Source organism: Sceloporus occidentalis, unplaced genomic scaffold (genome assembly GCF_023333645.1).
Source record: "Sceloporus occidentalis isolate IW3139 unplaced genomic scaffold, rSceOcc1.0.p SCAF_2, whole genome shotgun sequence".
NCBI lineage: Eukaryota > Metazoa > Chordata > Lepidosauria > Squamata > Phrynosomatidae > Sceloporus > Sceloporus occidentalis.
In genome coordinates, this window is record NW_028316982.1 from 32,887,328 (window position 1) to 32,959,416 (window position 72,089).

The 72,089-nt window shown below is 39.9% G+C and overlaps 1 protein-coding gene across 2 annotated transcripts; it reads right to left on the reverse strand.

Moving 5' to 3' along the window:
- Positions 1 to 4,255: 4,255 nt before the first annotated feature.
- TSC22D2 (TSC22 domain family member 2) lies at positions 4,256 to 44,946 on the reverse strand. 2 transcript variants are annotated; one of them, XM_089509056.1, is made up of 4 exons: positions 42,155 to 44,946; positions 20,282 to 20,353; positions 8,684 to 8,735; positions 4,256 to 5,813 (listed from the first exon to the last, which is right to left on the reverse strand). In XM_089509056.1, the coding sequence occupies exons 1-4, from the start codon at positions 44,119 to 44,121 to the stop codon at positions 5,550 to 5,552; spliced, it is 2,355 nt and encodes a 784-aa protein (XP_089365182.1). In that variant the 5' UTR covers positions 44,122 to 44,946; the 3' UTR covers positions 4,256 to 5,549. The 2 variants fall into 2 exon arrangements, with proteins under 2 accessions (XP_089365182.1, XP_089365183.1); XM_089509057.1 differs by lacking the exon at positions 20,282 to 20,353.
- Positions 44,947 to 72,089: the final 27,143 nt, after the last annotated feature.

Here is a 72,089-nt window from a genome sequence, read left to right on the forward strand (position 1 = left end):
CTGTGGATGTTATCCCATGGGAGGAATGTCTCTCAATTTCAAAAGAAAAGAAAGTAGGGCCAATTCGAAAATGAATGCTATTACGCGGATGGTTAGCAAACGCACAGAACACAGTGCCCATCCCAAAGCCAAACTAGGGCAAATGCAAAAGAAATTATCATATGAGTACATACCCTTCGTAGTTTAGAATTCAAATTAGCATTCCTGCACATGTGCAGTGAGGGCAGAATTGGATTGTGACCTTTTTACACTTCCGGGGGGTGGGGGGGGTGGGGTGGGGGTTGCTTCCGGTTCCTGTGGTTTTGCCTTGTTTCACATTATTTGTTCATTCATTACCCTTTATTTCACGTTATTTAGGCAATTCACCAATTCAAAATCAGTCCAAAGCAATCTTGTACTTGGTTTAAGCATTGGACTATGACTCTAGAAGGCAGGGATCGAATCCCATTGGTGACCTAGTGCAAGCCGCTCTCTCATTGTCCTCAAAAAATGACAATGGCAAACCCCAGCTGAATAAACCTGCCCAGAAAACTCTGTGACAGGGTTGCGAGAGAGAAACAGAGAGCCAATCCCTTCCCTCCAGTTGGAGAGGATGAGTTCTGCAAAGGGAAAGAGACAGAAAGGGCTGAGGAGGAGGGAGGGAGGCTGTGTGTGTGTGTGTGTGTGTGTGTTTGGGGAAGGAGGGCTGCTTCATCCCCAAAACAGCTCCAGAACTCCAAGAGAAAAGTCCCCCCACCCAGAGGGAGGGAGGGAGGGAAAAATTGCAGCCATCAGAGCTTGGGAATTGTAGTCTGATTTGATGGCAATCCAAGGGCAACCGAGACATACCTGCCAAATTCAAATTGAATGCAACTTTGGATTGGAACAGGATTTGTAAATTCTGTATTTCCCAAATTTACACATCTCGCGGTTCACCCTGGACTGGATTTAAATTGACCTAGCATTGACTTTGATTATGTGTGATAACCTCTCGCGCAAAAACATGAAACTCCAAGATTGCATCCAGGATCACACTGCATTGACCTTCCAATTTCCCCGTTTCCTCCCTGTGATAACGACCTGTATCAGTCTCTGCATGAACATACACTAGAGGCAGGGAAAGGAGAGACAGTTCAGAGTTGTGCCATCCTGCCCACCTTTGGATTTGGTTCTACTCCCCCACAACAAAAGTTTTCAGATGAGTCAACAGTACAGGGAAAAAGTTACCAGCTTCTGTTATAACGTTTGGGTCTACAGTATGTTCTGGGTTCATTCTAGACTTCAACTTTTCCAACTTCTGTTCTGTCTACTCTAAGCATCGCCACAAAATATAGCAGACCATCAATGCCACAGTTTATGACAAAACAATTATCCTGCCAAAAGTGTATTATGGGTCATTACATGGAATTTTCTGCACACCCAGTATAAGTCATGACAAAATGTTCTGCAACTTGCTACTACTCACAGGGAAATTGGCAAACAAAATTTTGGCTTTAATGCTTGTTGCACACTGCTCTCCAACTTTATAAACATGCAGTTACTTGGTGTTCTCTGGAATCCAGAAAAAGCTGTCCCTAGATCTTGAACTATTTGTTGTTGTTAACTGCCTTCAAGTCGACCCTGACTCATGGAGACCCTGTAGATAAGACATCTCCTAACCTCCCTATCCACCACTGCTCTGCTTAGGTCTTCTAGATTTAGACCCATGACTTCCCTCTGGTCTATCCATTTGGTGTGCGGTCTTCCTCTCTTTTGTCTACTTTCTACCTTTCCTAGTATTGTCTTTTCTAGTGAGTCCTGCCTTCTCATGATGTGGCCAAAGTACATCAGCCTCAGTTTCATCATCTTGGCCCCCACGGAGAGTACAGGCTTGATCTATTCAAGGATCCATTTGCTGACCTTTTTGACTGTCCACAATAACCTCAGCATTCTACTCCAGCACATCTCAAATGAGTTGATTTTCCTCTTACCCACCCTCTTCACTGCCCAGCTCTTGCATCCATACATAATGTTGAATACAATGGCTTGGACAACTTTAGCACTCAGTTGTATATCTTTACACTTTAGGATCTTGACTAGTTCTTTTATAGCTGCCCCACCCATTCCTGGTTCTTACTTCTTGGCTTCAGTCTCAGATCTGATCAATGTTTGAGCCAAGGTACGCAAAATCTTTACCTCTATTTCCTCATTGCCTAGTATGAATTTATATAGGTCTTCCATGGTCGTTTTTTTTGTTTTAGGTTCAACAGCAAGCCTGCCTTTGCACTTTCTTTTTTGACCATCTTTAGTACTTGTTCTAAGTCTGTGATGTTTTCTGCTAGTAATATGGTGTCAATCACATATCTTAGGTTGATGTTCCGTCCTGAATTGTACTAGTTTAATAGTATCATCTCATCTATCTACATACATAATTTTATTTCTGGGCCAAACCACACAAAAATGAAACTTTAATATTTTGCTGGTCATACATTAAATTAGCTTGTTAAATCGTTGAATCTCCAGTGTTTACTTGGGCTGCATTAACACTGCAGAAATAAGCCAGTTGGACACTGCTTTAACTGCCATGGCTCAATTGCTATGGAATTCTGGGAACTGCAGTTTTGAGACATTTAGCCTTCTCTTTCAGACTTTTAGTGCCACAAGAAACTACAACCTCAAGAATTCCATAGCATTGAGCAATAGGAGTTAAAGTGGTGTCAGACTGGATTATTTCTGTAGTGTGGATGAAGTCCAGGTCATTCAAGAATCCTTTCTTGTTGACTAAAGCCTACATTTTGGATGTAACTTGTTTTCTGAAATATGACCTGAAATAAAACTCAAGAAAAAGAAATCACGGTGTCCAGGTTTTGGTCACATTGATCAGGGTGGCACAGAAAGTAGATCAGCATCTATTGCTAGATCACTGGATGATTTGTAGGAAATTGACAAAGATTTCCATGTTTCAATTCCTTAACAATTGCAGCAACCTAATATCGCCATTCACCACAAATTATACTACATAGGGTAATCTGGAGTGTATTTTTGTGTTTAAGGAAAGTAAGCTTTGCCCAATCCAACTCACAAAGCAAATCCCTTGGCTCAGAAGTCACTGATTGTAAGTATACAGTCACCCCTCCTAATGCACAGATCTGGGACCTTGAATACTTATGGAGGGGCGACCTCTGTTATTTCCAATGGGGTGTGCCCCCACGGCATGTCCCTCAGGCACAGACCTCATTCAGGCCTATGGGGCTTGGATATGCACAAGCTTCTGTTTTCGCATGCCCGGGGTGGAGTGGGCTGGGGGTGGAACAGATCCCCCACGAAAACGGAGGGCAAACTGTATGTCATTTGCACAGGCTTTGGTTGGAAGAGCTTGTTGGTGCACTAAACAAGTAGGTGAAAATTTGCCAATCTCTGAAATAGACTACTGGATATCAAACAAACTTGCAGCATTACTTTCCACTTAGCCAAATAAAATTTTATTTTGTTCATCAGAACTTTTAGAAAAGCATTTGAAAATGATTGATCTTCTGAGGAATCATATTCTGGTCTTCGAGTTTCAACAAGCCTGTGAAACATTTGCTCCCACCCCCCCCCCCCCTTATTTTGGAAATCAACTCCCAGAAGCCCCAACCAGCATGGCAAATAGAAAAAGGTTATATGGGTTGTACTTCAAGTCATTTGGAGAATCACATAATCGACTTTCTCCTCCACTTCATAGGGTTTATTGTGTGTTTCTTCATGAGAACTTTAAGATCAGCTTAACCAATGTGGTTTAGGCAGTAGTCTTTGGTTTTACCGCTTAAGTAAATTCAGGATCTTTGCTTCACTCTTTCAAATGGTATCACCTACAGTGACACAAACCTATAAAAGAAAAAGCATATTCTATTTTATACCCTTCAGGTAGTAAACTGGAGTAGAGTGTCAACTGCAAAGAATCACTACTACTGACCATTCCTTGATTACTTTATCCAGGGATAACTGAAAATGTTAGAACTATTTATTAAACTTTTCTTGAATTAAAAAAATGTTCAGCACAATCTTGTGTTTATTCAGAAGTCCCATTGTGTTTAATGGAATGTAACTTTGTATAGGGCTGTAGCCCATGTATGTTTCATCTATCATTTTCAGACTAATTCTGAACAGTGACTTAACCAGTCTTCACATTCTGAACACATGTTGAGCCAGATCTTTCAACAAAACTGCAGTTTAATTTCAGAAAGTGTTAAAATATATTGTACATCAACTTCTGACATACTACGTTAATATACACAAATGGTCTCTTGAAACTGTATTTATGAAATGTACATTTTAATTTAAATACTCAGTATACACTGCACTTAATCTGCATGTTGCATTTATTAAATACATTAAAATCTGCAATGTAACAAAACGTTTTCTGCATACGAAATTCAAAACACCATTTTTAAATGAACAAAAGATGGCTCACTTCATTTTTAAACTAGTGTGTGATACACCAGCTCATCTCCACCAACACTAGCTGTTCTTTCTTTTTTTATTTGACATTGTTCACAGACTATTACATATCACAATAAGAGTGCTGGATAAAACATGAGGTACGAAAGTGGTTCAAAGATTATAGGTCATGCAGATCATGCTAGACAGCAAAGAAAAATGTGAATGAGAACACTAAATAAAAATACATAAAGAATGTGCATTATAAAATAAAAACTCAATTACACAGCTTTGCTTCTTTGGTTACAAAGTAGGTTGAACAATTTCACAGCTTTTTATTCCCACCCCAAAAAAAATCATACGAAATGTCAAAAAGCAGAGGAATCATGGCAATTTCTCTATTAGAAAGTAGAAACAGAAATGAGCAAAGTTTTCTTCATCAAAATAGCCCATCAATTATTATATCACAATGACTGGAGACTACCTGTACAGATGCACTATGTCTTCATACTTACACTATACAAAAATTTACATTCAAGCTGGGTCTTAACTACTGAAAATAAATACCAAAAGGTAAATTGCCATTAGTGTTAGAAATATGCCAGGATCCTTTTGTTCAATTATTGCCTAAACATTTTATCTATTAAACTCAATCCTATCAATTTTTACTGATACTTACATTTATTTTTTTTAAAAAATTAAAAGTTCTGTGACATTGTTCATGTACATTATGAATAGCAGCCCTGTAATAAATAAAACACAAACAAATGAAACTAATGTAGGCAAAAGTTACTTGTAATTGAAAGAACAGTGGCTCTAAAGATGAATTGTTACTATGTGAAAAGCAAGGCTCAAAGTAATCCATGAGTAATGGAAACTTTGCAGAGCCCTACCAAAGCTCTTAAAGACCCCACTCATGTGCACCAAATAAATGCAGACTTTTGCATTGTAACTCCTATCAGCTCCCCTTGTGCACAGATGGCATTACTGGATATCAACTATAAAGTATGACATCTCAGTTAGGGAAAGTTCTTTGTAGAATGATTGTCTAATACTGAAAAGGCCGAAATACACAACTGAAGCATGGCTACTTGCTTTCATATAAAGTGGAAAAAACACCAGTGGCACACAAGGACAGATTGCTTTCAGTTTCTTAATGAGGCAAGAAAGCTTTATGCTGAGGAGACATTCGGCTGCTGCGGAGGTTGCGTTGGCTGCTGAGGCTGTGCTATCGCTGTTTGCTGTTGTTGAGAAGTGCTACTAGGGTTGGCCTGTTGGGTTGAGAGCTGGGATAACTGATCATTGTTTGAGAGAGATTTTAACAGTGCATTTTCCCGTTCAAGTAAAGAGTTTCTTTCAACTAATTCTTTTATTTGTTCCTTCAGTACTTCCACTTCTTCTCTGACTGCATACATCAAATGGCTTTTCACCAGATCCTGTAAAATGGCAAATCATTAATTGAAGCCTTCCATACACAAGGAAATTGTAAATTTCAAGAAATCAGTCATAAGGGATTAACTATGTACCCACACTAACATAGGATAAAGTTGATAAGGAAGCCAACTCACAAATCACCTTTAAACACCCAGTGATACAGTACATACTGTATCTTGCTTCTAGGAAGTCAGAACTGTTTCAAATACAGTTGGCCCTCTGTATCCATGGAATCAACCATCCATGGTTTAAAAATATTAAAAAATATATTAAATTCCAGAAAGCAAACCTTCATTTTGTCATATTTAAAAGGGTGACAGCATTTTACTACACCACTGTATGTAATGGAACTTGAGCATTCATGGATTTTGGTGTTCGCAGGGGATCCTGGAACCAAACCCCAGCAGATACCAAGGGCCCACTGCACAAAGATTATTAGGGTCAAACCTCGGTCATATTAAAAACATACTATGTAGCTGTTTGCCTTTTTATGCAAAAGTAACCACTGTAACCTCTGAGCTGGACCATCTGTGCATCAGCAATAATATGGACACTGAAATTCTTGTTCCCATCGGATATTGAAAATTAAGAAGTCCCATAGGGGTGCTTTTAAAAAAAGAAGTATTAGTAAACACTGTTCCAGGTTGAGTATTGGGATGGAGTATTGAACTTCTCTTCCCATGCATTGTGGTGCCAAACTGGGCCGAGGTTCTCTGCTTACTTCTGATTAAAATAAAAAAGCCTGAGTGCTATGTACTCAAAACAGTGTCATATCCCTTGCTCTCAAAAAACTTGATAGAAATAGTGATACTAAACAATGTTCTGGTTTAGAGAGGTCTAAAATAGCAGCTGAAGACACTTGCTTAAAAAAATAGTACTATATTTAAAATGGCACCCTTCTTTCATGAGACTCAGGCAGTTATTTTAGCTTCAACACCACTGGAAAATTGATTACACAGAAAAACGGGAAATAGTTAAAGACATCAAAGCGGTTTCTTGGCAGAACAGGGAAAACAACTTCCCATTTGGTGACAAGCAAGCCGCACTGAGGGAGTCTTTTGTAAAGGAGATCAGGACTGATTATTTTTTCATGTTTTCCATGGGGCTCAACCTACTACCACAGGTACATGTAGGCAAATGGAATGAAGCAACTGCTGTAAACTGAACTTCTGGTTAACAAAGTGAAAATCAATTTGTTAAAGACTAATAATCCCCAAAGACAATTTTTTTAGAGAAACTCTCTCATATTTAAGAATTAATCCTTTTATTCTTCAGTACCACTATGTATAGCTATTCTAATGTGCCTGTAAAATCACTCCCAAATTTGCCACTGTTTGGCTTTGAATTCTGCACATTCTTTATGATTATGCATGAATGCAGCCTTTGTGTACTCTTATTTACAGCAGTGACACAGAGGCCAACAGAACTGGAAACTAATCCACTTGCACTGCAGGGAACCCCAACAGCTCTCTGTAAAACAGCACATGGCTATAGATACCACTGGGGATCACCAGACTTGTACAATTTGAATTGAGTATTTAAGTAGTAATATCTGTCATATATATATATATATATATATATATATGTCTAAAGGGCAATTTCCTCTTTTATGGGCATGCCTCTTCACTGGTACCTTCAAAGGTCCTACCAAGGAAGGATTTGCCCTTCAGAAATTTAGTGAGTGACAACTAGCCATAGGACCTAAAAAACAAAACAAAAAAATCAGCAGTGGCAGTCTACCTTTAGAATATGCTGTGTCATTCTGCCAACAGATACAGAGCAAGGAGATAAAAAGATATATGCCAAGCATTTTGTATGCATTTAAGCTGACATTTGGGTACTCATCTTTCACTTCTTCCCCTCTGAATTTGAATGGAGAGCATGAGAATTTAAGAGTTTATCTTCTAAGCTTTCTGTAAACCAGAAACCTTAAATATGATGTGCTTTTCAAATCAGTGTTTCTGGTTTGTTCGTATGGACAGCCAAACTGTAAGGACTAAAGCTGGAAGATTTTAGATAGCAATATCTGCTGCAGAATCTCAATTTCCTTTACACAAGCTAAAATACTTAGTAGGATGAAAGTTAGCTGCTCTGTCATACGTGTATCATTTTAACATTGCTACAAGTTCATAAATATACTGGGGACTGGAGTACATTTGTTCTTGTGGGCTTCAGTGTTAGTGCTCCTTTATTTATAAAAAGTGCTTACATGGCACTACACAAGGACAAAAAGCAGACACGTCTACCATGTTCAGGCTACACATTGCACTATGCTTTTTGTACAAAAACTGGCTGTTGTGCAACAACTACGTGGAGCTGTTGGTTGATGAATAATTGTGTTTTAGGATTTTCTTTCTGAAAACGTCTCAGTAAATGCCCTACAACCCATCGAAGTAGATGAAGGCATCCAGCTCCACATTAAGAGAAGGTGTAAGAATACCGTATAGACTCGACTATAAGTCGACCCCATGTATAAGTCGAGGGCAGGTTTTGGGGCCAAAATTATAGATTTTGATATGACTCGTGGATAAATCGAGGGTAACATTTAGGGGCATGTAACAAAAGATAAAAGGATGAATAAAAGGAAAGCAATGCCAAAGAACTTACAAAATTTCAGCAGACATAACTGTTTGTGCTCACACAAAAGGTTGGATGGATGAGAGAACAGAAGGGAATCAGTGCTTCCAGGACAGATTAGGCTCTTGCCTTTCACCAGGGGGTTGTCCCCTTTTTATAAGCGTTAAAGTACAGGACTTAAACTGAACCATGGATAAGGCAACCCAGGTTTTGGGGGTTAAGTTTTTGACTAAAATTTCTAGACTTACAGTGTACATGTGTATATACAGTAAGTACTAATTCAGTTTTTACTTACCATTGCCTGTTCTATTTTGTTGTCAATGGCTACAACACTCGCACCAGATGCACTGTTTAAAAGGGGAGAAAAATACAGGTACATGAATTCCAATGACCACTGGAATGTTGCACAATAAAACTGGCTGAAAGGTAAACATTCTTGATCTGTTTTATTCCAGTTTCCATCATATTAACAAGACAACTTAGCATTTATATAGTGCTTTTTCTTATACCTTGGTGATATACACAGCTCTAAGGCAGACAAGTCCTGGTCTCCATATACTTAGGAACAAGCAAACCATTAAGATTATATTTCAGAGAAAGAAAGACATATTTAAATCCCATGAAACCCAATGGGAATACAGCACTTCAATGCTTTCAATGGAACTCAGACATAGTTTGTTCTTGTCAGATTTGGCACAAGGTAAACCTATGCAGTCTATGGCCTTGTGGACAGATTTCTTGGGAGTACAAGGAGAAAGGTGTTGCCAGCTCTCTTGGTTGCCATGGTTTGCTACTTTTGAGCACCTCTAATGTGCAACTGCAATAGTTCACAATCATAACCAAGCCAACCGCTAAGGTCCTATTGTGTGAGTGCAAGTGACACTTCAATATGTTTGTTCTGTTCAATATGACACGTTAGACAGACAACTTAGGTATTACTCTATGGTTAAAAAAAGAAAGAAAGAAAGAAAGAAAGAAAGATGATCTTTGATAAAACCACACTGTGAGAAAAGCCTACTGTAATTTGGACTCTCCCAACTCACTGTGGACCAACATAAGAAATGAGATTTGCTGGAATTTTTTAAAAAAAACCAACTAGTAAAGAGTGTGTTTAGTACATGTTTTTCCGTACAATACTAGCACTTAACTCCCACTGCATCAACAACACTTACATTTATTTTTCTTCTCTATTGAAAAAAATAGGAGTTGCGAGTTCAATGTAGTCTGGACCATGGTTCTAGAACTTTACTCCTTTAGTTCAAGACATACTAGATAATCAAGTAGAGAAGATCCATTCATTTCAGAATGTTTAGCCCTTGTTAGCAATTCTTTCCAAAAGCCCAATAAAATAAAGTATGGAAACAGCATGTTTTGTTTGTTCTTCACCACAACAGGCATGTAATCCTTCTAGACACTCTATGTTCATGTTCTGTAACCACTGGTTAGTGGCCATCACTCTAGTCAGAACAACTTACTGCATTAAATTAATGTTGTTGTTTTTGTGGTGGTAGTGATGATGTACCTTCAAGTAATTCCCAACTTATGGCAAATCTATTATTCAGAGAGGGTTTCCCATGGCCTTTCTCTGAGGGTGAGAGAATATGACCTACCCAAGCAGTTTCTAAATCTCATTTTTCTGAAGTAAGCTTATCTAAAGGCTTCAGAAAAGCGCTTTGGAATTCTAAAATTATCACAACTTAATTTATTATAGATAATTTTTTTGCCAACTGTAAAATCAAACATTCTGTATTAACTGCTAAAACAAATTGCATCTAATAATAAAGATTACAAAAGAATTTAATTTCAAGTGATGCCTCTGCAGAAGAGACATAGCGATGTCAATGTATCAGAGACCATCTAATACATACCAGGGGATATTGGGACCAGCAGTTTTCCTGCCTTTATGTGGTACCCACTATCATGTTGTATCATAGGGGAACTTTAAACTGTTCATGGTTTATAGCTGAAATCCATCTAAATGTCCACTAGTGAGGTGGGATATAAATGTATTAAATGAACTAGTGAGAAATGCCAAGACAGCTTATCAAGATGGGAACACTGCTCAAGAGCAAACAACTTAAAATAACCATGTTGAAATGTAGACTTACTTTTAGCATGCCTTTCAAAAGAGGTCGATACTACTCTGGAAATAAAACCATCCATTTTAAGTCCTTTAAAAGTAGCCAATAAAGGAAATGGGCTTTTATGTCTGAGGAGTTTCTGTGCACAGACTCCTATAAAGAGCAACCTCTTAAGATTTCACATGGTCAAGTATTTGCACTTGCAAACAGTGTTGCTAGACATCTTACTTTCACACACCTTGGCCCCCAATAAAACATTCTTCAGATCATCTAGCTCCTGTAGTTTTGTTATTTAAAAAAAACAGCTGGCACATTTAATTACAGTACATTTTAATCTCAAGGTTTTTGAAGAAAAGAGAAATAGTGTTGATTTTTCTCCCATACCTAAGTTTGGTTTGAATTTTTTATGTAAGGATATATAGAACTGGAAAAGATTTGGAATATAAGTGTTATATATTTTGTAAAGCAAAATAAATTCCCATTGGTCTTCCTTAGTCCTTTCTTTTTCAAAGGGAACATAGGCAAAAAGCACCTAATGCTTCAAAAAATTTTTAGTAGTCTGACATTCTTTATAGGCTTCTACCTGCTGAAAGTATTCCCTAAGTAAATGACTTACCTATTTAATTGTTTTACCCTCCAAATGAACTGGGCAGGAAAAGACATGCTACAAATACAGATCTCAGTTATGCTTTCCCACAATCCCTCTAGCCTTTACTAAAGCTATCAGATCATTTTACTCACTTCTCACTTCCCTACTCTCCCTCATTTTGCCAGATGACACAGGAATATTCCCTGTCTTAATTGATCACAACCAGACTGAATTGAAAGATTCACACACTTTACTTAACATTACTTTTCAGACCCTTCCCTTGTATCATAAATATACTTCTGCATGTTTAGGGAATTTCCTTAATATGAAGTAAACCCCCCCCCCCCCCATGTTTATTTTATACTGGAAAGTTCTTTGGTACCTATTACTTTGTTTGGTACCTATTGGAAGTGTAGAATTGGATCTCCAGAGAAAAAAGCCTTTCCTACTTGTCCAGAAATACTGAACTACAAACAAAGCACAAAGTCTTGTAATATGGGATGGTGGAGGTGCAGAACAACCAGCTTGAGGTCAAGAGGCTGTAGAAGGCTTATTTAAAGAGTCAAATCAGAAAGATCTGCATTAGGTATGAACAACCTCCTGAAATCCAGGGCCTTCATCCATCCCACTGAAACCTCAAAGAGTTGCCTTCTCAGCACCATTTCTTGCTCCCAAACTGAACTGGACCCTATTGTTGTGGAGCTGTTTTTAAGTCAATTCTAGTTTGGAAGGAGAAGAGCACTCCCAATAGACCTAAACAGTCTAGGGGAAGTAGAAAGGGGGGAAATGGTCCCTTCAGAGGATATGATTGGCTGGTTTTGGTCAAAACAAGATGATCAATCAGAAACCTGTGGAGTTACAAACAGCACTTCCTCTTGTATAATCTATACAGCACCATAAACCTGTCTTCTCTAGTAGCTTAGCTTCACTCAGAATTTTATACTATTCTGCAGGTTTGGGGCTCTTGGGTAAGACAAGAAGGGAGAGATCAAGCTATTACTGGTCTATTAAGTTGAGTCATCACATTAATCTGTATTTTTAAGTTTGAAACAAGAAGTGGGGCAGGCATTTATAAAGCATTTAAGGACACTGTAAGATCTGCCAAGGTGCAGAATCAGAAGGACAAGTATGTTCTGATCTGTATATTAGTTCAAGAAGTATGAATCAGGTCAGTTCACTTCTTAAGTGCAGGGCCATAATGAACATAATAATTAAAACTTTTAAAAAATCCCAGAGCATGCCACATATGAGTGTAGCACCCATGCAAATGTAAACAATGAGTTAATGAGGCTAGGGCAGTGTACCTTTCCTCTTTTCTGCAACAATTATGTTTTTCAGACAATCAAACTGAAGAATTAACCATAAGGAAACCAGACAATTGTAGGGGCTATCCACAAGCAGGGAGGCATCCTGGAGATAATCCTAACATATGTTTATCTAAATCCTATTGAGAAAGATTATTATTGTTGAATGAACTGGAAACAGTGCCAATGTATTAAACCTTTCTCTTTTTTTACAGAAACAGAAAATTGTAAAAGAACTAAATTTGACTTTGAAAGATTACATTTTTTAAAAATAAGAGAACTTCTACAAAACAAATTGACAGGGAGAGTAGAATATTTGTGGGTTACTCAAAACCACAGTAACAGCTGAGCTATAATATACCTTGCAAGTCAGGAAAGTTAACACAAAATCAAACACGAGCACAGCTAGCAAACAATGTCAAGGAAGGTAGGAATTACAGAAAAGGCTACCTTAAGAAGTCTTGCCTACAAAATGAACAAAAAGGAATACAAACTTGCACAAAGAAATGCAAGTAGGTAAGAGATACCAAGAAGGATTTTAAGGAGCATATCATTAATAAAATTTAGACAAATAGGAATTTTTTTTAAATGCACTAGAAGCAGGGAACTAGTTCAGAAGATAGACCCCCAGAATGACAGTAGAATTAAAAGAGTATTAGAGGATAAGAAAACTACAGAGAAACTAAATAAATTATTTACATCGGTGTTCACTGCAGGAGATGTAGGGCAGATACCTGACTTGGTGTTTTCAGAGGAACTGAGGTGAACAGTAGTGACTGAAAAGACTAGGTAGTTGGCAATTATCCAGAAATTCATAAAAAATTCAAACGTGGAAGTCTTATCTTCTAACTAAAGTATCTAACATGTCCTTAAGATCTGCCTCTGAATCAAAGGATAGGAGACACCCCAATTTTTCAAAAAGGATTCAGGGTGTTTCTTTCTCAGAAATTACAGTACAACTGTAATTCAGCTAAACTGAAGAAAAAAACCATTAAAGACGCAATAACTGAACATACAGAAAGATATGCCTTGCTGAAAAAGACCAAATATGGGTTTTGAAAAAGTAGGTCATATTTTACTAACAGCAGAACCACATCCAATCTACACAGCCAATCCTGTAAAATATGTTCAATGATACCAACAGCCACCAAAATGCTGAGGAATATCAACAGGACTGAACTCTTAGTGCCTCTCTGTGCATCTATCCCAGGGGTAGGCAACCTTTTTGAGCCGGGGGCCGGGTTGCTGTCCCTCAGACAACTGGGGGGGGGGGGGGGGGAGGGGAAGCCAAAAAATAAATAATAATTTTTTTAAAAAAATTACATAAATAAATAAACCAGGACAAATGTAGGACAAAAATTTCAAAGGGAGGACACTTTTTTAAAAAAATGGAGGACACGCTAAAAAATTTGCTGATTTTTTAAAAAATGTTAATATAAATGCATGTTTCGGAGGCTTCTATAGACAATTGCCCCCCTTGCCTGCTGCTTGCCCGCCCCCTCCTGATAGGCCAAAGGTCTCATGCCCTCACGCGAGAGGCCAAAGGCTCTGGCGGCAATCGGCGGCAGGACCGGGCTGGGGCTGATCCCAAGGCCTTGCCGGGCCGCAGGTTGCCTACCCCTGATCTATCCCAAGCAAATCAAAATGTTTTTAGTATCAAATCCATTCCATAAGTAGAGTGAAATACATCTAGGTAATCTGCTTTTTCCAAAAATATCTGAAGTTGAGTTGCCATAGTCCTTCCCAAGATCTTGTTGAAAAGACACATTTATTAAAACCTTCCAGGTCCAGAGGGTTCCCTAAGAAATGGACACACAACTGTGTCTTGTGAGGAGGCACGAAGCCACCCACTCTCCAGCTTCAGCAACCAAGGAGTCAAAATGGGCAAGGACCTAGAATACAAATAGCTGGCTTTACCCCTCCAACCACTTTGTCAAAGCTGAAATCACCAGATCATCATGCCCTGACATATGTTTTGGGTGAAGAAAGATCTTGGGTTTGTGTTGGACAGCTCATATGTTTTGGGCAAAGGCATACTGAAACAGCTTCAAGATTGACATGGTGGTCATAAAGTCTCTACCTGCCTCCCCACATCCAGTATCTCCAACATGATGGTTGAAATCCCACAAGATGTCGGCTTTCTATCATCATATCAGAAGCCAGAATGGTGGGAACCCTGATGTCCAGTGAAGCAGGAAGTATGCCAACAGAATCCCTAATCTGGCCAATGATAAGGAGCAACATTCAAATTCAGTAACTGAACATGAGACACATGGTGAGGTGTCCACAACCTCACACATACAAATGGGGACTGAGCTGATGGACCAAGAAAGCTCTTGGGTTTTTGTTGGCCAGCTCAATGAAAATACTAACTCAGTGTGCAGGAGCTATGAAAAGCCAGGTGACGGGAATATTTAGAAAAGAAATTACTGGTAAAAAAACTGTTAACTTCCACATTAGTTTCTACAAATTTATCATGTTGCCACACTTGCAATTCTGTGTGTAATGTTGGGCATTACGTCTAAAAGGGGGTACTGCAGACCTGGAAAGGTAGCAAAACAGAGAGATGATGATGATTCAAAGCCTGAGCAACTCCTGTCTGCGGACAAAATAGGACATTTGGGGTTCTTTAGCTAAGGAAAGGGAGTACTGTAGTTCTAACATGGCATATGATGTGGAGAAAGCAGACAGGTTTAAAGAAATTCATAGATGGTGAGGCTATAATTGGCTACTAACTATGAGGGCTATGTATAAACTTTAGCATTACTTTTCAATATGTTTCACAATATCAAATGCTTGGGAACACAAGCAAGAGGTGGGGTTGCACCCATGTCCTGCTATGGAGTTCCCATAGCTATCTGGTCAGTCACTGTGTAAACATAATGCTATACGAAATAAGCCTTTCTGATCCAGGCATGACTCTCACATTTTTATCATGACAGTACTGGTTTAACATTTGTCTAAATAATTCTGCTCTGATGAGATCAGTGCTATAAACTAATTTACAAAAGTAAAACTTATTATCAAATATAAAACAGCATGGAGACTTGTTTTAAATGGCAAATAAAATGTGGTAAATGAATGAATGACCACAAATGTAATTTTGGGAAAGTACTAATCTTCTAGTCCAAGTTTTCTAAATCTGCACTTAATGCTATACTCATTGCACCAAATTAACACTCCATAGTCTAGAGTAAGCAAGTTAAACTTTCTAGACTGAGTTTCTGCATGAATTTGTGCAGTACACTGACTTAATTGTCAATTGCTTTCTCAACTCGAAGTGTGGTCAATTTATAAATGTGCTATCGAATAAGGTTTGCATTCAAGAAATATGAGATACAAAATAAAGGAACAGTAATTGGTAACTGAATGCACAGCAAAGTAGTGCAAAGCAATGGTGATAAGTTTAATACATTTAGAATTGTATCCAATTTTTCATCAATGAAATGTAAATACAGTGGACCCTTGTTATATGCTGGGCTTTGGTTCCAAGATCCCCCATGTATAACAAAATCCATGTATGCTCAAGTCCCATTAAATATAATGACATAGCAAAATAGTGTCCCTTATAAAAAATGGAAAATCAAGGTTTGATATTTGAAATGTATATTTTTTTTTGAATATTTTCAAACTGTGGATGCTTGAATCTGTGTATAAGAAGGGCCACTGTATGGAGAAACAGCATATTTAAAGTGTTTCAGTTATTACAGGCAATTCAGATTTGGGTTTTGCAATGAATGTGTGTTTTTCAGTTACAAATACATTTCAGTTTAATTATCACCATGAATATGGAAACTCATGCTGGGGATACTTCCCATGGGAGATCCATAAGAAATCTATCATCTGTATGCATAATATCAAAAACAGATCTGTAAGATACCCATCTGGACAGGATCATGTTGTGAGCCATTCTAAAGACTTCACCAGCATTTTTTTCTTGAATATTTTTTTCTCCACTTTCAAGTTCTTGTTGGACTTTAGAACAGAAAGAAGGTTCACAAATGAAGCTTTTGCTTCACAATGAGATGAACATTTAAAAAAAATTATAAAGATTCTTCCAAGAACTGCTTTAAATGGCAAGGATTTGGTCTTCAAAACAGCAGTAAACTATATGCTGAAAAGGTTTGATTAGTCAATGAAGCAATTAATGCATTACGATTTCAGTCCTTTAAAACATACTGTTGTCCAATACCATATGTACAGAAGCTCCCCAAACATTCAGTGGGCCCCATGATTTGAATAGTTTCTAATATGCGAGTAAAAATGTTCTAATGTTCTTATTAACTTGTTCAAAATAATGTTTGAGATGTCTAATTTCAAGTCATCTATCTAATGCCCCTCCTAAATCTCCTATTTTGAGGTATCTAAGAAAGGGAAGTCTCCTGAGATGAATGCACCTAGCAACCAATGTTCAAGTGGTGAGCAGTAAGGAAAAAAAAAAAAAAAAAACATGGTGACTTCCCAAAGGAAGCCTTGTCAGTGATTAATTTAACAGATTTTTTTAAAATATAAAATTCATAATGGAATTAAAATGTTGCTTTCTTTCAGTACTAAGCTTTAACTAGCTATGTATATGCAGCAGAATTTAACTAATTCTGTTGTATGTATATAGCTGTTCCATTTCTTATTTACTAACACAAAATTTGTTGGAGTCAAAATACTCCCAAGAAAATTGCCAGTCACAAGAGAGCATGCCACATCCATTAAGAAAGGGTAGTTACAAAACGCTGTTTTCTGGTTTCAGCCCAGCTAAAAATGTTTTTTTTTAACGTTTATACATCTAGATGTTCAAAACAAAGGCAGATTATTACATATACTATCATATATATACTACCATATTTTTAAAATGCGCTTCACATGTTAGACATTCAAATTGGTTTTTAAAAAAATAAAATAAAAATACAGCACTGTTTACATAATGCCCGTAAGACTCAATCCTGGCAGCAGCTTCAAATAATAACCTCATGGAAACCATCACATTTACAGCTTCTGTAAACATTCCCCCCCCCCAAAGATATGTATGAATATTCATTCAAGAAAAGGTTGCATTATAAACCTGCCATTAAGCTAAGACCAGGCAGTGAAAGTTACCAACTGGTTTCATAACAAACCAATGGCCCCGTAGAGACCTCCCAAAAAGGGAGGCCAGCCAGCACCTCCCCCCCTGCAGGGAAGCCGCAGTTGCCAAACCATGCGGTTTCCTTAGAGAGAAAAAAAAAACCCGCATAAAGCAGGTTCTTTTTGTGCCGTGCCAGTTATGCCCAATTGCACCAATGGCGCACTCACAACGTAACTGGTGTGGTGTTACGTGCGGACGCTATGCATCCGTCATGTCACAATGGCGGTGCCCGTATACATGGGGTGCCGCCATTGTTACAGCACCATGCCATACTAGGGCTAGGGACTGTGCGGTTGCCACACAGTCCCTTAATCCTAGTACACCACCAGCACGGTGCATTTGGCCCATCTGGACCGGGCCAATGATAACCTATTTGCAGTCTTCACTGTCAAAACTGCCTAGTTTTTGCCCGATTGTGATTTATGGGCAACAGAAAGAACGGAAATTAGGAGGTGCTGGGATATCTGCAAGTCTATCAAACAAGTACCCTCCTAAAACAGGTTGGGGACTTTTAAACCTCCAGATGTTGGGCCTTCAATTCCCATCATTCCTCTCTACTAACTATGCTGTTCTGGCGTTGATGGAAGCTGCAGTCCAACATCTGGAGGGCCATGGGTTTTCCACCCCTCCTCTGGGGGAAAAAGCATTGATACATGAGCAGTCAATCACTTACATATCACCATTTGTCTTCCAAACAACAACAACAACAACAACAACAACAACAACAACAACAACCTCATGAAACCACCTTTAATGCTACAATTATCCAAGAAGGTAATTTCTTGGATAACACATTCACACACTGGTGGGAAAACTTTAGCATGTGAAGGTATCACATTGTTCTGTGACTGACTGAACAGGGAAAAAACCATTGTAGTCAATCAGCCTGATCCCAAGGCAAGCAGGCGGCTTTGAAACCAGCTGTAATTTAGCCCAGTGCAGCTAAAATAGAATTAGCTTGCCTCAAGTTCATATTAACTGTTTTGTAGAATAGTGTGCTGCATACGCTGCCACTACTAGCAACATGTCTTAATAATTTGGCAGGGTGTTATAACTTCTTTTCAGCTGAACTTACTATGAAGATGTTTTATATTATATGAATGGACCCCTACTGTTATTGTAAATAGAAGCTTGTTTGAATATATCAAAATGTATAGCTCATGGTTAACACCCAAACATATATACAGAAGTTCTTCATTTGTTTAGGAAAATGCAACTAAATCATATGACTACAACAAAATAAGATCAGAAGATCATCTTGGCAGACTGCAAACATGTAACTCTAGTATTACAGGGTTTATTCATTGCTCAGTTTTCCCACACACTCAGTCTCTTCTCAGTTATGGCTTTCCAAGTCATGCATTTGCACAAACAACACAAATCATGTTATATTCCCTTTGTTTTTAATGTGCCAATAGAGCTCTGTTCAATGCTGCTTTAAGAACAAATTTGGCCAATGGGGCAGCTTTCATGCATGACAACATCTCTGTGGGCAGAATAGAGGCTGGAATACAGCCATCCTGAATAAAATACAGAATGGCTGGAAATGAACACATGATGCAACCTGTTGGGCTTACAGTTTAGTCTATATTCAGACTGCCAATAATATAAGCAAATCCAAAATCAGCACAGGGAACCTACAGCATTCCAGATGTTGAAGGACAAGTTTTCCAACAGCTACACATTCCTCACTTTTGTTTAAGATCAATACTTGGCTAAAGTACACAAATAAAACAGAGAGAAACCTGTAAAGGTATAGATAAAAATACCTATTTCTTGTCAAAAATGCTTCTAAAATAGCCTTTTCCATAATTTATTTTTAAAAATTGGCCAAGAGGCAGCCAAGTGTTAACATTAACAAAGTAATCTTTCACAGGTTTCATCACCAGATAATGGAGTTCTTAAATGTTAAGATTTCTTCTATATTTAATTTAGAATACAACAGCACTTCAGAGCACTATTGTGATTTAAATCCTGTAATTTTTTAAACTAGAACATTTCCCTTCTCAAGTTGGTAAGCACAAGATCCAAGCAAGCTTTGGGGAAGCTGTTAAGTGTTCTTTGTTTCAATAAGGTGAATGCAAACAAATGATTGAGCTTAATGTTCAACTAGTAATAGAAAACCTAAGTCAATCGAGAACACTGTATGATAGGAAAAAACATCAGGAATTCAATCTATAATATTAATAGTGAGAAAGCCAAACTTCAGCAGTTGAATTAGTAATACAACTTTGACAAGTGATATCCTCAAAGTTGGATTTGCTGCAGTTTCTCGCCAAGTGCCTGGGTAAGCCTAAATCCTCTTTCAAGGCTTTTTCTCATCCTTGCCCCAATTTACAGGTGCAGTTATTTTGCCGAGATGTCCATTGAAATATATCCCATATATGTTCTGCTTTTATTCTGCAAGTCAAATGACATGGACTTTTGGATTTTTCAAAAAATACTACATTCATATAATATCGTACTACTAGCTTTCAAAAGCTAGATTGGAGCTGCTGATCAACAGCATTTCTGTTCCAGTACCACTGAACATATAATTCTGTTCTCCAAATTACAGATGGAAAAGATGGTGGTACACTGAATGGAACTAGACCTCATGAGGTTCAGAAGGCAACCACAATTTCAATCAACTATTTTTGAATACTGTGGCTGCACACTAATCAAGTCGCAATGTATAAACAGAGGACATAGGCAGAAGATGTTGAAGTGATCACACTATTTGATGATGAGAAACTTGCACAATGCAAAGCTGTTCATGCATACCTCAACATGTATGCTTTCCATACTTAAGTATTCATACCTATCCCAGAGGTTCTTTGATTCCTGTAACTTGTTCGAATGGAACACTTGATAGAAAGTAGTTGAAGGATTCCTATGAGAGCCAGGAAATGAGACAAATTGAGAATAGATAACATTTGTGTTGGAGGAAAATAATGAACTTTTAGGTTTAAACATTCATATTGAGCCCAAGTCCAAAAAGTAACAATAGCTTGTAGACTATGAAACAGTATAAAGAGTTCTAAGTATGTAAGTATATGAATTCCATAGAGACAGGAATTTTTTTTTTTTAAAGTAGCATCTTGCTGGAATACCCAAAGGTCAATCTGGTACAGCATTCCATTTGCAACTGTAATCACTTAGTCCTAGATGCTTCTAGGCATTCACAAGCCAGACACAATCATGGGATTTTTGTTTTCACCTAGCACCTAAATCCAAGCACATGGTGGTTCTTGACTATTTAACTACCCTGTATCACATCCTACTACTTAGGAAAGATAAATACTGCCACCAAATATATCTAATGTGGGTAGATTTTCGCTACAACATAGGGAAAGAAGAGGAATGGAAATTTAAGCTGTGATATTTGAAACCATGAACTGAAGGATTAACTTGCTAATAAGGAAACAAGCCAGTCACACAGCGATTACTTGACCAAAAATATCTGCAGCCTTAAAAGGCAAAGCACACGTACCCTCGCAACAATAGACATTTTCACAAAATTTCAAAGCTCAGTAAAAGAGGCTCTAGAAAACATGCACAAAGCTGACTCCATTCTGACATACATTACATTTCCAAATACAGAAGGATGAATGCTGGAAATGATCTGACTAAAGGAGGAAGACAATACACAGAACTTTGCTTGCACACACACACACATCCACTATATTACAAAGTTGCTAAATATGAGTTACCAGTGTATTTGCTGTGCAGAACTCAAAATGATTAAATGGCATACTGTAAACCCCAGAAATTTTTAAGTGGCCTGTCAAAAAGATTGCAATTAGTGGTCACTACAGTCTCTTTTCCTACAGGATCTAGCTCAAAGAAATTCCACAGTTTTCAGATGAAGTCTATAAAAATGCAGAGAATATTTCAGGCATCTGGGGGAAAAAACCAAAACAAATTAAATAACCCAAGGAAACTGGAAGAACACTCACAAGAGACTTTTTCTGATATCCCAGTTCTCCTATGTGTTGGGTCAACACATTTAACAAGAACTGCAACAAGCCTTGATATCCTGACTCTTGCACATATACAGTGGAGCCTTGCCTTACACAGGGATCCGTTCCGGACCCCCCGCTTAAGGCAAATATCACGTAAGCTTAAGCCCTATTCAACAGAATGGGGGGGCGTGGTGGCATGCCATTCAATTGATTGTAGCACAACTTCTGCATAAACTGGAAGCCATGTATGGCATGCCTGTGTATGGAGCGGGCACGCTGTACGAGGAGTTTAGCTGCTTTCCCCCGTTTCGGATTAACCTAAACCTTCCAACAAATTAGCTGTGGACAAAGTGTGGTTAACTGCTAATAATGGTCAGGCCAAACAAGTCAATGCTAAATCACAGTTTATGAAGTTGATGTACTTCCACTACCCACAGTTAAGGATGACCGAAGTTCAACATTCAACTGACATACTAAACTGCATTTAATCTAAAAACAGTAGCAACAATTTCTGATCCACTCCTCTGTCAAAGGGGGAAGTTGAACATACATGCTCAAGGATCATTGAGCTTTTTCTCAAAATGCTAAACAATTGTTGTTGTATCTGAACACAGGCATTATCTCAAAACTGAATAAAAGGGCATTACTCTTACATATCAAGTTATAGAATCAAGGAAACTGGAGAAAAAGAGTGCTTATGAACAAGTGCATACTCAAAAGCAGTTTTGGGGAGGATGACAAGAGTTTAATCTAGAAAGGACTGAGGTATTTTGAGTGAAAAAAATCTGCTGATCTGCAGAGAGAGAGAGAGAGAGAGATTTAACTGCTTGAGAATCTTTCTGAACTCACTGAGTTGACTACAAGATCAACTGTGATAGCAGCTAAGAATCGTTCTGTTAAGGTGGTACGCTGTGACTCTACCTAGGGAAAGTAGAGCCTAGGCACAGTTAAACAAGACTATGCCTGCAGCCACTCCATTCAGGCACGGATTGGGGCCAGGGCAGCCACAGTCATTTGGATGTGGCGACGTCATAATGGCAGCACCCATGTACACAGGGCACCGCCAATATGCCATCAGCAGTACATATTAGGTTTAGGGAGCGTGTAGATGGTGCGTGCTCCCCAACCCTAATACCGGCGCGGGTACATCACTTTTTGGTGGTCTGTACCACGCCTTAAATACACCCAGAGTAGACTGTTACAATACGCTCCACACAGGGACATCTTTGAATGCAATTCAGCTGATACAGAATGTGGCCACTCACATCCTTTTTGAGTCTAGAAGATCAGATCACATTACGCTAATCCTGTATAAGATGACTGACTGCTAGATCCAATACAAAGCATGCACCTTTAAAGCTCTACATTGTTTAGGGCCAAGTGATTTGAAGGACTGCCCATACCCACCTGAACCTACCTTGCTTTCTGATCATCCTTGGAGACCCTAAGATCAGGTGGTTGCAGATGACAGAATGGTTTCCCAGCAGTGACCTATGCGCTCTATCTGTGAGAAATGTGTGGCTAATTTTCTGGCTTTTAGATATTTTGTTTTAGCTATTTAAATATTGCTTAATGATGAAGTGTTTTAATAACTTGGTACTGATCTCTATTATATCATATGCAATCTGGCTTTAAAATATTGTGGTCTTGAACGACAGCTGATAGATTTTATAAATAATTCAAAATGATGGAAGATCCTTGGAATACTCAGCTAACTACAACTTCAGTTTGGATTCAACTAATATTGCAATATTAGTTTTAAAATCTTTGAAAACTTGTCCATTCATAAATCAACATGACTGAAGATCCTTGGAATATTCATCTAAGAAAAGCTAACTGCAGCTTCAATTTGGATTCAACTAGTATTGCCATCTAACTTGTCCATTTATTATGTTACTATTTAATTTTATGAAACAATGCCATTTACATTTATGTAGAAAGTACAGGGTTGGAAAACCATTGGCTTCTAATTAAACTTGGACAGACCTCAAAGAACTCTGTGGATCAAAGATGAGTTTTTCAACACTAATTTAAACCATTACAGCATGCTTTCTCAAGCATTTGTAGAATAATATTTTTAAACAATATATAACCACTTTTGTACACTTTTATAAAGGAGATCCTATTCCAGTGATGGTGAACCTTTTAGAGACTGAGTGTCCAAACTCAAAGGCATTCTCACACTGGGTGTTACCCGGTGTCAGCGGGGAGGACTTCCAGGGGGACAGGATTTCCGCCTTCTGGGGGTGGGACTTCCCTGGAGACAGCTGAAGGCCTGAGAGGGCGGGGAAAGAAGAGGAAAAGATTCGTGCCTGTTCCTACTCTTCCCCTCCCCCCCCCCCCCCATTTCTCCACAGGCCCTCAGAAATGGCTTTACATGCCAGAGGGCACACATGTCATAGATTTGCTACCATGGTCCTATTCCATTTGCTAAAATAGTTAACAATTCTGAAAGATGGAAATGCTTCACTAATATACAAGATGATTGAAAACAACATCCTTGTTTCAGTAGCACACTGACAAGATACAACATCTGGTGTAGAGTGTAAAACCTGTTTTGAAAAGACTATAGCTTGAATCCTTAAGCAGCATGAACAAAGATTGCACAAGTTAACTTCTCCATCGCTTTCTAAGGACAGGACATGGAATGGAGTACAGAATCACAATCCAAATCAAGTACATACTCCTTAGACAAATTCACTCTGTTCACAGAAGCTGCCTGTGTACAATGTGGGAAAATTCCCTGAACTTTTAAATAGGTGGGAGAGATGCCAGATGTGGAAGAAAGGAAAGTCTATTTACACAAGTTTCTTTTTTGCTCAAGGTTATTTCCTATTCAAACCATGTTAAGCATATACAGTCATTGCATTTTGCATATTTCCCTCTATCAGCTTAGAACTTATTGGGTACAACTCACTTAAGTATTTCAGAAATAAGTTACTCAGTACTTTAAACTCCCATATGTCAGTATGCAGTAAGAGGTCTGTTACATTGCACTGCTGGATGCAATGTGCTGGACTAACAAGTTTTGGGCTGGTTTTGGACTGGTGAAAAGCTTCCCCTTGGCATAGAGGAACTGGATTACCTGCTAATGTCCTATATTTTTGTTCCTGGCAACTCAGGAGCCACAAGTTGACTGAGTGCTGATGGAACAGGAGGGTCCAAGGCTACCATTTTGCATCACCACAGCTGCAGCCTGCCTCAAGGAACAGTGTCGGAAAACCAAGCTCTCACCCACCTATCTCTTTTATGTGCCGTGTAAAATTAAGTACTATTTAGCCCTGACTGATCGTCACCGGAACAATGGCAACTGAGTGATGGGAGGAAAAGGTACCTGATATTTTCCAGATGGCGCGACACTGGAATTGGTGATGGTCTGAGATGCTAGGGCTTTGTTGAGTATTGCTCTGGGATGAGTGGGGGATGGATGTGGTGAAGACAGCTGGAGTCCACTATGGGACAAAGGACAGGGTAGACAACTGTTTTGTTAGGAGCCACTGTGGCAGCAGAAGAGACACTTGGCTGCAAAGTGGGAACTGCCTCTACCTTCAGGGTGGAGGAAGTTAAAAGCAACAAGTTCATCTTCTACATTGACCACAACACCTGGTAAATGTCATGGATCAGCCCCAGGGAAAGAGGAGCTGTGATTGTTGCCAGGCCAATGGCCCTAGGATGATGGTAGCACAGGGAGAAGCATCAGCACCACCAAGCCCTGCATGCTGCCCTGTCCCAAAGACAACACAGTTTCTTTTCTTCTGTTTGTGGATGCACTCAGTACCAAGGTTTTTGTTGGGGAGACAGACTATATGTGCTGAGCAGCTACTGGGCAGCAGCAGTAGTGAAGAAGTACACTGGCAGAGGAGGTCTTAGATTGTAAGCCTGAGGGCAGGGAACCGTCTAACTAAAAGATTGTATGTACAGCGCTGTGTAAATTTACAGCGCTTTATAAATAAAAGTTAATAATAATAATAATAATAATAATAATAATATGTGGCTAAAGATACAACTGGACTCAACCCAAAAGGAAGTTCAGCTATAGACTTATTCATAGATTAAAGGAAATTTCAAATCTGCCCAACATATATTATAAGAACATGGAATGTGAAAAGTATGAACCTGAGGAAACTAGATACAGAAGGGAAAAAATGGAATGTATAAACTTTGCAATACTTGCAATAAGCCAGCTAAAGTGGACAGGAATTGGAAATTTTGAGTCAGGTAATTACACACTGTTTATACTCAAGAAATCAAAAGTTAAAAAGAAATTAAATATGATACAATATATCCAAGAAGCAAACCTTGATTTTGCTATTTTTCATAAGAGACACAATTTTACTATGCCATTGTATTTAAGGGGACTTGAGCATCCCTGGATTTTGGTCTCCATGGATGCGGAGGGTCTTCGAACCAAAGCCCAGTGGATACCAATGGCCCATGGTATAGAAAGCAAAACAATGGCCCACAGACTGGAGATGCTTAAAAAACATTCCAATCCCCAAGAAAAGGGACACCAGGAATTGTAGTAATAACAGGACTACTGTATAGGAATAATTTTGCATGCTAGCAAAGTGATGCTCAAAATTCTACAACAAAGACTTTTACCAGATATGGATGTAGAAATGCCAAGTGTCCAAGCTGGGTTCAGGAAAGGAAGAGGCACTAAGGTTTATCTTGCAAACATACATTCGACAATAGAGCGTACCAAAGAATTTCAAAAGGAAATCAGCCTGTGCTTTATAGACTATAAACAAAACCTTTAATTGTATAGATCGCAAAAAGCTATGGGTCACTCTTAAAGAAACAGATGTGCCACAACACTGGATTATTCTGTTGGGTAACTTGTATTCAGGACAAGGCTATTGTGAGAACAAAATATGGAGAAACAGAATACTTTCTAATTGGCAAGGGGGTTAGGCAAAGTTGTATTTTTCATGCTATCTGTTTAACGTGTATGCGTTTGTACAGTAGGATTAGATTCAGAGGAAAGAAGTGTGAAAAATGGAGGAAGGAACATCAATAACCTAAGTTATACAGATGACACCATATTATTAGCAGAAAATAACAAAGACTGGGTATGATTACTGAGGAAGATAAGGGAGAAAGTGTAAAGGAAGGTTTACAGCTGAACATCAGGAAAACAAAAATAATGACCACAGATAATATACATAATTTTAAAATAGACAATGAAGACACTGAAATAATTCAAGAATTTTCTGTACCTTGGCTCATTCATTAATCAGAGTGGAGATTGCAGTGAAGAAATTCAGAAGAAGAGTAGGACATGGAAGGACAGTTAACTAGACAAGATCCTAAAGTGTAAAGATATATTACTAAATACTAAAATTAGGATGGTCCATGTCATTGTACTGTCCATTTCTATATATGACTGTGAAAATTGGACAGTGAATAAAGGCAATAGGAAGAAACTCAACACATCTGAGAAGTGGTGATGTAGAAGAGTTCTGAGGATACTGTGGACAGCTAAAAAGAAAGATGAATGGATCCTAGAGCTAATTAGGCCTATCTGGCTCAAGGGCCCATTCATTTTTTCTTTCTAGAAACTCTTTCTAGAAGCCAAGACAACTAAACTGGGGCTGTCATTCTTGTACACATAATGAGAAGACATGATTCTTGAGGATAGGGTAGCCTGAAGGTCTCTCATTCATAGGGAAGGAGCATATGAAAATAAAATTTAAAGAGGCAATTTGGGAATGCACAAAGAGCTAACAAAATCTCATCTTTTCCTGTGATCATCTGCATTAACTTTCAGCTATGAGAGGAGAATGTGGCATATTTGCTTTTTGAATTATTTCAGAAAATACGTTTAACCTGCCATGTTGTAGTATGAGAAATCTGTTTATTCACAAATAGCTACATTTTAAAAACTCATTCAGAACTCAGGCCAAGAAGCATGACACATATGCCATACACTCTGCTACTTTTACAGAAATAATAAATTCACCTAGGTAACACTAACTTTATATTTTTCTACAGCTTGTGATAAACTAACCAATTTCAGTCTAATATTCTCACTTTACTTTGTACATCTTTTTTTACTTTACATCTTTATTTTCTGTATGCATGCCACTCTCAAACAGCTTCATATCCTTCTGACACAAGGTTACTTCGAGTCTCATTTTGAAAGACAGATTAAAAAACCACCTTTCTCCATGTTCGTCTGAATACACTTCTTATTCCCTTGCTGGTTGGCACTTTCAAACTCTAACTATCACTTCAGATTTTAAAAATGTCACTTGACTATAGTGCACCAACTGTCTAGTGGCTTTTCACCATATTACCTTTCTCCACTCACTAGCTGTTATGCTCCACTTGCTAGCTGTTATTTTTATACTACCTTTTCCAGTGATTTCTAAAATAAGGAAAAATAAATTAAAAATACAAGGAACAGATAGTGGCACAAATAAAAATCAAAGAGGCAAAAATATTTAAGGTATCTAAATATTTTTACAATGCCTCAAATAAATGATAGAGAAGTTGGGATCAAGTTTACCTTCCTGGATATGACATTCCATAACTGGGGAACCACCACCAAAAGGCCCTCTTTTGCAAATCTCACCACTTATGCATGTCATAATTCATAAAGGGCACCAGCAAATGACCTTAGAATATAAGCAGGTAAACAAGGGAGAGTCTCTCCCTTAAGTAAATGAGCCCCACGGTGTTCAAATTAAACAGAAGTTTGAACTAGACACATAAGAAAATGAATAGTCAGTTAAATTTTAGGATTTACGAGACACAATCCAAGCAAGTAGTGGCAGTCAAAACTCTGGACACTGCATTCTTGTGTGATGTGTTCATCCTAGACTGTCTTGCACAATTTTTAGAAAATATTTATAGCACTTCCATTAACAAGAAGTATAAATCAGTAAAGCAAATAGACATTAATCTGTGGATGAATTAAGTGAGACTGCCCACTGATAAGGCTGTTGGCTGAAGTACTGTATATACTCAACTATAAGTCGACCTCATGTACAAATCAAAGGCAGGATTTGGAGCAAAATTATGGCTTTTAATTTGCCCCTTGGCTAAGTCGAGAGTAAAATTTAGGGCCATGTAACAAAGGATGTAAAGGAAAACAGTGCCAAAGAACTTACAGAATTACAGGAGGCATAACAGTTTGTGCTCACATTAAAAGATGGATTGATGAGAGAAGAGGGAAGTCAGTGCTTCCAGCACAGATTATTCTCTTGCTTTTCACCAGGGGATGGTTTCTTTTCATATATGAGTTAAAGTACAATACTTACATTGACCCATGGATAAGTCAACTCAGGTTTTTGGGGTCATTTTTGTTGGGATATAGAGTCACAAGGAAAATGTAGAATGTGGGTTTTAATAGTAACCAGGCATTAAAGGGTTACTGTGAGCCATAATGATTAGGCATTTAAACATCAAAAACATATTCAGCAAGTGCTGTAAAGTCCTGTAGAATGCTGCCAGCCTGAAAAGTCACTCAGCAAGGTGGATGGACTCTTTCTGACGCCAGAGGGAGAGGCAAGGACTAGTAGGCCTCACGGATAGGGTTGCCATAACCCGACGGCCCCCGTGCCATTCACAGTTTCGGGGGGCCCCTCACGGTCCCGGTCCGGTTTGGGCCCCCACCCGTGCCTTGTTCCCGGTTTGGGGGCCGCTCCAGCCATTGCCGCTGCTGCTAATGCAGCTGCTGCGGCAGCAACCCACCTCCTCCTCCGGCTCCGCCTCCCTCCTCTTCCTCGGCGGGCGGCAGAAGCGCCGCCGCCACCGCGCCCCCACTGGGAGGGCTTGCGCGCCGCCCAGGCCCCAGCAGGGGCCAGGGGCAGCGTGCGCGCCTTCCCCACTTCCCTCCGTGCACGCGCACCTGCCTTCCCCGCTTCTCTCATTGCGTGCGCGCCTGCCTTGCCCGCCTCCCTCCGCACGCGCGCACCTGCCTGCTTCCTTCCGCACGCGCACCAGCCTTCATAAGGAGGAGGAGGGGGGAGAGGAGGAGGAGGAGCAAGGAGACGGAGGAAGGGTGCCTGAACTTAGGCCAGGGGCCAGGGCAGAATTGGGGCAGAGGAGGAGGAGGAGGAAAGCTGAGTCAGTGGCCATTAGGTCTGCCTTGGTTTTTTGGGTTTTTTTTAATTATTTTTAAATATATAAAATACTTATTTTATTTAATTTTTAAAATTTTTATTATTGCTTTTTATTTTTTATTTTATTAATTGTTATTATTTCTTGTTTTTATTTTATTTTATTAATGTTATTATTGCTTTTTATTTTTTATTTTATTAATTTTTATTATTGCTCGTTTTTATTTCATTTTATTAATGTTTATTATTGCTTGTTTTTATTTTATTTTATTAATGTTATTATTACTTGTTTTTATTTTATTTTATTAATGTTATTATTGCTTTTTATTTTTTATTTTATTAATTTTTATTATTGCTCGTTTTTATTTCATTTTATTAATTTTTATTACTGCTTGTTTTTATTTTATTTTATTAATGTTATTATTGCTTGCTTTTATTTTATTTTATTAATGTTATTATTGCTTGCTTTTATTTTTATTTTATTAATGTTATTATTGCTTTTTATTTTTATTTCATTAATTTTATTATTGCTTGTTTTTATTTTATTTCATTAATTTTATTATTGCTTGTTTTTATTTTATTTCATTAATTTTTATTATTGCTTGTTTTTATTTTATTTCATTAATTTTTATTATTGCTTGTTTTTATTTTATTTCATTAATTTTTATTATTGCTTGTTTTTTATTTTATTACATTATTTTTTATTATCAAATATATACACCCCTGCCTTGTTTTTTATTTATTTTTTCATTATTTTTAATTATTAAATATATGCAAGTGCATTTTCTGTGTATTTATGGTGCTTTGAATGCTAACAAGTCTGCCTTTCTTGGTTAATTATAGTGGTGATGATGATGGTGATAATGATGGTGATGGTGATATTGATATCAGAAAGCCTCTGAGGCACGGCCAATGTAACTTGCTTATGTAACTTGCTGTGATTTTTACAAACTCATGCGCAGTGAAGAAAAACCACAGTTCCTTGCCCAAGTACACACTTCTGAGAAGTACAGATGAACCTGAGGGCAAGTCCATTTCTGCCATCTCTCTAAGAATAATGCCAAAATGTCCTCCATTTTGATCATGTCTAAAAACATGCATTTATATTAACATTTTTTTTAAAAAAACTCATTTTTGTGTGTCCTCCATTTTTATAAAAATGTGTCCTACATTTGAAAATGTTGCCCTACATTTGTCCTACATTTGTCCCGGTTTGGAGGTCCTCACTTATGGCAACCCTACTCACGAAGCCTTTGCTAGAGTAGTGACTCTGAGCATTGTTACTAGTGTGGATGATGTCGATGTATATATTGTTGTACACGGTGGAACTTCTTCTAAGAATAAAAGCCTCATCTGAGAGAAGTTTACAGTGTGCTCATTGAGAAAGGGAGAGGTGTTTCTTCAGCTCACAAGCTGCTGACTACAGTCACGAAGGTGGAAAATCTGGTGCCAAACGTTGACATGTTGCCTCACGCGCTGTGCAACATCAAAAGTGTTTTAACCATTTTTTGACTAAAATTTCTAGACTTATACATGAGTATATACAGCAGTACCGTCCTCTGAAGTGATTTATAGCTTCTTAAAGAGAGACATATGAACCCAAGTTGCAAAATCAAGTAATATCTATGGATGTTCACATTAGAAACACAGGCAAAGAAGGTCTTTAACATTAGTCAGGGAAAAGATTTTAAGAACATCTGAAAGTGTAATATCCAAAATACAGTCACGCCTCCATTTTTCGCAGGGATCCATTCTGGACCCCCTCCTCCCCAAAAAGAACCAAAAATTGCCAATACTCAAGCCCCACTGGCTTGAATGGAGGGTGTGCCTGAGGGTACCTGCAGGTACGTGCCATATTTTGTTCCCTTTCATTTGCAGCCCGTGAATGGATGAGGGACACAGATTCCAAGTCCCTGAAAGCGGAGGGGCGACTGTACAATGATCCTTCTATTTCTAGATCGATAAATGCATTAAAGAGAAATACTGGTTGAAGGAGCACAGAAAACAGTTCTTTGATACCCTCAGACCATACTACAGTTTGGTTGCTGCACTCAATTTTGTCACAGCCTAACAAAGGAGATCTGAATAGAAATACATACAGTGCCAGAATCTGTATGATTGAAATTAGGTATCTAGCTTCCTTTGATTCCCTTCTGTTGCTGAATATAACTGTATTGAGCAACATGAAATTTAAAAATACTTTACAATTATTCTAGAGAACAATGTCAGGAGGTTTTTACATCTGAAAACTATTACTTAATTTGGATATATTTAACGGAGCACTGGGATCCTTGGAAAAAAGAGCAATGCCTTTAGATCACTCTTCGATTTGTTTTCTCCAAGGCATAATACTGGGGTAGCCTTTTCTATCTTTCATCAATACTTAGAGAAACTGAGTGGCTGAAGCCTGTTCTGCACAAATTCAAAGACAGCAATTCATCCAATAATATTTAATCAAAGCAAGTACTTCTAGATCTTAAGGCCACTCAGTCAAATAGTCCTAAGGCTGAATGATACTCCTTAATAATAAGGTATTTTCACTCAATTTAACATAAATAGTTTAAATAGTTATGTGTATGATGGGTTGATTAGCAAACTTGTTCATGATATTAAGAGCAGTTTAGTTACTTTCTGAAACGAATTAAAAACACCCAGAGGGCCTACTGTTAGTCCCAACAAATAGAGCAGACTCACTGAATCAATGAGAACTTGCTAAGGCAACACTTGCATGAGTTCTATAAAATCAACAGGCCTTCAACAACTGGATTTAGCCTGAAATATTCTGCTGTACTGTACTCGTTTTAAAGCACAAACTATACCAGCTGACCACTTTTTTAACAGTTTGCTTCTGACATGGAAGAGTAATATTAGCTCTGCATTCATTTTACGCACATCATACCTAAATTCTAATTTAATGTCTCCAAGCCAACTCTGTATCAAGTGGAAAACTTCAAATTCTATTTTATTTGTCTAGCCCTATCTATAGTATTCTCTATGCACCCCAGCAACTTAATCTTTGAACACAGCTGGTAAATGAAATGTTGTATATTTTTGACTTAGAATTCCATCATAAATGTCTGAACACTTTGTTGCATGCCTTCAAATTGTATCCAAATTATAGCTTCCCAAGGCAACCCTATTACAGAGTTTTCTTGACAAATTTCTTCAGAGGGAGTTGCCATCCTCTGAAGCTGAGAGTATGACTTGCCCAAGGTCACCCAGTAAGTTTCCATAGCCAAGTCAGGATTCAAACCCTGGTCTCCAGAATCACAGTCCAATGCTCAAACCACACACTTTACAATTCTGTCATAAAAGTTTGAACACTACTCAGATTCAATTACAATTAACAATGGATGCAAGCTCCAGGAAAAGAGATTCCACCTCAACATTAGGAGGAACTTCCTGACAGTAAGGGCTGTTCGATAGTGGAATACACTCCCTCAGAGTGTAGTGGAGTCTCCTTCTTTGGAGATCTTTAAACAGTCTGGACGACCATCTGTCGGGTATGCTTTGATGGAGAATTCCTGCATGACAGGGGGTTGGACTGGATGGCCCTTGTGGTCCCTTCCAACTCTGTGATTCTATTCTAATACCGTGAAGTGGAGATTATATATTTTAATTCCCATGGAGATACCAAAACAAGAGTGTTCTTATTCTACTAATTTGAGAATATATGTTCATAGAAATAGGAATTCAAAAACAATATATTTGTTGGAGTCAGACATCCATATTGTCTCTTTCCCACAGATGCCAAACTGTTTCCCAGTGAATGATCTGTGAATTCTATGGGCTGGGGTCACTTAGCTGCACTTAACTCACATTGTAACCAACATGAATTAAATCCTGTTCAACTTAGTTGGGATGTATCCTGTAGTCTGTTAATTATGGGTGGACAATAAATATTCTGCCCATGTTACATTTTCTTCAATTCTGGGGTATGTAATCAGGAAAAGCAGCCTCTTATGGCTGAGTGTTTTATTGTTTCTATAAAAGCATAACTTAGGATGTCAGATGTTTATAGTTGTCATCTCTTTATCTGGGTTATGGGATTCCCCTCTCATACAAAAAAAAAAATCCATTAATGATTACTGCTGTGAAAATACCTGCCAAAAATACCAGAAGGAAAGGCCATTTAAGCTTTCTGAGAAAAATAACGGGAAAACAGTGACAGCAAAACTGAATATGGATACAGGTTAGGGTTTCCACTGAAAGGTAGCTGTTTCAGCACACCATCATTTGAAACAAAAAGGTTGTCTGTGGTCCAAAGCACACAGCAGAAATAATCCAGTTTGAGACCACTTTAACTGTCATAGCTCAGTGCTAGGGATCCTGGGAATTGTAGTTTATTATTGGCACCTTAGCTTACTGACAGAGAAGGCTAAATGTCTCACACAACCACAGTTCCCAGAATTCCCTACCACCGAATGAGGCTTTTGCTGCTTCTGGACTTACTTTCCTCAGCTGAATGACACTGTTGGATTCCTGAAACCACTTGTTACTTTAATTTCCCCTCACCATCCCCCTTTCTAGATAGTGTCCACAGCCAGACATTACTGCTACTGTTGCCACAGCTGTGTCTTCCATAAAAACTGAAGATCAATGGACAGGCAATCTATTGATTTAGCAGGATCAAGTGAGAGGTTCCCAAAAAGCAGGTATGCCCCTGAACAGGATCCTTGGATGGCTGTTGTTGTTGTTGTTGTTGTTGTTATGTATACAGTGCTGTGGATTTGCACAGCGCTGTACATAAAACATTAAGTATATAAGAGAAAGAGAAAGTTAGAACTTGCATGGTGAAGGGTTCAAGATCCTGGACTTGATTTTTGAAACTCTAAGTAACTTGATAACAGAATTTCCCAAAGGAACAAAAAAGAACCATAACCCCTTTCCCCCCAGAAAAAAAGAACCTAAATCAAAGACACACATCATTATTGCTAGCTTCATCATTTACAGAATTTTCTTTCCTGTAATATTTGGCTCTGATATCCCAAATTTGAGTTGATTTACTGTGGTGATAACTATTATCTACACAGAGGAATGGCAGAGAATAAAATCTTCCATTGCTTTCCTGTAATCATTAAGTTGCCCAATATGGGCTCTAGGAGTTAATCAAGTAAAAACCATTAACCTACTACATTTTTGTTTCAATAACAATGCTTAACGTGGAAGATGTAAATGCCAACAGGACTGAAGCCCCCACAAAACTAAACGAAACCAAACCAGGAGGAGGAACCAGCACACTCAAAAGAACAGTGAGGTTTGCAGAATTTTTGAAAACCCTAATCTCACCCCCACCCCAAAGGTTTGCCAGCAACTGGATATACAGTGGACCCTCTCATGGGGGCTAGGGATGAAGGACGCCCGTGAATGTGGAAAAATGCAAATAAAAAACACTGTTCTTTTTACCTCAAAGAACACCTCTCTAGGAATCTCCAGGTCCTCCAGTGCAACTCTATCCTCAATATGTGCCAGAAGGTGATAACAGAATCATGCTGGAGGGCCTAAAATGCCTAGAGAAGTATTTTCTTGAGGAATGGTCAACTCTATGGTCAACTTCTGACAGAGTTGCACTGGAGGACCTAGAGATTCCTAGAGAGAACATATTAATCAAAATTGCAAACAATCAAAGCCGCTAAAGTGGAGGGCCAACTGTACTCAGTAGCCACAGAAAGCTGAAAACCAGTGGGTTAAGAAAAAACAAAGCAAAAGGAGATGGGGAGAAGATCCTACTTCAGACCTTTCCGGCTTATACTGTTCTGTGGGACAGCAGGGCTGGCTGAAGCACTGACAAGAATGATGATACACTGCAATATTCTGTTCCATTTCCATGTGTTTGGATGGCAGATCATGTCAAGTGTTCACACATGTATTTTAGAGTTTTCTCCTCAAACCTTTTAAAAAATTCCTTGGCCAACCTGAGGCCCCATACAGACTGGCCAAAATAAAGCTGCTTCAGGTCACTTTGGAAGTATGCTGTTTAAATTATGCATGTGTCCCAAGAATCCGGAATAATAATAATAATAATAATAATAATAATAATAATAATTTTAATAATAATAGCGGTGAACAGCAAGTAAGCTAATTAGCAAGTAAGCAAGAAGCCACGCCAAAGCCAATCCTAAGAACTGGAGTGCATCTTTGGCACAGCTTCTGGACTCTCAGCATGTATACATCATTTAAACAACATACCTCCAAAGTGACTGGAAGCAGCTTTATTTTGGCCTGTCTGTATGGGGTCTGAGTTAAGATGTTTAAGCGCTCAACAACAGTATCTAGCATTTTAATTTACATACCTATCATACAAATTACATACTAGCCAAGCCACAGACTCAAAAACCCACACAAAGGACTCATTCAACAAAATCCAAGCTTTAGGTTTCCCCTGCTAACAAATTACATAGAGGGTTTGAAAAAAAACAAACAAACACAACTTTATGCTGCTGTTTCATTTCCTCATTAGTTGTCCATCTGGCTTCAGATTTTCTGCAAATGTTTTATTTGTATCCTACCACTCCTTCCACATAGCACATGGCTCTATCTTCCTCTGCCAGCCAACTATTTTTGCTCTGGAAGATACATAGAGTGACATACCTCATTCCCAATTAAGTACTGTACAGCAGACCTTAGTTACTGTATTAGAATTCTGGGAAGCCAGTATAAAGGCCAGTGCATCCCATCTGCAAAATTTCCTGATGCCAAGAACTGAAAGTCAGTCAGGAACAGGTAAACTAACAGATGAACAAATCATTTCTCTACTCTGTCCTACTACGTCTATGGTGCAGGTTCCTTCCAGAGAAGTTCTTGTTCTGCTCTTCTGAGCCTGAACTCCAATGATCTCCATTCAACCTCAAAAATCCATTCTACAAAATCCATCATGTATAGGCAAAACCTACTAAAAGAAATAAATAACTCTGCATTTAGCTACTGGTAGTTGCCATCAGAGATTTAAAACTTTAGAAAATTTTGAAACCATTAAAAAAAAGCATTTTCTTGTTTTTCCTCAGAAACATTTTGGGGAACCCTGTGGCGACTGTAGAAGGGCTGTTTGCTTACTAGGTCGCACACAGTTCAAGTGGGGCAACACCAAAGCTTGATTCCTGCCTCATATAGGCCATCATGTGTAGCAAGCACACCCTGAATCTTTTACAATATAGTGGCAGAGAGGCACATGTTGCTTTATTTAAAATTTGCACATCGGCTACCTGGATCCATTTTTAAATGAAAACTTGTTAGAAAAAAAAAGGTTATCAAGCCAAGCAGAATAGTTATACTCAAAATAATTGTGATATTTAGTACTACTTCTTTTTCAAATGAATTCTGGAAAGTCTTGTTATTGTTGTTGTTGGCCTTCAGGTTGTATTCGACTTGACCCTATTACAGGGTTGTCTTTGCCTTCCTCTAAGGGTTTCTTGCTCAAGGTCACCCAGCAGGTTTCCATGGCCAGCCAAAATCTGAACCCTGCTCTCCAAAGCTCAAACCACTACACCATACTGGCTCTCCTGGAAGGTCTTAGCTGCTGCCTAATAACCACATTAGCATTGAGGGCTGAAAAACAATAGCTACATACACGTGGCACTGGTACTAAATTGTGTTAAATATCCTACATATGGATCTAACTTGCTCCACAGCATGTTACTCCAATAACCTGAAGATAAAACTTCTCTCCCCACCAAAAAGAAATCTGACACAACTTTAGCAAAAGAAGCATAATATTAGAATATTCTTCTGTTACTTCCTATCCATTTTATTCCAGTGCAAAACTATCACAGTAAAAACTCAGAAAGATGCTTCTAGAAAAGTATTCCTACAAAACTGATATATTAAGAACTTGTATTTTTACATCACCTTATTTTCACTATACCTTGAAAACAATATACAGATCCGTGCCCTTGAATATCCACAGAGAGGTGTCCTCTGCTATTTCCAATAGCACACACGCCAGGCACACGCACCCAGGTCACGTACACGTGTGTGTGTGTGTGTGTGTGTGCCCCATTCAAGTCTATGAGGCTTGAATATGCACGAGCCTCTGTTTTCGTGGGCGGGTCCAGAATGGATCCCCTGTGAAAATGGAGGGCCAACTGTATACCTAATTGAGCAAATGTATCTCAAATTCTAATCCAAGAATATCCCCTTTAATATTGAAAATCTTTAAGACTGCAGTGGCCATATGGTTTTCATAGAGATTTTGTTGTCCAATATAAACTTCACTTCACCAGTAGACTTCAACATTTGTTGTCCAATATAAACTTCACTCATTTTGTTTCAAGTCTACTCATTTAGCTAGGGGAAATGAGACTGAAACACTTTTGAAACTCACAGGGACACCTTCAGCCAGACAAGGTTCCTGCTTGCATTTTTTCTGAACTGCATCTATAAGTCACCTTGTTTTAGATGCTGAAAGCATTATGCTGTTTTTCAGCCTGATCAAGAACACAACTTGAAAAGGGTATAAAATTCAACAGCAGCAGGGCCTTACTAGTCTCAATTTGCATATTATTTTTATTCTTCAAACAGAGAATATAGCACCTAGTTTGATCAATGCTTTGACCCTTATCAATGTTAATGTCAAAGCAGGGCTTTTTGTTCCATTATGAAACAGGCTTCAAAAGTTCAGTTTTACCATTTATAATACTTTATCAGCAACCATTAGGACACTATATAAATAAGCTTTTTAACTGAACAGAGATACTCTATGAAGAAATCCTTACAATCAGATTTTCAGCAATCTAGCGGCTGCTGCTTAGAGTTCACAATTGCAGCTATTCATTGAAGTTCTGGACTATAGCTGGCACAGTTCATGGTCAGCTATCTATGCCTTTCTAACCAGTCTGGTAATATTTGCAGCGAGTATCTGCCAAACATGTAGGAGGTTTAAACAAGCTTTCCCAGTGATGTATTCTTTCAAAAGTGGCAACATATTTTTCAAGAGCCAAGAGCATATTAATCAGCTGGTTATGTTTTTAGAGGCCTAGCGGATGTTTCAATTTAACAGGATTAAAAGATGTGGGATTTCATTGTTAGCAGTTAATTTTATGCCAGTTTTAAACTGTGAAAAATAGATCTAAACATATTGTCATTTGAAATTGGTTTATTAAAAAAGATACATCTTAACTGTATCACAAACTATATATAGTTTACATTATTATGACACCATCCAGTAGATTATACTTGCTGTGTAGCATTGTGTTTCCAAAACTACTGTGGATAACTGGTTCTAAATTCTACAGCTTCATACATGAACCAGAATGCACTTAAGAAACAGTCACACAAAATTTAGAAGACTAAGCAGTCCATCTGCACCAATGTAGCGTTTAAAATCCTGATAGATGATTGGCTACAAAGAAATATTGCAGAGAACAATAATGTTTGCCAAGTCACAAGAGATATGATCTCAGCTAGGCTAGAGCCTTGGACTGCTTCATATCAACCTTAAAGCAAAAATTATACTTTTATTTTAAATTTTCCAGATGATCTATATCAAACCTGTCTCAATTTGCTCCTTTGTACTGTTGCTGGACCAAGGAGCCAACCTGTTCTAATATAACATTTTAGAACAAGGGTGTTTGTGTGTGTGTAAAAGAAACATTTCCACTAATATTACTTTCTGTCCTGTATCACTGACATTTTTTTTGTATTTGGTGTGGGCACAATTGTGACTTCCCAGTACTCTTAGAATACATATTCCATCATTGTTTGCTTCTAGCTATATGGGCTTGAGCCATATCTATCAGGCTACAAGTTGCTTACCCATGATGTACACTACATATAAGAAAAATGAAATTACAGTTAAATAATTTAATGGGAATATGATTGATAAGGGTGGCCTAACAACAACAACAACAACAACATAATAATAATAATAATAATAATCTTTGGAATAGTGGTATATAAATAAACAATTATTAATAATAAAACGTATTTATACCCCACGTCTCTGTGCAACACAACCGGGGTGGCTTACACATTAAAACAATACAGACTCCCCCCATGCTGACAGAATCCCTCAGAAGTGTTTTACTTCAGATGCAGTTATACTTTGCTAATCATACAAGCAGTAATTCGAAATCCAAGCATGGCCCATCCCATGATTTGTCATTACAGTCTTCTTAACATTTTTCCTCTGTATTTTATCTCATTTTTCAGTACACTGGGAATTAGCCAAAGAGGCTAAACAAACCCCTCTTCTGTTGCTATGGAAGATCGCTCCAAGATAGGAAGGGAGAGGGAGGGTGGAAAAAGGCAGAAAGAGAAGGGAATGTTCATATGGGACATACATGGGAAGACACTCCTCACATCCTGTCAGTTATGAAAGTTAATCCACATACAGTGATTTCTGAAGTGCTGCACACACATCACCCATGCATACAACAATACACAGACTAGAGCTATTGCTGTTTAAAAACAACACTTTTTACAAACCAAGGAATTGACATTTACTAAATTTATTTATCTATGGTATTTATAAATAAACCAAATGGGAGGAGGAATCAACTCAGAAAAGTGAGTTCTGCCTCATATAGTACTTACACACATTTTTCGAGGACAACATAATGAACATGTTTTGCACACAGCTCTGTAACAAGCACCACCAACTGAAGAATGAAGGCTGCAATGTTAAGCACGCCTACTACAATATATAAACTCAGTGGGATTTTGTTTTTGAATAAATATGCTCAATACTGTGCTGTATACATATTAAAATACCTCATATTGATATATCAGATCCATTAACATTTAGCACTTCTACTTAAGAACACCTCCCTGTCAATATTAATTTGGTGTCTGCTATTACTCTCTATCATCCTCTCTCTCTATGCTTTTTCTACATCTAGACTACTTTCTATGTGTATAAGTTGGAACAAGGATGCAAAACAAGACAAAATATAATGTATGGTACTACTGGTAGTTTTATCTTCACTGTACCATAGCAACAATGAGTTAAATGCAATACTCTATTGTTACAGTATTCGTTTATGTAAAGCCACAAAGCCTGTTCTGTTGTGTATTTAATTATAAGTAGATCTGCTGACAATTAAGAGGCTGTATTTATACTAGGTTCCTATTTCTGCAAATGGAGGATTTTTATTCGATACTTAGAACTCAACATGTAACACTGTCGTGCAAATTACAATTTCAAACCACATTTCAAAGTTGGTTTTAAGGAAATAAGTACATTTTAGGGGAAGTTACTCCATAATTTTAAGTATTCTTGATTTACTGGGTCCTACTCCCAGGGTGAGTATAGGACTGGCATCTCTGATGACAAACTATTTCCATTTCTATGCATCTACGTTTACCAAGAGTATAGAAATGGGCCAGAAGAACAGTCCTCTCACTCCAAAGAAGTTTTGTTTTTGCTGCTGCTGCTGTGTGCTTTCAGGTTGTTTCTGACTTATGGCCATCCTAAGGCAAACCTATCCTGGGGTTTTCTTGGCAAGATGTATTCAGGGGAGGTCTGCTATTGCCTTCCTCTGAGGCTGAGAGCATGGGATTTGCCCAAGGTCATCCAGTGGATTTCATAGTTGAGCTGGGAATTGAACCCTGTCTTCAGTGTAAGCAGTTCACTCAAACAACTGCACCATGTGGCTCTCCTCCAAAAAGTTTAGAAGTAGGATAAATCTCAGCCTTTTTTTTAATACACAGTACATTGCAGTACAGGTTTCTTAGAGAATTTTGTTTTTATAAATGCTTTCCAAGATATAGATAATATGAAAGCATTTCATGTCCAAATTTGGTACTTTCTCCAAAGAAGCAATTTAAAGGCTGCTTAAAGATTTTTCAGCCACAAACTCTTCCCTTAAAGACATGAAGAGACCTATAAAGCTTATTTTAAACCATGACAGGCTGTCTTTATAGTATGTATTTTTAACACTAAGCATGCTAGGACTCAATCCTAAGCACTTCTTCACCAGGAAACAAGCCCCACTGAACTCAACTGAAACACTCTCTGAACATACCAATCTAAAAACTTCATTATTTATTGCTGGACTCAAGATTTTACTATTTTAATGTAGTAACCAAATAACAGTTATAAAGCAACCGATCTGTTTCAAAACAAATCAGTGAAATACCTTTATAAGAGGCACCTTTAATTTCAAGTTTTTGCAATCTTTACAACCTGAAGTGCCATAGGAAACAAGTTATGGGTCTTCTTTAAATCACATATATTTCCTAAACATCACCTCACTTTTAATTAATAATTACATTTCTGTTGCTGTTGTTTGTATGTTTACATACACAAATTAGCATTAAAGAATAAGCCTGGCACTATCCAGTTCACCAGGCTAAATTTCAGTATTTTGGACTAACTATATACTTTATGCTTTAAATAATGGGAAACTGTAAGCTTACTTAGCTTTGACTTACCAAGTGTATTTGCCAATACTCTAGAATTATTTTGTCATTCACTAATTCAGATATAGTGATTTCTTTTTTAATATCCAGTTTAATATTCACAGTTTAATTTCCTAATGTTCTCTTCATTTTGAAGTTATACACATATTGTTGCTATACAGTTTAGCACCTCATTCAGGTGTTCCCTTTGTCACCTATTATGAACAAGAACCTCTAGAGGAGAATTAAGATATTTCAAACTTGTTAGGTCTGGCAAAATGTATCTGCAACCAAGCACCTGCATAAAAAAACATAAAAGATAAATACCTGTCTTCATCACCATCAACAGGGATAGATATGCCAAAGACAGAGCTGGCAAGACTGTTCATAGGAGTAGTTGCTGGTAAATTAAGAGGGTTTGTTAAAGTGTCCGGAATAGGTGGCTTCACAAGTTTATTTTCAGTAACGAGAGAAAGTGGTGGTTGAGGTAGGGGTTCAGATTTTCTTCTAGAATCATCAATCTGGCCTAAAGGTTGAGTCTGAAATTGTCCAATGTTAGATTGTGGCAGGTTTGTAGGTACATTAGTTGCGCCTTGCATTAGTGGAAGGCCAATGTGCTGCTGGACAACACTGGAGCTCCTACTGACAGATGTATGGCTGGTCACCTGGGACTGGACTAAAGTAACAGGGGCATTTGGCATAGTAACAGAAGTCGTAGACACACTAGGCACACTAGTACCAGGCACAGCTGCAGGCACATTCTGAACTCCAGAGACTACAGTGTGAGGAGCACCAGCCACTTGACTGCTTCCACCCATTTGCTGCTGAGTCATGGATTTCTGTTGCACAATCCCTGCATGTCCCATGCCTTGCTGCACCACACCTCCTGGCTGAGGAATGACAGTCTGAATCGGAGTTGTCAAGCCGCTCTGCATTAGCCCAGATCCCTGCCCTACTGTTTCGCCTGCCTGTGAAGCAGCTCCCATCACCGGTGCTATGGTTGGAGGATTCTGACCAGCTACTTGTGTCGCTGGAAGACTGGATGAAGCTCCCGTGCTGGGGACAGTGCCTGGAATGGCCTGCTGAGTGGCTCCTTGAGAGGGCATTACTGCCATATGTTGCATGTATTCCGGCTGGCCAGGAGTCTGTGCCGCTGGTACCAGATGCACTGGCGGGATCTGCGGCTGGGGATAAGCAAACTGCTGAGTCTGAGCCATTGGTACATTAGCTTGCTGTACCTGCTGCATGGGCAAACTACCCTGGGCAATTGCTACATTCGAAGTCGGCATGCCTTTCCCATTGGGCCCAGCCTGCCCCTGTGTATTCACTTGCGGCTGTGCCTGCAGCAGAGAAGGCCCCATTATGGGCTGAACCCCTGAGTAGGCCACTGGCTGAGCACTACTACTACTATGAGGAGGCACAGCCCCACCTATGGGCTGCTGCTGCTGCCCAATGACAAAAGCAGTGGCTGTCTGTGCTGCCGGTGGGGGCTGCTGGCTCGTTTTCTCAGGCTGGAGGAGCGGTGACACAGCAGCCAGGGAGCTGTCAGAGGCCAGTGAGTCCTGGCCTGAGGCCACCAAGGAGCCTCCGCCGCCAGTCGCACCGAGGCCGCTATCCCGGTCTTGGACGGCCTGCTCAAAAGTATTGTTGTTGTGCCTAATGCAATCCCCAGTCCGGGCCAAAACGGCTCCACTGTCTGAGTCCCGGTCGTAGTACTCCATACACGTCCATCGGCCCCTTCTGTAGGGCTCGCCGGAACCGTGGTCCAACTTGATCACCCGGAAGCGGGAACTGCAGGCGGCAGAGGTGGCAGCAGAAGACGCCGTGGGTGGCACAGCCCCGGGACCGCTACTACCACTGCCACTACCACCAGGAGCTGGGGCCACCATGCTGCTCCTGGGCACAGCTCCTCCGTTGGTGGCCGGGGAAGATGCTGCTGGTGGCAGTGGTTGTTGTATCCCTCCGGCAGCTGTGGCCGCGGCCACTTGCCCGTCGAGCGCCAAGTTGGGCGAGACGGTCCCCGGCGTCTCTACGGCGTCCCCCCCGGCGGCGGCAACGTTGTTGAGGGTCTCCTCAGAGGAGCTGTGCTCGCAGGAGGGGTCCTCCTCATGGCCGCCGTAGTCAGTGGCGCGGGAGACGTCAAAGATCTCGGAGGAGACGTCCTCGGTGCGGGACTCGTCCGGGTCGTCGAGGCTCTCCGTGTCCTCCGTGATGCTGCTGCTGCTGGCCACCTGGGCCGTCGTCACGCTGGTGATCTGGAAGCAGCTCTTCTTCTTGGCCGGCATCTTGGACATCTTGGCGGGGAAGGAAGACACACACAAAAAGGAGGAGGAGGAGGAGGAGGAGGGTGAGGAGGAAGGGGTTCCGCCCACCAGCACCTGCCCCTGGGCCCCCGAGGGTCGGAGGGGAGACCAGGCGAGTCAGAGGAAAAAACAGAGAGGGAAAAGTCCAGCCACGCCAGCGATGGAAGGAAATGGAGGCTCACTGTCTCTCTATGGCGGCTTTGCGCATTCCTCCGTCCTCAACGACACTCACTCCGAGGGAAAACAGAAAGAGGGAGAACGAAGGAAGGAAGGAAGGAAGGAAGGGGGCGGCGGCCGGGCTCCTCCTCCTCCTCCTTCCCTGGAATAAGGGCCTCTTGGCGGCGGCAGAGGCAGCGCCACCTCCTCCTTCTTCTCTCTTCTTTTCCCCCTTCTTCCACGTTCTGAGTCAGCGAGGCCCGGATGGCGCTGCTTCCGGCGGGACCCCTTGGTCCCTGAGGGGGCTGCTGGGCCCACAAGGCCTCCGTAGAGTCCCGCTGAGGCGGAGGCCGCCCTGCCCAGGGCTCCCCTCCTCTACCTGGAGATCAGCACCAGGCGCATCTTCTCAGCAGCAGGGAAGCGGCGGCGGCGGCGGCGGCGGCGGCGGGGCGCGGAGGGAGGGAGAGCGAGAGAGAGAGAGAGAGAAAGAGGGGGGCCTCCCAGGCTGGCTCTTTCTCCTCCGCTCCCTTCCTTCCCTTTCGCGCTCCGCTCTGAGGCGTCGACGCCGAAGGAGCTCAAATTCAAACTGCTCACTCCCCTCACTCAAGATGGGGGCTCAAATGAGGCCGCGGGGCAGCCTGGGAAGCGGAGCTAAGTCGCCATCGCCGACACTGAGACTGAAGCTGCTGCTGCTGCTGCTACTGCGGCAGGCAACGCAAGCTCCGCCCCCGGCGTAAAAGCGCGTTGACATAATCGCCGCCGCCTCCCAGCCCCGCCTCCTCCTTCTCCCTCTTTCTAATTCACAGAATGAGAGGGTTAGAGGGAGGGGGAGGGGTTTATCCGAGGGCAAGCTCCTCCCCCGCGCCGACGTCATTTTGACCGTTTGGAATGTTCCACTCGCTCCGTGGCACCGCCCCTCCCCCCCGCTCTGCTTTCTTTAGTCTCTTCCGTCGTTGAGGGGAGAGCGGTTGAGGCGCCCTCGCGCTCAGAGTCTGAGGGGGGCTTTGTGCTTCCTTCTCCCTCAGTACTTGAGGGAAACTACAAACCCGTCATGTAGTAGCTGTACGTTACTAGAGAGCCCTATGTGCCCCCCTTGGGGTGGGCTTTTAATGTTTGAGAAGCAAGAAGGACACATCCTGTTTTTGTCCAGTTTTAATTCCCCTCATTTTTTCACACAGTAAAAGCGTTACCTCAACGCCCCACACCAAGGCCTCACATATCCAATTTCTTGGATGGTCGCTAATCCGGATTAACGACCACAAGCCTGCATCCACACTGGAGAAATAACCCGGTTTGGCCCCGCTTTAACTTTTCTGGCTCAAGGCTATGAAATTCTATGGAATTCTTAGTTTGTTGTTTGCCCCACAACGAACTCCAACTCCCAGAATTCCATAGCCTTGAGCCAGGGCAGTTAAAGCAGTGCCATACCAGGTTATTTCTCCAGTATGGATGCAACCTTGGTCGTTAATCTGGATTAGCGACCGTTTTTTCCTACTATCCAGGTCTCAAACTGGATTATTTCTGCAATGTGCTTTGGGCCCAAGTCTCTCTCCCCTCCCCCCCAAAAAAGTCCCATAAATACATTCAGATTGTGACCATCATTTCAACTCTTCCTCAGACAATACCCTAGAATTCAGTGATTCTCAACCTTTGGGCCTCCACATGTTTTGGACTTCAATTCCCAGAAGTCCCAGTCAGTATGTTGATTGTTCAGGAATTCTGGGAGTTGAAGTCTCAAGAATCTAGAGGCGCAAATGTTGAGAACCCCTGCTCTAGATCATGCTGCCATGCGCTTTTTATCCAGAGACACCCAGAGAACCAAGGCAATGTTGTATACAAAATGTTGGACACACATATTTAAAACACACACAAATTTGTATTAACAGATCACAGTCAAATCCTTTGTGTGGATATTTGAAATTAAATGCCTATTTTCACACTGAGTATGATGCAGTGGTTTCAAAATGAATAAATATTTAAATTAAGTCAACACCGTGCCATCTCAGGCTGCATCCGCGCTACAGAAATATCCAGTGTGGCACCACTTACTGCCATGGCCCAATGCTATGGAATTCTGGAAAGTGTAGTTTATTCCTGCACAAGATGCTCTGTGGTGTCAAACTGGGTTATTTCTGCACTGCGGATGCAGCCTCAGTCAGTACAGTTGGCCCTTCGTATCCACAGATTCTCTGTCCAAATATTCAAATATCCATGGCTTGAAAATATTTTTTAAGAATACATAAATTCCAAAAAGCAAACCATGATTTTGCCATCTTATATAAGGGTCACCATTTTACTATTCTATTGTATTTAATGGGACTTGAGCATCCACGACTTTTGATATCTACAGCGGTTCCTCAAACCAAACCCGAAAGAATACCAAGGGCCCACTGAGTAGGGTCTTAATTGCCTTCAAGCAAATCTCAATCCTATGAATAAGAGACCTCCAAGGGGTCATTCAGACGTCATTTTCTTTTAGCGCAGCAATGCAAATCATCTCATTCACACATTCTGAGTTTGTTATTCACATTATGGAATCGCATCAATGCACATCCCTGCAAAGTCAGTTGCTCACACGTGCAAGCATTTGAATAATGATGGAGTCAATGATGCGAATGCATTTTGAAGACATTCAAGACATCTAGTATTTTATCCTGGGTCTATTCAGGTCTATTTGCATTGGTAATTCACACTGCCAATGATGTGGACTTTTATAAAAAAAACTCAAGGGGAAACTCGATATCAATTATCCCAGATTAAGTAGGTTTTTGGCAGCCCGCCCCCCAACAAATCAGGTGCATTCAGGATGCATGTGAGCCAAGAAAGACTCAATTCAGATCCATCCTGGATTAATTTCACAGTGTGAATAACCCCCCAAAACCCATCCTCAACAGCCCTACTCAGGTCCTGCAAACTCAAGGCTGTATTCTCCTTGACTGAATCTATCCAGCTGCTTTGTGGTCTCCCTGTTTTCTTACCATAGCCTACCTTTCCAAGTATTATTGTCTTTTCTAGTGAGCAATGCCTTCTCGTGATATGGCCAAAGCATGACAGCCTCAGTTTCATCAACTGTGCTTCTAGGGAGATTTCAATGTTCATTTGTAGATAATACACAGCATACTGTGGAGTATTTTAAACCAGTTGAGCAAAAATGGTTCAGATTGACATTTGTCCACAATTGCACATAGAATGTGTGGGCATGTGCATTTATGACAATTTTCCTAATTGTGACTGTAAAAGGGCAATTAAAAGTTTTGTAATGTGCCAGAGATTCGTAAAATCCAGTCAGCAGAAGAAAAATACCTCATCTCAGCTTCTGTATGGTGGCATATAACTATTATCTGTAGGCCAAATAACTATGCACAATGTATACATGTAAAACTGAACACCATAACATGAAGGCCAAACTATACAATTAAGTAACAGCAGCACAATATTGTCGATAGGGACAATTTAGTAAAAGATCAAAGTCATGAGCAAGCTTTCAAATTCCCCAGAATGTCATCTTCAGGATAGATGCTCAATAAAACCTGTGGGAAAGGGTTGACCAAACAGAGAAGGAATGACTGATCTTTCTTTGAAATTAGAAATGTTAATAGCCATTCCATTGGCTCTTTTTACTGAACTTCTGCTCTGAAAGAATTTTAGGGAGTTTGAAATCTTGTTCCTTCTTCTTCTTCTTCTTGTTAACTGCCCTCGAGTCGATTCATGGTGACCCTCTGGATGAGACATCTCCAAGACACCTTATCTTCCACTGCTCTGCTTAGTCCCTACAAAGTCATACCTGTGACCTCCTTAATAGAGTTCATCCAGCTAGCATTTGGCTTTCCTCTCTTTCTACATCCCTCTGCCTTTCCTAACATTACTATCTTTTCCAGTGAGTCATTCTTTCTCATGAGGAGACCAAAGCACGACAGCCTTGGCTTTATTCTCTTGGTTTCCAGGGAGATTTCAGGCTTGATCTGTTCTAGGACCCATTTGTTTGTCTTTTGGGCTATCCATGGTATCCTTAGCACTCTTCTCCAGTACTACATTTCAAATGAGTCCATTTTCTTCCTATCTGCTTCCTTCACTATCCAGCTCTCACACCTGTACATGGTAATAGGGAATACAATGGTTTGTATGATTCTAACTTTCGTGCTCAGTTGGATATCTTTACATTTTAGGATCTTTTATAATACTTTCTTAGCTGCCCTCCCCATTCCTAGTCTTCTTCTTATTTCTTGACTGCAATCCTCATTCTGACCAATGTTTGACCCAAGACACGGGAACTCTTTTACTATTTCAAATTCCTCATTGTCTAGGTTGATTCTGTATACATCTTCTGTGGTCATTATTTTTGTTTTCTTTATGTTGAGCAGTAAGCCTGCCTTTGCGCTTTCTTCTTTGATCTTGGTCCTTAATTGGAGGCACTATTGTTGGTTCTGAAACAAAACAAAACACAATGTTTTGCCTCTGTTGGTTTGGATGCTCCCCACCCCAAGGATCCATATAGAGGTCTCTGGTAAAAGTTAAACATATTCAGAAATTCATAGAATTGGAAGGGGCCTCATTGGCCATTAGATCCACTGCAGGATATCCAGCTAGAACATCCCCAGCTGTCCGGCCTCTTTTTGAATATGTCCAAAGAAGGAGACCTTCCACCTCATTAGGCAATTGGTTCCATTGTCATACCACTCTCACTGTCAAGAAGTTTCTTCAAATGTTAAGTATGAGTATGTGAAGGAAGGTAAGGAGGATGTCAGGATGGAGGAAAGGAGGAGTGAGATAGAAAGAGGAGGTAAAAGGATAAATGAGAAATGTGTGAGAAAGACAGAAGGGTAGAGGAGTACTGGGAGGTATTTGGATGGGAAGAGATGGACGTGAGAATTGATAAAGATGAAGAAGATATAGAGGGCGTAGGAAGGATTTGAAAGGGAGGTAATTTAAAGGTGAATTGTGGATGATACATATTTTTTTTCTAGCTGAAAGATATAGTTTATATGTAATTGGTAGACTGGATAATTTGATGTTAAGTATGTGATATGAACTGTGTAAAAATTATATGGATGGTATAGGTATGGAAGGTTTTATATATGTGAATTTTTCTTTTTGAATAAAGATATTAAAGGAAGAGTAAGTTCTTTCAAATGTTCAATCAAAATCTACACATCTATATCTTAAGACCATTAAACTTAGTTCTAGCCTCCAGGGCAGTAGAGAACAAGCCAGCACCCTCCTCTTTATGGCAGCCCTTGAGGTATTTCTATAGTGCAATTATGTAACCCCTCAGCTTTCTCTTCACCAAGCTGAACATGTCCAGCTCCTTCAATCTAGCCTCATATGTTTTGTTCTCCACACCTTTTATCATCCTCATTGCCTTTCTATGAACTTGTTCTAACTTATCAACATCCTTAAAATTAGACTCACAGAACTGAATACTTCAGATCAGGGCTGAGCAGAGCAAAATATAGGGGGACTATTAGGTCCATCGATGTGGAACCTATGCTTCTGTTAATGCAGGCTAAGACATCATTTGCCTTTTCTTTGCTGCAGTATCACACTGCTGGCTCATGTTCAGTTTATGATCAGCAACAATCCCAAGGTCCTTTTCACATGTAGTGCTTCTGAGCCAATTATCTCCCATCCGGTACTTTATTTTCAACAAGCTACCTTATTACTTTCAGTAAGCTAAATTTAAAATATTTGAACAGGTCAGGATATACCTGGCACAGTTTTCATGCCCATTTAAGACGTAATCCTGTAGAAGTCTAATCAGAAACAAGCCCTGCTGAGTTCAATAGGCAGAGGCCTGGAGGAATCCCTGTCTATGGAACTCACCAACTATCTAAATATTAATCAGTATATCCCTGACATTTGCATTTACTAAAAAGTCACAACCAAGAAAACAATTTGAAGCTGACTAACAAATCAACAGTGAGATATGGAATACCCTCCTGAAGCTAGTAAAACAAGCTAACAACAAAATTCTGTGTTTTGAAGTCATTGAAGATGAATAGGCAACAGTAGACATTTTATAAAAGTGGCTCATTGACAATCAGAATTACAAGCATAAATGTAACATGCTGTTTGCAACACTTATGCAATGAAAATGTGTATTTTAAATTATACTAGTAATACTTGCATTACCTTCATTCTGTTTATTGATTACTGGAATAGCTTCTTAAGTTTTAAATATTTTTGCTTCCCAAACTGAAGCAGAAGAACACTACAGTTCTCATTAAAATGCAATTGTAATATAACCTAGTATCTGAATTGTATTCTTTACAACTCAGAAAATGTAAAATATCCCCCCTCCCTTGTTTCAGAGTAGTCAACAGTCTGAAGTGTATGAAACTGGCCTTCTTAAATTCACTCCCCAAGTTGGCAGGAGGTATCTAAACATTGTTCTGGAACATGTCCAGAGGAAGGTGGCAAAGATAGGAGAGGCTCGGAGATGAAGTCCTATGAGAAAGGCTGAAGGAGCTGGGTATCTGTACCAGAATTAAAAGGCAACATGATAGCCATCTTTGTATATCTGAAGAAAGGTCACATGGCTGTTGGAGTAGTTTTGCTTTCTGTTGCTCCAGAGAATAAGACATAAATCAAAGAGCTTTAATAATAACAATAACAACAACAATAATTATTGCTTACTCTCATCTCCCCATGGATGGAGGCAGGAGACAACAAATATTAACAAACAACATCAGTTATAACGCTTCATTTAGAACACACATCAATTTAAAAGGACAAACAAAATGTACACATATTAAAACCACATCTAAAATCCAACATTTAAAATTCACTATGTAAAAATTATAAGGATAAGCCTGTTGGAAGAGACAAGTCTTTAAATTCAGGCAGCGTATTCAGCTTTAAATGACAAGAAAAGGTATGTAGACTAAAACATCAGATTTGGGAGCTTTTTTGGACAACTCCCAGAATATTGTGAGAATATCTCAAAAGGGAATATTTCCACTCTCTTACTGGATTACCTCTCTCCAACTGCGTGTTTGCCTTTTCATCTGCGATTTACTCAACACAGTGGCCCAAGACTCTAATATAAATCTTGAACTCCCTCTTGAAATGTATAAGGAGTCAGCTGCTAAAAGGCTGTGGTATTACTAATCTTGGTTTTAATAAAAGCATTCTCAAGTCTAAACAGGACCCAAATGAGAAAAAGTATATTTTACTGGGACCCAGTATTCTGAATTGCCACATTATAACTGCACTCCTATGAGGCGAAAACAGATGAAATTGTATATCATCATTGAGAATATGGATAGAAACTCATTTTTATGCGTCTGTGTATCTATTCTCCAGATTTTAGAATCAATCAGAATCAGTATCAGAGCAGAGCAAGCAACATTCATAACAGTTAGTTGGTACTACAGCTCCTTGACAAGAACAAGTACACATGTAATTAAAGTAGGAGTTGTAATATAAAGGACAGAGAAATTTTTGTTTTCTTATCTTGATGTGCTTTCATAAGAATCACCTTACCTAGAACTCCTGGTGCATAGTCAGGAGGAAAGGAGAACTGATATGAATTAAAAACTCACAGTAATTAGGGACATTAATCCAAGGAACAGTAAGAGCCAATATACTGGTACAGTTTACAGACAAAAATATCTGCAAATATGTGTTTAAGTCTAAATAGCCTGAAGGAGCCAGATCCCATCTGATTTTGGGAGCTGAGCAGGGTGGGGCCTGGTTAAGTACTTGGATTAAAGACTGCCAAAGAATAGCTGGCACTATGTGAAGAAGGCAATGGCAAACCATCTCTTAAGTATTCCTTGACTAAGAAACCCTTGTAAAATTCATGGGGTTTCCATAAGTCAAATTGAAGATGTACACACACACATGCCTAATATATAGATATCCTACAGAACTTTCTAAAAAAATTCCTTTAGAACATTGTGTCTGAAAGATATTCAGGTATACTTTTGGAAAAGGGTATGCACTACTTTCCTTCTATCTAATTAAATTTACCAACAGTTGTGCATGTGCATGAACACACTCACACTGTATCCGCAATGATGCTCAATGATGTGTCTATGGATTTCTGGACTGTGGCAGAAGCTGAAATAAGTTTCAACAAGCTCACATTCATTAAACACTAAAGGCATTGAACTATGGGGGAAAGCAAGTTAGTCACATTTGTTGTTGTTGTTGTTGTTATCCACCTTTGAGTCGATCTCGACCCACGGCGACCCTGTAGATGAGACATCTCCAAGACTCCCTATGCTCCACTGCTCTGCTCAGGTCCTGCAAATTCTTACCCATGACCTCCTTAGTAGAGTCCATCCATCTAGCATGTGGCCTTCCTCTCTTTCTGCTTCCCTCCATGCCTTCTCATGATGTGGCCAAAGTATGTCAGCCTCAGTCTTGTCATCTTGGCTTGCAGAGAGATTTCTGGTTTGATCTGCTCTAGAAACCGTTTGACTTCTTGGCTGTCCATGGTAACCTCTGCACTCTTGTCCAGCACCACATCTCAAATGAATTAATGTATGACAATCTCAGCTTTATCATCTTGGCTTCCAGGGAGATTTCAGGCTTCATCTGTTCTAGGATCTATTTGTTTGTCTTTTGGCTATCCACAGTATCCTTAGCACTCTTCTCCAGCACCACGTCTCAAATGAAAGGATTTTCCTCTTATCTGATATCCTCACTGTCCAGCTTTTGCATCCGCACATGGTAATAGGGAATGCAATGGCTTGTATGATTCTAACTTTCGTGCTCAGTTGTACGTTTTTACATTTTAGGATATTTTCTAGTTCTCTCATAGCTGCCTTTCCCATTCTTAGTCTTCTTATGATTTCTTGACTGCAGTCCCTACTCTGATCAATATTTGATCCCAGGTATGAAAATTCTTTTACTATTTCTATTTCCTAATTGTCTAGGTTGATTCTGTGTAAATTTTCTGTGGTCATTATTTTTGTTTTCTTTATGTTCAACAATAAGCATGCCTTTGCACTTTCCACCATGATCTTCCTTGTTGTTCCAGGTCTGTGATGTTTTTGGCTAGTAGTATGGTGTCGTCTGTGTATCTCAGATTGTTGATATTCCTTTCTCCTATTTTTATTCCTCCTCCTTCTGTGTCCAATCCTGCTTTTCCTATAATATGTTCTGCATACAAGTTAAACAGATAGGGTGAGAGGATGCAGCCTTGTCTGACCCCTTTGCCAACTAGGAACCATTCTGTTTCTCCATGTTCTGTCCTGACAGTGACCTCCTGTCCTGAGTAAAGATTCCTCATTAGGACTATCAGATGTGTTGGCATTCCCATGTCTTTAAGGGCATTCAATAGTCTTTTGTGATCTATGCAGTCAGAAGCCTTGCTGTAGTCTATAAAGCACACACTGATCTTCTTTTGGAATTCTTTGGTGCATTCCTTTAGCCACCGTAAGTTTGCAATGTGGTCCCTAGTGCCTCTTCCTTTCCTGAATCCTGCTTGCACCTCTGGCATTTCTATGGTTGGAATCTATGTTGCAGAATTTTGAGAATCTGTTGGTCATTGTTTTATTTTCCATATCTGTTGACATACTTATTTTATTTATTAAGTATGAGTTTCCTCCATCAATAAAAAGGAATGCAGCAGCTTTGGTTGAGGACGGAGCAGCTATGGGTCAGAAATGTTGTCGTGTGATAAGTATCATGAAAGCCACTTTTTTCCAGCAGCATCATGGCTTAAATCATGTAGTAATCTCATGTGTGGGAAGTGAGTGTGTTCCATAATAGTGTCATTGTATAGTTGTAAAATAGTGTTATTGCACAATTATGGCTTCTCCTTTAAAAAAAATCAGTGATCATGGAGAAGGAGAAAGAGCAAACAGGGTGATGTGAATGGTATTGTGTTTGTTTGTTTTTTCAAATGTGAGAAAGCAAACCTGGTAGCTTGAGGTGCACCACTGAGGTGCAATTGAAGCAATGGTGCAAAAGAGTGCACTGCCATACCACTACCTTTTCAAATACAAAAGAAGTGGTGTGTTAAGTACTTGGGTCTCACAGCCTGTTGTCAAAAATAAAACATGGGATAATGTCAAAGCCTACATGATATGTGTTTAGGCCAGTTGGCAAAACACCTCATCTGCTCTGATACCAATATTAACATTTTGGACTAAGCTACCAAGCACTGTATATTGAATCAATTGCTTCTGGAGGGCAATAGATATTTAATAAAAACTTGTCTAAAATATTCTTACAGTTCTCTGTGCTTGTAGTTTCATAGCAGAAAACACTTGATCACTGCTGCTAGCATTCTGGAAAATACATGGGAGTTTGGCATGCAGCACTAGGAAATTCCCAAGCCTACCTTGAAAGAGTTAAGCACAAAATGCTCCATTCAAGAGCATTGTTTGCAGAAGGATTTTGGTGTAACTTGAAACAGCCCAGTAATGAGGCCCTAAGCAGGCTATAGTTAATGAGTATTCATCAACATGGATTATTTGGCTGCAATCTGGTTTGGCCCAAGAAAGAGGAATAGAACTTGACAAGGGAGGGGGTGGGGGCACATAGTGGAGAAGATGTGGAACCAGAATGAACAAGATTCACTGATTCATTAACAAAACAGAAAGTTTATGATAAGTCAAGTACCCAGCCCCTGGGTAAATTGGCTGAAATTCACAAATAACCCATAATAACCCATACAATGGCTTTGGCAGTATGACAGGGATAATATTTTTGAAAGGTTAGACAGCTATTGTTGAATTATGTTCTGGTATGTTGGAAACAAGCATGCCGGTACTGTTATTCAGTGTTAAGCATGCATGTATTTCTTTTTGCTCTTGGCATGAATACCAACTGCTGATTAATGAACAGAAAATTCCAGGTAAAGACCATTCTGTGTATATATGGGCCAGAAATCTACATATGGCACTAAGCCCTTTCTTATGCTGCATTATAAAATGGATGCTTTAGGGAATCCTTTAATGCAGTTCCAATATACTAACTATCTGTCAGTTCTGCCTCTGGGGGAAACCCAGACTGATGCGTCATATTTTCACCCATGAAGATTTCAAGTTTTAATATCTATGCTTGACAATACACATGAATATGATACACACTCACATTTGTATGTGTATGCACAGGCAACACATTGTATGCATCTGAAGAAGCAGACCAAGGGATTGTCCACACTTGCCAAATAAAACAGCTTCAAAGAAGTTTGAAGCCATGCAGTTTAGATAACATATGAGGAGACACTGGGATGAATTTGACATGAAGCGTGCTCTGGGGCTGAAAACTGGAGCAGAAAGAAGCTCAGATACTCTGACTTAATGCAAAAAATGCACATTGCACTGGCATATAAATAGCACGGCACAAGTATAGGAATCCAGGAAAGCAAAAATCACAAAAGTACAACAAGCAGAGCAGGTCATTAAGAATGCAATGGATGTAATTATAACATACACAAACCAGACAGTCCAACAGGGGGGCATGAGGGGAAAGGGGGGGAAGGGGGCTTGAATGAGGGACTTGTGTGGTTGGGCACAGCAAGGTCATGCAGAGCATGCAACGGGATAGTAGCTGGGCAGAGTAAGGAAGGTAATTGGTGGTGTTCGTGTGATGGTGCACATATATTTTAATGGAAGTTGAAAAAAATAATCATGACCCACGGCTTGATGCAGTGTAGTGTGGACTGTCCATGGGTGTTCACGCTGCCATGGGAGTGGATCGTGCAGACATTGGGGTTTGAAACTAGTTTGGTCAAACTGGTATTGAGCTGCTTTTTTCATGTGCTCTGGCCCATAGTCTACAAAAGCTTATACTACAACATATTTCATACAGTTAATCTCAAAGGTACTACAAGATCCCTTTGCATACTGATATTCCAGACTAATATGGCTATATCCCAGAAATTATAATGTCATTGTATTATTAAAAGCTATGTGTTCACATAGTATACTAGAATCAGAGAGTTGGAAGGACCTCAAGGGCCATAAAGACCAACCCCACCATGCAGGAAGCCAAGCTAAACCACTCCTGAGAGATGGCCATCCAACCTTTGGAGGAGGAGAATACACCATTCTGCAAGGCAGTCTTTTGCACTCTCAAACAGCTCTTACAGTAAGATGTTCCTGCTAATGTTTAGATCTCCTTTCTTGTATTTTATTGGAAGGCTGCCATTAATCCTTCCATATTTATCAGAAGGCTGCCACTAGTCCATCCAGTTATAATCCTATACCTACTTCACTGGGGTGTGGGACCCTATTACACTTCACAATTATAATACTATGTTTTACTGAAACTGTCATGGTAACAACCTCTGGAATCCTGGAAGTTGCAGTTCAGGATGTAGTATTTCAAATTCACCACAACAGAGAACTCTAGTGCCTCCTCAAACTACAGGCCAGAGGATGCCATGGAAGTTAAACTGGAATCATAGTATTGTAATTGTTGAGTGTGATGGGACCCCTTAAGCTTCAGTAAATGCAGTGGACTTGCTCTTCATTAAAGATGCATAGGATTACACTGTGACTTAGGGGCTCTCCAGACTGCCCCAAAGGGATGGGCTGGAGGCACCCAGTTTCCCTCTGTAGGGACGCCACAGCAGCCAAATTGCGCAGTGTCCCTCCAGGCCAAAATGAACCCAGAAAAAATGGGTTCTTTCTGGCACGCGGAGATGACATCATCAGTGCGCCATTGGCACAGTGTGACACGTCCATGATGCAAGCGCGGTGCCGGAGGTGTGAACATGGTGCCACGCTTGCATCATGCATGCGTGCCACGTATGGACGGCGCCACGTAAAAATGGCACCATCCATATGTGTTAGAGTTCTGGAGCATGTGAATGCACGCTCTGGAACCCTAAAATTGGCCTGAGGATGGTGCTTTCCGCCTGTCTGGCTTGGGCTTTAGCGAAATAAAGAAGTTTCAGGTATCCTGTAGGAAATAGATCAGCTAATTCATACTAATCTGAATTTGAGGCAATTGTGATCTGAACAAATATGTTAAAAGTATAGATTTTGGGAAAAGTTACTGTTTGGACTACAGTTCCACCAATCCTCCAGTCAGCATGGGCCTGCTGACTTGGGGATACTGGAATTTGTAGTTCAAATTGTAACTTTTACAGTCATGCTCTGAAAATATATTTTGTACTATGAATTCAATTGATAATGGACAAAGATATGGATTTAATTTTCTCTTATAGAAACTAACATGCCCAAGTGACAAATATATAAATAATTTTTTAAGCGAAGTACTTAGGAGAAGACAGTCATTTTTAAAATGTTTATTAAAGCACAACCAACCTGACAATTTATTTTTCACTATTAGTTCCTATCCAAATCAGGAAACCAGTGCATCAGATTTATTAGGAAACTGGGCTTTGACTTTGGCCTTGATAATTGTTATGGCTTTTTATATGGTCCTGAATTCTCTTCACAGTTCACACCACCTTTGTCTTGCACTTCCTTTTACAGTACGGTGATATTAACGCCAGCCTACCTTACTGAACTGTTGCACAGGTTACTGAGACAGTTAATAAAGTGCTTTGAACATTCCAAATAAGCTATTCTTTGTGAACTAAGTGTTATTGTCAGGATCTCCTTCCCCCTGCCCCCAAAGAAAAATTGGGGTAGTGATCACCCAATTGCTGATAGGGTTTCCAGCTTCTGAACTTTCTTCTGTTGCTGTGGCTTTAACATCAACTTGATCTGCAGCTTTGGACTTCAACTCCCAGATGCTCCAACTGACATGGCCAACAGTATGCGACAATGGTAGTTGTAGTCTGGGAAACCCATGTCCTATGAGGTTTGGCTTAGGGAGCTGGGTATGTTTAGCCTGCAGGAGAGAAGGTTGAGAGGTGATATGATAGCCATGTTTAAATATTTGAAGGGGTGCCATATTGGAGCAAGCTTATTTTCGGCTGCTCCACAAATTAGAACATGGAGCAATGGATGAAAATTACAGGGAAAAAGATTTCACCTAGATATTAGATAGAACTTCCTGGCAGTAAGAACTGTTCAAGAGTTGAATACACTCCCTCAGAGAGTGCTGGAGTCTCATCCTTTGGAAGCTTTTAAACAGAGACTGGATGGCCATCAGTAAGGAGTGCTTTGTGTCTTCCTGAATGACAGCAGGTTGGACTGGATGGCCTTTGTGATCTCTTCCAACTCTATGAACTTTATCGCATGGGGCTTAAACCGTTCCCCAGCGCGTTCTAACGGGGGCGCGCAGGTGCGTGCACGGAATGCGATGGGCACCGGATGGGGCCCAGAATGCGACTTTACTGCACGGGGGAATGCCACCACCGCCGCGCGTTCCCATCACGTCCCAATTCGGTTCCAGAGGGCGCCATTTCTGGGAACTGTTTCAAAGTGTCCCCAGAAATGGCGCCCTTTGGAACCGAATTGGGACGCGATGGGAACGTGCGGCGGCGGCGGCGTTCCCCCGTGTGGTAAAGTCGCGTTCTGGGCCCCATCCGGTGCCCATCGCATTCCATGCACGCCCCTGCGCGCCCCCGTTAGAATTCGCTGGGGAACGGTTTAAGCCCCATGCGATAAAGTTCTATGATTCTAGCCCAAAACATCTGGAGGTTCCCAATGTCAGGACTGTAACAACGAGAGCCAATTAAGTCTTCTAAGATATGAAACTGAAGCCATCTGGAGAATGAAGCGAGGGAAATACCTCCCCATGCACATTCAAGACCTGCTTTAGAGAGTTGGGGAACCATCCAGAACAGATTTGGAAAGGTTCTAGAGCAGGGGTAGGCAACCTGTGGGCCGCGGGTCAGATGTGGCCCGGTGAGGCCTTGGTACCGGCCCCAGCCCGGTCCTGCTGCCGATTGCCACCGAGGCCTTTGGCCTCTCGCACGCAGGGGCAAGGGGGGCAATTGTCTATAGACGCCTCAGAAACATGCATTTATATTAACATTTTTTAAAAAATCAGCAAATTTTTTGTGTGTCCTCCACTTTTTTTTAAAAAAAGTGTCCACCATTTGAAAATGTTGTCCTACATTTGTCCTGGTTTATTTATTTATTTAAATTTTTTAAAAATTATTTAATTATTTATTTTTTGGCTTCGGCCCCCCAGTTGTCTGAGGGACAGCAACCCAGCCCCCGGCTCAAAAAGGTTGCCTACCCCTGCTCTAGAGGCTGAAAGAGGGAAAAGAAAACCAGTTGTTCATGCAGATTTCTATTCATGCATGCAGCACCACATTTCACCCATAACTCCATACCTAGGAAAAGCTCCAGTTGCTAATTCTTCCTGCAGATCTAATAGAGGGACCTGGTCAAATGCTAGTGATGCTAACCACTTATTCCAAAGCAGCAGTCCTGAAATGCACAATTTACTACAAAGACATACTCGTTATTATGTTGGGAATAATTAAAATGGATTCAGTTCTGTGTCAAGAGTTTGTGGCTGTAGCAATCCCGTTCCTTAGTGTTTATTCAAAAAAGGTAAAGCAAACAATTATAATCAGACTTATTTTACCTTTATAAGGGGTGGTGGTGGAATTACATGTGTACACAAGAAAAACCTTGGCAAGGGTTTGGATGTTTAGCATTCTCCTTGTCAGGGCCCATAAATGGGAAGGTTAGGCAAGACTGATTACTCTGTCGTTCTGCCTTATTACTAAGAGTGCAGCTTCTTCTGATTTTCAGACAGAAAAATAATGGATTTGGAAAGGTGAATCACAGTCCATAGATTCAGAAATATAACAAAAGTTGTTAACAAGTGTTCAGCAATTTATCACTAAATATACTACTTAGAGAGGGATAGTTTTAATGTGTTGACAAGGATGCTTGAATTCTGAGAGTCAATAAAACAAATGTATTGAAGCTGGTTGAGTTCATAGTCTCAGTCTTTTATTTACCCCATTGCTTTCCTTTGATAGTCAGCTCCAGTATCTGCTTCAGTTTACACAATAATCATCAATATATAAATCTTTTGTCATTCAATACACCTACTTGCTTCTGCACTTCAGTTCAGGCTGAGCCTCTTTCAGCTTCATTGACAAGAGAGATGTGGAGTTGGAGTCCTGACACTGAGGAGAAACTGAAATAAAACTGGAAGAGAACTGCTGGTTTGGATTTGTACAGTGTTCATCTTAAGCAGGCAGATTTACACCTGGACATTGGTTAATTTCTTGAGAGAGTTTTTCAAGTCACACATTCTGAAATGGAAGAGGTAGATAGTGAATAGAATCAGTCACATTTCCATTGGTGTGATGGGGGTCATTCAAAGGTTAAATAAATAGCTCTTGTTATTTTAAGTTTTTTTTTAAAATATGTGAGGAAGCTTTCAAGTTCCTAAATTGGGCTGGGGGTCAAATGCCAGTCTAAGAAGGGTCTAGGGCTGGTGTTTACATTACAGCAATGGGTGGGAGAAGAGCACAAGGTGGGAGACGAGCACCAAAGCAAAGTGGCGAGGACCAGATGTAATTCTGCCCAGTGTAGACATTTTCCCAACCAGCATACAAAATACAGCTCAATTTAGTGCAAATTTATTCGGGTGTAAAGCTCTAGTGCACCACCTTCCAGACTGCAAATCAGAGCTCAGTCAAGAAAAGTTGCTACAAAGGAGAGGGGCAAAAAGGAGGACATTGCCCCCCAATAAGAATTTTGCCCCCCTATTAAATTTTCTCCAGTCACTAAATTTCTAGCATTACAGAGTGTGAGACACAGATATGCCTAGAATTCTTATATTTGCTGTGTTCACATTTTCTAGGTCAGAGATGGTGAACCTTTTCAGGTCCGCGTGCCCAAACTAAAAAGTTTTCCAGCACCAGGTAGCACCCAGTGGCGGGGGCGGACTTCCACCCTCCAGGAGCGGGACTTCTCCCTCTGCCCTTTCCTTGGCCTCCAGCTCTCCCGGCTCCAGCTGGAAGCTGGGAAAAGTCCGTGGGGAAGAGGAGGAATAGGCATCCGCCTGTTCCTCCTCTTCCCAGATCTTTCCCTGCCCTCAGCTGTCCCTCCGGAGGCAACTAGGGGCTGGGAAAGGTCCCTGAAGAGGAACAATGGCTTTTCTTCCCCCTGTCCTTTTTTCAGCCCCCAGCTGTCTCCGACAAAGGCAAGATTAAGGCCTGGAAATGTCTAGGAGAAGCAGCAATGGGTACACACCTGTGGCTCCTTTTCATCAGTGCCCTTTTCCTGTCTTCCAGCTGTCTCAGAGAGGCAGCTGGAAGCCAGGAGAAGTCAGTAGGAGGAGCCAGAGATGTGCACCTGTGGCCCTTCTCCCCAGTGCAATATTCCGGCTTGTAGTTTCGCCATCATGACCCTAGGTAATCTTCAGTTGCATGCAATTAAGCAATTAAATACATCTGATGAAGTGGACTAGAATCCATAAGAATCTTACTCAAGAATAACCAGTAAGACTCAGAGGTTCTACTTGATTCCTTTAGATTAACTCTTTAACAAATAGGCAGAAGAAAGAATACTGTTGCTCAAATAGCATGACATGCACTTTTCTTCATATACATGAATTTACAGAAATTCATACCTATCTCAGTTTAGCCTGTGTTCAACACTCAAATCTCCTGATCAAACAGAATCCCAGTCCAGATGTAATTTAATCCAATTTAAAAGAGTAATAGGAATATTTTCATTCATCTTGACTACAAACCAGAAGCAAATGCATCTCATATAACTAAATAATGTCAAAAGCTGATAAAAGCCAATTAATGGTATTTCTGCTAGACTTTGAAGATTCCACACTTTGGCAAAAAATATTCAAGTTGTCCCTGATTCACAACAAATTCATCATTCTTGAAAATGTTTTTAAAACAATGTTATACTTTTAAAAATGTAATGGTTTTTTAATGTGGTTATTAGCCCCATACAGACAGGCCAAAATAAAGCTGCTTCAGGTCACTTTGGAGGTATGCTGTTTAAAGGATGCATACGTCCTAAGAGTCTGGAAGCCACATCAAAGTTTCGATTCAGTCCTAAGGACTGGAGCACAATTTTGGCGCAGCTTCCAGCCTCTTAGCACGCATGCATCATTTAAACAGCATACCTCCAAAGTGACCCGAAGCAGCTTTATTTTGGCCTGTCTGTATGGGCTCAAAGTTTCCTTGTGCTTTAACTTTTTATTATCAGATTTTTAGCTAAGCTTTTTTTTAGCATTTGCAAGTCATCTTGGCTGCCATGTTGTTTTTGTTGTGTGCCTTCAAGTCATTTCCAATTTATGGCAGCCCTGCGGCAAACCTATCACTGGGTTTTCTTGGCAAGATTTGTTCAGATTATGTTTGCCTTTGTCTTCCTCTGAGGCTGAGAAAGTGTGACTTGACCAATGTCACCCAATGGGTTTCCATGGCTGAGTGGGGATTTGAATCCTGGTTTCCAGAGTCACCAAACCACTACATCATGCTGGCTACTTGGAACATGGGATACAAATAAAATAAAATAAAATAAAAATAAAAATAAATAAATATAGTTGTCCCTCCATATTCTCTAGGGTTAGGGGAACAAGAACCCCGTGAATATGGAAAAACCACAAATAACAAAAACACTGTTTTTACCTGAGAGAACACCTCTCTAGGAATCTCTAGGTCCTCCAGGGCAACTCTGTGGTCAATGTCCAACATACACTGACCTTAGAATGGCACTGGAGTAGCTACAAATGGTCTTTCAGTGCAACTTTTAGTTAAAGTTGACCACAGAGTTGCACTAGAGGACCTAGACAGTCCTAGAGAGAACATATTAATGAAATCCATGAATAATCAAATCCGCAAATATCAAAGCCGCAAATATGGAGGGATGACATTAGTTGTTCTTTACTCTCTGTAAATACTGCTTTCCCCCCTCTTCTCTACTATATTTTTTCTTCTTCTGTCAATTTGATAAGGCAGATTGATGGTCAGTGTTTATTAATAAGTATATATATGTCTAGCCCATATTCATATCCTATGTCTTTCCCCTTCCCCTTCCCTTTTTCTTCTTTGTTACCATCCATCCCTCCATCTACCCATCCATCACTTCAGTTATATCCTGTCTTTCAGGCTGGAACTCAAGCTAGCTTACAAAAAAAGATAGTGACTACAATAAAATACATATAGTTTAGAAAATACAAAGGCAAGATTAAGACAGTTTATTACATAATGGAATTAAAACCAATTATATTTTTGCTTTAAAATAGATTAAAAACAGCACAGCAACATAAAAGCTTTTTGTTGTTGATGTTAAAATCAGTCTCCAAATCAGTCTCCAAAAGTTCAGGACCTCCAAAACAAGTCCTAACCTGCTGCCAAAAGGAAAAGAAAGAAAAAATCATCCTTGCTTCCTTAGGGAGGAGTTTCCAAAGTGTAGAAGCAGACATAAAGAAGGTCCTCTCCCACATCACCATCAACTTTGCCTGTGAAGGCAGTGGCATAGGAAAGAAATGCTTCTCCTGTAGACTTTAGAGTTTGGGCAGGCTCATATAGGAAGACGTGGTCCTTTCTTTCACCCTTTTTCTTTCTATGTCTATGTTAAAAGTTAATTTGATAATACTTTAACCATGTTTTGAGCTCTTACCTCTCTATGCTTTGTTGTTATTGTTAACTGCCCTCAAGTCAGTTTCTATCTATGGAGACTCTGTGGATGAGACATCTCCAAGAACTTCTATCCTCCACTGCTCTGCTTAGTTCCTGCAAACTCATACCTGTGACTTCCCTAATAGTGTCCATTCATCTAGCATGTGGCCTTTGTCTCTTTCTACATCCCTCCACCTTTACTAGCATCATGGTCTTTTTCAATGAGTCGTGCCTTCTCATGATGTGTTTTTTTTTTTATCTTGGCTTCCATGAAAATTTCTGGCTTTATCTGCTCTAGCACCCATTTGTTTATCTTTGTGGCTGTCCATGGGATCCTCAGCACTCTTCTCCAGCACCACATCTCAAATGAATTGATTTTCTTATCTTCTTTCTTAAAAACTCATTGTCTTCTTTTGATTGATTGACTGATTTGCTTATTCGATTTATATCCTGTTTTTCTCTTAATATGGAACCCAAAGCAGCTTATACTATAAGTTAAAACAAAGTAGCCAAAATCTTGTGCAGTACAAAAATTTTAAACAGCATTAAACAGCAATCAAAGTCAAACATAAATTTAAAGCAATTTAAAACACATGAAAAACATATTACGTATTTAAAAACAGCATACTCATTGCACATCCCTCTATCCCAACCAGTCAAGGGCTGAATGCCATTTTAAATAAGAAGGTCTTTGCCTATGAATGTGGTGGGATGGAGGGAAACCCCTTTCCTTTGTCAGAATCATAAGCTAAAGAAAGAGTAAGGGCAATGAGATGAGATTTTAAGTGAAGAAGAAAGAAGAGGAAGATAAGATGAGGTGTTGGTGGGGTGGATGAGGGGTGGATGAAACTAGGGTTTTCAGAAATGTATGTAGCCATTTCTTCTTTCTCTTCCAAGCACAGAGTGGTATAGAGGAAGTAAGACTGGGGATGTTCTGGTCAGGCTTTTAGTGCAGAAATTTCATTTAAATTCATTTAAACTCATAGTGTCACCCCCCCCCTTTTGACCTCCTCCCATATCACACCATACAATATCCATAGTAATGTTTTTGTACTAATGTTACTCGTAAATTGTAATCCCCATATATCACTGAATGTAATGGCAGCAGTTATGACAATGGAGTTTATCAGACAAGGGGAATTGGAAGTATAATCCAATGGCAATCTGAATGCAATCACGGGGTTTAACGTTATTGTGTGATAACCCACTACACACAAATTCAGGCAATGGGAAGTCAGTCCAAGCGCAATCATGTGGTTTCACGTTATTGCATGATAGACTGCCACACGCAAATTCAGGCAATGGCATGCTATTTTCGGGCAATGGGGAGCCAGTTCGAATGCAATGCGTATTCATGTAATTGCGTGAAACTAGTGACTTTAAGTGAATGCATTCTGGCCCCACTTTCTTTTCACGCCAATTTAAGAGAAATTCCTCCCGTTTGATAAACTCCATAAACAACTAGCAAAATTAAAATTATACTTTTACATTACAATATCATAAGCATAATCTAAATGTATTTACATCTCCATAGTTTAATGTGATTAAAGTGAACATTTGGTAAGAGGTGATGTTTTTAAAGAAAAGGTAAAAAGAATTAAAAAAATAAAAACTGAGGCTTCTTCTTTCTCTGCCCACTGAGCCTTGCCCCACTCATGCATTCTCTTCTGCTGACCTCTAGGATTTTAAAGGGATATAGGTGAATGCCACAACTCATTTCTACCAAAAAGTAGATATTTTGAGAGCATTCCCCTGGCTTAGAGCATCACCCGGTGCATCTTGCATCCCTCACACACCCTAGTGACTCCCCTGGACATATTAACCCTTTCCTACTAATTTCCTATATCTGTCAGAGCTGCCAGAATTTATGACTGCCTTGATTCTTGAGCTTTAAATGTCTGCTGTTTTCACATGATAGGAGACTCAGGAGTTTATCACACTAGGGAGATCCCACTGAGAAATGGGATTTAAATGAGATTTAAAATAAAAAAAACCTCACATATGCAGGAAGTTTATTACACGTAATGGCTGCCAAAGTGAAATGACATGAAGTTAAACTTAACGGAAAGCAGAGAAAAGTGGCAGCTTCTTATTTCCAGGAAGTTCCAAAAGTAGAAAGCTGCTGTTTTTCTCTGCTTTACGTTTGGTTTAACTTCGTGTTATTTCACTTTAACAGTGACGTTGTCTGATAAACTTCCTGCATTTACGTTATTTTTAAAATTTAAATCCAGTTCAAATCCTGTTTCTCAGCGGGATCTCCCTAGTGTGATAAACTCCTCAGGGTGGAATAAAGTTAAATTTTATTAAAGTGTTAGGGAACAATCTTTTTAGAAGATAAATGAAGCTTCCTACCTTTAAGTAGTATGTAATTTTTTAAAAAAGGATTTCAGCACTTACACTGAGTGCAAGTGTTCTTCATCCATACCAATCATAAAATAAATTTGAGGTGTTTGCTCATGCTTTCAAAGCAGCCTAATAATGTGAGGCAGACTGTAAACTCAGTTGCCTGACATGAAAGGATTATTTGGTGAAGGTTATCATTACCAGAACAAGGTGCAGCAGAATGAAGGGACAAGCAACCAAAACTCTGATGCATGGTGTTTAAAATTCTGTTTCACTTTGGTTCTGGGTGAAGTGGAAACTCTGGCAAGAAAGAAAGGATAATCTTTTCAGGTGACATAGGGAAACATTGGCCCTCAAAATACTTTGAACTACAGTTCTTGAAATCTATTACTGGTAACTATTCTGGCTATTCTTGATGGAATCTGTAGGCCAAAACATTTGGAGGGTTCCCAGGAACACAATATTACAAAAGTTATTAGTTGCATTTAGTATTTAAATGAAATTAGAATTCTTTTTATTTTGCGCCTCATAAATATCCCCAAATATGCTAGCTGAGCATGAGCTTCTAAAGCAGTAAACTGTAGGAGGCACAAAGCTGCCAGATTGCAAACTAGAGATCTTGGCTGTAGCTTCAAAAGATCTAAGGCAATGGAAGAAAATTAATCATTTCTGTCCCCATCCCACCTCTCTACCTATACACATTTGCTTGCTCTTCTTTCCTATTTCTGTGCAGTTATACTACCTGCATTTTCCAGCTCATAGTCAGAGCTGGAAAACTGGCAGCAATATCACCCTGGAAGAACAAAACGAAAAAGGCAACAGTTACAGCACCCTCCATTGTTGCCTTAGAATACAGGAGAGGAATAGGCATTAAAAAGAAAATAACCAATAGACATATTAGTATTATATTTAAACACAGACTGCACTTTTCTGCAGTGGGCAGCAACTAGGACTAAGAAATGTATGTAGCCAGAATCCCAAAAATAAAAAAATAAAATAAAATAATGGGTGAAATGTTGGATAGAACTCTTGACCTCTGTTTGGTATGTTCAAGGCTCAATCCCTGACATCTCCAGTTTGGTTGGGAGAAAGCAGGCTTTGGTCTAAAACTTTGGAAGTACTGCCATTCAAGATAGAGAATAATGAGCCAGATGGACCTGTGATCTGACTTGGAGAGAAGCAGCATTGTACATTTCTAACAGCTAAACTATGGAGATTATCATACCAGCAAATTGGCCGGCCTGAGAATGGGATGAGTGCAGGCTGAAAATTTTGGAAAATGTGCTAAGAGGGGTGTTATTGCACACCTCCATGCTCAGATTGGAGGCATCGTGTCTCAATCTTAGCCACCCCAGCCCCGATCTGTCCTCCTCCTGTCCTTTGTAATGAATCGTTAACTCCTGTTCTTTGTGAAGGACAGAAGGATGGATTGGGGCTGGGATGGCTAAGATTGGGATGTGATGCCTCCAATCAGAGCATGGAAGTGTGTGATAACACCCGATCTTAGCACATTTTCAAAAATATCAGCCCGCGCTCAGCCTGTTCTCAGGCCAGCCAATTTGCTGGTGTGATAATCTTCTATATCAGTGGTCCCCAAACAGTGCTCTTTAAGGAATTTTGGACTTCAGCTCCCAGAATCCCAGACTATTGACCAACATGGCTGAGGTTTCTAGGAGCTGAAGTTCAAAATCTCTTAAAGAGTACAGTTTGGGGACCACTATCCTATATGATATGTAATGTGTAGCCAAGCTGCCCTTTCATTTTGACTTACAAGTAAGAATTTAGAAATGTTTCTGTTTCTGTCAGTTTATTAAGCCCCTGCATGTTCTCAGCTGTTCACAACTGTTACAGTTAATAGACACAGTTTCTAAAGGACTTAATGATAGACTGGTAGTATATCAATAGAAGTTATAATAGCCTATATATCTCAGATTTTGTTATGATAACTAAAACAGTGATTTCCTGTTTTGCATTTCCATTGTTCTGCACTAAGACAGAACAATGAATTATCCTACAGTAGAGCTGTGTGTTTTCATGATGTAGTAAATGGTAGTAGAATACATGATCCAAATAAGTTTCTCATGCAGGAGCAAGTGGTCAACCCAACACTTTACTGTAGTATTGGGCGATCCAGTCTGTCATATATGTTATTATAGAAGAATCCACCAGAACTGAATTAAGTCCCTGCATGGGACAAACAATTACGGTCTTCGTGGTTTGAAACTTTCAGGCCAATACACTGTGATGAAAAAAGGGGACTCAGCCATATGAGTTATAGATCAAGACTGTCAACTCATAGTAAACATGAGCTAACTGAAGGATGAAGAATGCAGGGTGAGTTAAGATGCAGTAACATGTGCATGGTTACCTCGCTCCATGAAGCAGCTGCAGTAGCAGATGCCAAAGCAATGGGATTCTTTCCTTCATGGTACCTCAGAGGAAGATCCTGCAGTATTGGCATGAGGCTTGAATTTGACCTGGAAAATGAGCACCCTGTCTCAGAACTGCAAATGAGCCTGTCTAATCCCCTCTCTATGCCTTAGCTGAGCAAATGTTGTCAAAGCATTGGTGAAAACATTAGAACGGCAGCTGTGTCCAACAGCAGTGTCATTCATTGGTTGGTTCCTTCAGTTGAGGGTGTGAACAGAAGTAAGCCCTTTACAATTGTAATGCCAACTGTGTGTCGGTCTCCAATATTCATTTAATGCTCCTTTTCTTGCCACTCTTTTATTCAGCTTTAAACCAACAAACTTATTTTAAAAAATTGGTTGCCATTCTGTATTGCAGTGCCTCTGATTCACTATCTCTATGGAATCATGATCATGGCACTATTACTGAACTTGTAAATCCCTCCCAAGCCTACCAGGCATCAGCTATACCAGGAGAAGATCTGTTCTGTTGGTGACTGGGCATGGATGGATGACATTTCCATCCCACTCCCACTGTGAGGCTACAACAATGCTTCAATTTTTTCCTCTTCCTCCTACCCCCCACCTTTGTCCTCAACAGTTGCACATTTAGTTCAAAGTGCAAAAGTACTGTATATAGTCATGCACAAGTCTAGACATTTTAGTAAAAAAATTGACCCCCAAAATCTGGGGCGACTTATCCATGGGTCAATGTAAGTACTGTACTTTAACTCTTATCAAAAAAGGAACCAATTCCTTCTCTGAGTAGAGTGGCAAAGAAGACCCCTCATATGTGGTAGGGCTCTCCTTTTCCTAATATATGTTTATTCCTTTTGCTTGTCTCAAGAAGCAAGCTGATGTTACACAGCACAGAAGAGGACCTTACTTTTGCATTTTGGACTCAGTTTGAAACAAATGATATAACTCAAACTTGATTGTTACTAGCCTTGCCTTTCCTTGCAAGAGAAGAAAGAGTTGTGTGGCCTTCTCAATGTTGAGAGAATGCAGCTCCAAGCATTCCTTACCACTGGCTATGCTTGCTGCATTACAGAGCTGCATGATCCCAATGCTGACACTAAAAAAATCCTTGGAAGAAACATGCTGGAGTGTTTTTGACTTTAGTATCCAGGAGACTAATAATAAAAATAATAATTTAGCAAGCATGGTCAAATAATAGTCAAGGATTCTGAGATTTGGAAGCCAAAACATCTAGAGGTGGGTATTGTCCTTTCTCCCTTTACTGCCTGAAGTGACACAGTCTATTACATAGGTGAGCAAAGTGTAGTCCTGGAGCCATGTGTGGTTCCTAAGGCTGTTTATGTGATTCTCCATCTCTACAGATGGCCCTTTTTCTAGCCTGCAAAAATAATAATTACATAAGTAAGGAGAGTACAGCCCGGTACATACCTTCCTTGTTGTTGGGGCTAGTGGCAGCCTTTTTTCCTCTGGAGGGAAGCCATAGCCGCCAAACCGCACGGCTTCCCACCGCAGAAAAAAGAACCCGCAAAAAGCAGATTCTTTTAAAGCCGCAGAGTCAGCGTAACAAGTGCGCCACTTGTGCACTTGTTATGTAAGCGCCGCACAGCAACGTGCAGATGCTACGCAGCGCTTACATAACAATGGCGGCACCCCTGAATACAGGGCACCGTCACTGTTATGGCACTGTGCCTTACTAGGGTTAGGTTGCTGTGGTTGCTGCATGGTCCCTTAACCCTAATACGGCACCAGAATGGCGCTTTAGCACCATCAGTACCATGTCTACATTGCCTTTCCTAGAAGGGTGTATCCACACTGCAGAAATAAAGCAATTCGACACTACTTTAGCTGTCATGGCTTCTCATGCGGAATTCTGAGATTTGTAGTTCGGTGAGATATTCATCCTGGTCTGTCATAGAGCTCTGGTGCTTCAACAAACTACAAATCCCGGGAGTCATGGCAGTTAAAGTCGTGTCAAACTGCTTTATATCTGTAGCGTGGATACACCCAAAGTGTCCATGAGATGAAATCCAACTTTTGAATAGGTTTCAGGTGGCAAAAAAGTTTTTTCCCCCAAAACCAGTAGGTGACTTCAAGCTATATCCAGGTGTTCTAGGCAGGGCATTTTTGTTAGTGAGTGTGGCCTGAGGAAGGTCCGAAGCACAGAAAATTGGTTACCGGATGTGTTGCTGTACCACCTCAGGATTCTATTACCTCATTTTTTCAGCTGTGTAGATCACTTTTTATAGGACTGTGAATTTACGTCAACCAGTTGTCAAGCTAAGTAATAGCTGGAATTGAGTCTGACAACCATGTCAAGATGAAGCAGCCTGCTTCTTCCTGCTGCTACAAAATCTGTTAGCACTGAGGCTGCAAGGAAATTGGACAGGTGTGCTGTGACTGCTCGCCAGAATCTCTACTGGAGAGAGGACTCAGTAATAGGATCTTAAAGTGCAATTTTTTTATTTGGAAAAGTTGCCAAGTCTTTCCAGCTGATCGAAGATACTGGAACAGGAGCCTTTGCTTACTCAGATAGCAAAGTTGGATAGTTTGTCCTGACCTCTGCAAACACTGTACTAGGGGCATCATGCACTTGTAATTTCTCCTTCCCTCCCTTGCTGCATAAAGTCCTCTTTCATTATTCCCCCCTTTTAAAAAACTTTGCCAACACATGCTGAGGACATAGTGTGCAGTTTGATCTCATCCATGTTTGCATGGGAGTAAATCCCACTAGTTCTTATTTCCCGAAAAGTAAGCATAACATGGTAACATTAATCCTATCAGTGGTATCACACAAATGGACAAAAATCTGGCTTGGCCGGACCATTATTTTTTTAAAATAGTACCTGAGAAGAAAAATAGCTTTATTATAATAATCCTCAGGAGGAGAAACATGTGCAAAGTTGTGCAGTTGTGAAACTGCTGCACTAAGACAACCTCAGGTGTTTTCAGGCAAGGCTTTTATTTTGTACCTGCTCTGCCTCTTTTATGGAATTTTGCAGGTGTGGAATGTTTTTTGGGTCTTTTTTATTAATTGGTTCAATTTATTTTCCACCTTTCTTCTGATTTAGCAGTACCCAAGAGGACAATATAGGTTGGAACAAATTTTGGCTTAGAAATTTTAAAATAAGATTTGCTCTTTTTTTAAAAAAAGTTTTTTGTATTATAAAGTTTAATTGAACATTTTTAAAAAGCAAATCTTATTAAAACACTAACATAATACACTTTTTAAAAATTTAAAACATAGTGAAAATAAAAGTTGTTGCTGTTCTTGTGCACCTTCAAGTCATTTCCCACTTATGGCGACCCTCAGGTGGCACTATTATGGAGTTTTCTGGGGTTGAGAGTGTGTGACTCCTCCAGTGGGTTTTATGGTCAAGTAGGGAATCAAACCCTGGTCTTGAGAGTCATAGTCCAGTGTTCAAACCACTACAACATGTTAGCTCTAAATGTAAAGCACTCTGTTTAAAAGACCCTTCTTTAACAATCAGTTAGCAGTCAAAGGACTATCTCATTAAAAGTAGATGCCCATCTAGTGTCCCATGGGAGGATATTTCACAGCCTGGAAGCAACCCCCCAAAAGGCTCTCTCCTTTGTCCTCACCAAACATGACTGTGATGGTGATGGGACCAACAGAG

What these genes read in the sequence shown, in the direction of transcription:
- TSC22D2 (XM_089509056.1), bottom strand. Translation starts at nt 44,121, where the DNA reads ATGTCCAAGATGCCGGCCAAGAAGAAGAGCTGCTTCCAGATCACCAGC. An exon ending in TCAAAGAACCTCTGGGATAG is followed by an intron (nt 8,736 to 20,281) that starts GTATGAATACTT and finishes CCTTTTAAACAG; the next exon opens with TGCATCTGGTGCGAGTGTTG. An exon ending in ACAAAATAGAACAGGCAATG is followed by an intron (nt 5,814 to 8,683) that starts GTAAGTAAAAAC and finishes GCCATTTTACAG; the next exon opens with GATCTGGTGAAAAGCCATTT.